The sequence below is a fragment of the Haliotis asinina genome, chromosome 11 (assembly GCF_037392515.1).
Source record: "Haliotis asinina isolate JCU_RB_2024 chromosome 11, JCU_Hal_asi_v2, whole genome shotgun sequence".
In the NCBI taxonomy this organism is placed as follows: Eukaryota; Metazoa; Mollusca; class Gastropoda; order Lepetellida; family Haliotidae; genus Haliotis; species Haliotis asinina.
In genome coordinates this window covers 49451292-49507864 of record NC_090290.1, presented here as the reverse complement: position 1 = coordinate 49507864, position 56573 = coordinate 49451292, and the positions used below count along the sequence as shown (strand labels likewise).

The following is a 56573-nucleotide window of genomic DNA, read 5'->3' as shown; positions in this document are numbered from 1 at the left end:
CCTGCCTGATTCGGATTCAGATTCTATATTCAGTCCACATAGCTGGTTTCTTCCAGAAGTTTAATAAGCTGCTTTCGATGTACAGTATGTTTTGGGAAAATCTTCAATTACATTTACATTATTTTCTTTGGAGTAGATACAGTATCTTTTCTCCATATTAATATTTTCATAACGCCCTGTTTCAATTTTAGATTATAGCATTAAATTCTTAAGTTAAATACATAACTGTGTTCCCATTTAAAGGTTCTAAGTGGAATTCACATCCAAATTCACATACAGGCACAATTTACTACTAGAAGTAATGTCGTGATACCCTTTCTGAATGAACCAATCAATTGAATGTTGCTTAAAAAGACAACAAGACGTAGCATCGTCTACGCATTCTTGGGTGCACGATACATATCTAAAACTATCATAAACAAATATTTTTTTTACAATATACATCCAGCTTTTGACGCCATTATTACACTGAGACAACAACATTTAATAGTTAAATTTAAGCATACAATTTGATGTACTTTGCAGTTTGAACCAGTATTTTAAAATCCTTAAATATCTTCTAATATACAAAGGAAAACGACCTAATTCAGCACATAAAGCCATATTAGTAACATCGTGATTATTCTAAGGATATCTTTACAAATTTGTAAATATAAAAAGAAATAATAATTCAATTTTAGCTGCGTTTTGCAAACCCCCAAACCTCACAACAACAGACGACAACATGTTTTAGCAGAAAAGTGACCGTTTCTAATGTTATGAGTGAGCTTATTTTACGTCGCTTTTAGCAATATTGTAACAATATCATGGAACACCAGAAATGGGCTTCATACACTGTACCCATGATGGGAATCGAACCCGGGTCTTCGGCGCGACGAGCGAACGCTTTAACCACTTGGCTATCCCACCGCCCTTCTATTGTTATGAAGCAAAACACTGTCTGTATCTCTGATCCAGCTGTTGCGCCTGCATGGTCTGTCCGGAGAGTTGGGGTTTTGTGATTCGAACCCAGGTCGCAGCATACACTAATACTTGAAAGATGGTACTTGCTTTTGCCCTGCCTGGCACTCACCGTTATGGGAATAAAACCAGAAATGGTTGGCTATGAGTCGTTACAACACACACCATTTACCCATGTTCCACTACGGGCTGTTATCTCACAGGGCCATATAACTATAAAAATTGCATTTGTTCAACAGACATTTGTATAACAGAGCACGCACACACGTGCATGCACGTCTCTAAGCAAGTGCATTGTCCATAAACCATATTCAGCGCACCTGTCATCCTGGTGGTTAACTATCTCCCCATAAATTCTTTGGATACAGAGGGTATGGTGTTTGTGGTGTGTTTCATTACCATGTCAATGCAAAGAGGTGAGGTGAGGTGAGGTGAGGTGAGGTGGGGTGTGGTGTGGTGTGGTGTGGTGTGGTGTGGTGTGGTGTGGTGTGGTGTGGTGTGGTGTGGTGTGGTGTGGTGTGGTGTGGTGTGGTGTGGTGTGGTGTGGTGTGGTGGGGTGGGGTGGGTGGGGTGGGGTGGGGTGGGGTGGGGTGAGGTGAGGTGAGGTGAGGTGAGGTGAGGTGAGGTGAGGTGAGGTGAGGTGAGGTGAGGTGAGGTGAGGTTTACGCCGCAATCAGCAAGCTATATGGCGGCGGTCAATAAAAAAATCAAATCTAGTGATGAACACCATGAGCATCGATCTGCCCAAATGGGAACCGATGACATGTGTCAACAACGTCAGCGAGCCTGACCATCCGATCCCATTAGTCACCTCTTACGCCAAGCATAGTCGCCATTTGTGGTTAGCATGGACTGCTGAAGACCTATTCTACCCCGAATCTTCGCGGGCATAGGAGAGGTGAGGTTTGACGTTGCACTTAGAATATTTCGCTCATATGAGGACGTGCATATGTGTGTATATGTGGCAGCCTGTACTAGCCCAGACTTGAGCTTTATAATGCTAGCCCACTGGAATAATATATCGCAGTTAAGCACGAATACCCTTCTCTGACACATTATACTGACTCAGAGTCCTTGGTTTACCCATTAACGCTAGGCGTCAGGCACGGACCAACAAGTACGATATTTAAATACATTATTTTAATGTCTCTTGGTATGACGTGAGGCGATTGGCAGTGGGAGTGAGTGAGTTTTGTTTTACGCCTCTTTGCTACCGGCAATATCACGGTGGGTGACAACAGAAAATGGGCTTCACACATTGTACCCATGTGGGGAATCGAACCCGGGTCTTCGGCGTGTCGAGCGAACGCTTTAACCCCGAGGCTACCCCAACACCGGGCAAAGGGAACGACTAGAATGTCTGTGTACGCCCAAGTAGTTCAATGGTTTCAGGTATCTCGTTTTAAAGTTTCGGTTATGAATACAAATCAAATTGATTCATATGCATCATGTCAGTGTCACAGTCATGAGATTCTCAAATATCGTAATGTATTTGTTTGTCATATTTTCTGCAACCATGTTTACTTCCCACTGCAGTTATAGATATTTCTTTAATTTCGAAACATCAACGCGAAGATAACAATCAGGAACGTGGTTGCCATTATCAAAAAATGGTATACACATGATTGCTGCTAAAAGTCAAGGCATCATACTAACTAAACATATAGCTTTGCAACCTACTGGACTTTTACGAAACAAAATTTGATGGTTGGTTTAGCGCCTGACAAATTTGTGATATTACATGAAATAAGAGTCTGACATACATCGAGGCAAAGCGGTGTGTGTTCGATACTCTGTCATTCCCGTCGGTCAAAGTGGCTGTATTCACCGCGGCTTCACAATCTCTCTATAGGTGTGGTTTCGAATCCCTGATAGGACTAAATCTCCTCCTCCCATCACCCATGAAAAAAGTATTAGAATCTGTACTTTACAACTTAAGTGTAATCCAAAATGCAGTATGTGTTAGATTTGACCTCTTTCTAAAGGGCACTATTTCATTCCAGTTTCGTATACATTATGTTGGTGTATCATTCACCCTATTTGTTTCCATCAACACATGGTTCCCATAATAATAAATTACTAAGTTTAATATTTCAAAGAATGAATCCTTTTTTGGAGGCTGTAAGCCTCTTGAATTGATTTTCAAGAGTCTGTGCCTGACGTGAGAGGCGACTAATGGGATCGGACGGTCAGGCTCGCCGATTGATTGACACGTGTCATTGTATCCCATTTGAGTAGAACGATCCTCATGCTGTTGATCACCGAACTGTCTGGTCGATTATTTACAGAATGCCGCCATATAGCTGAATTATTGCCAAGTCCGGAATCAACCAACAATCAATCAGTCTTAAAGCGGATTACAAATTTTACGTGCGCTTCAAATATTTGTCCCGTGCGGTGACCGTGGTCTCTATGTTGCCATTCAACTGAGTACAGATGCATCGCAGAAACCTGTAGCAATACAGCTTTGTAGTAGACGCCTGCAGTCAGACATGTCACACCTGCATCAATACACTTATAGGCAGCAGTACTACAGCTGCATCAGGGCAACCTCTTGCAGTGATGCTCAATGACATGAGGATTTGTTGGTTGTTTAACACCCCACTCTGCAATATTCCAGCTACATGGCAGCAGTGGAGTCTGGACCAGACAATCGGGTGATCTACATCATGAACATCCATAGACAGAATTAGAATATGATGACCTGTGTCCACCAATGTTTGCAACCTAATGCGTTCATAATTTGAAAAGAGACATTATTTGAAAAATGTTTCTGTGACAATTTCATTTATGTTAAGACATGACAGACAAGTGACATCACATCCAACATTATGATGCTCATCTAGGACATCTTGGCAACTTCTTCTGTTTTTTGGAAAGAGTGTTTTGGGACATGCATGGACAAATCAATTCGACAATGAGTGAGCTTATGCGGCCAGAAATGGGCTTCACACACTGTACCGAGTTTGGGAATCAAACTCAGGTCTTCTGCATAATAGACGAACCTCAACCACTAGGCTACCGTGCAATCTGACAATGAATATTCCAACAAGGTGGTCATTTTGTTATTTCTTTATTTCTCCATTACAATACTGGCAGTGTTGTAAACAAGATCATGATGACGAACAACATACAAAAATATTTTGATCTTGACACAAATGAACAGGTGGGGCGGTCAAGCTAGCCACATGACTGGACGTTCAAATTCACACTTACTCAAGTTAATATTCTTAATCATGGACTGACAAACACAAATACTCAAGAAAATACAGTATTGTAGTTCTCAGTTAGTCATATAGTGTCTGCCTTTAAGGACCATTCATAAATTATAATGGTTCGGGGGTGATGATGAGTTTAAGTGGGGTCACCCATTTGTTCTGAGGAGAAAGGTAGGGTGGGTGGGTGTCAACAGTTTAGTACAAATGAACAAGGGGTGTGGTGGGAGGTGTGTGAGTATGTTTCAGCATTTTTTAGAACTGATGACTAAAAACATTTGGAAATTGTGTATATGCAGGTGTGGGGATGGGCTAGTCATTTACTGTGTACATGCTTCATCATAAAATTCATCATCATCCCCTGTAGCCACAAACTATGAACAGTCCCTTAGCTGACTTAAAGTCACCCTGTTTGTTTTTGTAGTAAGGAATCACCAACACACAGGGCTGCAGGTAACCAGAAATGGAATGACCTTACTCAGTATACACCCCATAAAGACCTGAGTCATCCTGAAACACTATTACAAAGAATAAAGTAGAGCCTACCAAAGATTTTACACTACACTGTTGCCTTGACCTGAAGGCATAGACTCCCTATATTCTCAGGGCTTAATTATCATGTCACTGTTTGTTTTCCTCAGCATGGAAAACAGACCAATCTTATAAATTAAAAAGATGGTAAAAAACTGTCAGAGGACTTTTCTGGAAATAGAATGTTGTGCCGTGTTGTGGTACAATGAGTGAATGAGTTTGGTTTGATAAGTGAAATATATCATGTCATGTCCAGCTGATGTCAGGTAAAGGCTGAAGTTATGCAGGTCTCTAACTTATGACTATGATGGTCAGAATCTAGGGATGTCACGATATATTATTTTCAAGAATTGACACATATCCATGTCATGATACAATACTGATCACAATACCTTTTTTCACGCCATTATTCTTTGTATTTAGTTACATTTTGATTATAAATATTTCATGCTTTAATATTGTCCATGAAAAGATCAACATTTTTTTAGTCTCAATGATCAAAACGTTCTGATTTCCCATCTATGTGCATGAAATACATTGATTTAATACTCTCATAACATTTAAAAAACATGACACATTTGCAAGATTTAAATACATAAACATATATAAATGTATCAATACTTACAAAACTAAATATCAATATGGTTTTCAATGTATCAATATTTGTATCATCTTCGAAAGAGCACTGATGTATCAATGTATTGATGTATCATGGCATCCCTATCAGAAACCAGAAACATTCAGGGCCAACTGGAACTCAATGTCGCTCTTCTAGGGTTCTGACCCTCCAAAGCGACACAACTCTTGCTTCCCTGGGAAAACCACAATCCGTTCCCCAGGGACCAAGCTCCAGAAATAAACCTGCATTCTGATATTCCACTCTGACAATATTGACAATGCTGATATGTGAACAAGAGACCCTTGTTTAACAAGTAACCACAATGATAACGACAGGATTCATGGCAGAATCAACAACTGATCAATGAACAAGTGACTGCTGTTTTATGGCACTGATATGGCAATGTAATGGCAGGTGAACTGGTTTCACACAACGTAGTGGGACATGAAGCTTAGTTATCTCATAAAGCTGAATACCTAACCACCAGTCTACATTAAAGCCCCTCAATGGATTATGAAATTAAAATTGATGCAGTTTCAAAGATGTAGAAGAAATTCACTGCTATATTCTCAATATATCATTCATAGTCACATGTTTGGTTAGTACTCCATTCTATCATTCCTGATGATAACATTGAAAATATCCTTGCAGTCTAACTGTCTCCTGATCTGATGGAACACAAACAATGCTCAGAATAACAATAAGGTCATGATTCACAGTTGCCTGTGTGATACTCAACAAAGTATAGATGAGAATATTGATGGCCACACTTCTCCATCCTATTAGGTTGTGCGTGGATGGGTGGGTGGATAGGTGGTGTGTGTATGGGGGTAGGGTTGGGGATAGATAGGTAGTTAGTGTGTATGGATGGGTGGATGGGTGATAAGTGGATGGGTGATAAGTGTATTGATGAGCATATGATTGGATGGGTAGGTAGATGGGTTGATGATTGTACAGATGGGTATCAGAGTGATAGAGAGAAAACAGAGTTTAACCCTGTTTACGACAAACCAGTTGGTGACATCAAGAACTGGCTACATCCTTTCACCATTTTAAATGCTGGGAAATGAACACATGACACACTTAAAAATTAACAACTGTATTGGCCCCTCCCCCATGATGGACAGTGATTGTATGAATAGAATTTCAACATTGTGTTACTTGTCAGAGGTATGGTAGGACTAGGTCCCTTCAAACATTGACCTATGTTCTTGCCACACATCAGTGATGCCTAATGTGTTTCACTACATGCATGTGATGACCATCCATTGACAATGTACCCTTATCCTTCGGTCACATCTAACCTTATACAATCCTCAAACTGTACACACCACCTATCCATCTGTTAACAACATACCCTTATCACTCAGCCAGATGTTTTCTCATACAGTCCTGTGATGACCACTGGTTAAAAACATACCCTTATCACTCAGCAAGATGTTTTCTCATACAGTCCTGTGATGACCACTGGTTAAAAACATACCCTCATCTCTGCAACATGCAACACAAGCATTCACCCATCATAACTTCCCCTAGTTCACCAATGGAAAATCCTTATTTCTGTACATCACCTGCCAGACACCTTGGCTCAGATGCCTCAAACTAGAGACGCACTCAGTGGGATGCAACCAACTCTAGGAGTCTCCTTTAAAACTTGACCTCCACCTATTCAATAAACTGTTCATCATATCTCTCAACATCAGTATGTTCAACAAGTAAGGCAAAAGCTGTGAGCTGACTGTTCCAACCCAAACCTGCCTGACCAATATGTACAGCAAATATGTTCTACCAACGAACTTGTGGGAAGTCATCCAGCTGATTGGTCACAAATTAGAGGACTTCTAATTGTTCTTGGAAAGGCCAAATAATCACAGGAAGCAGACCAGGCGACAAGATGATCACTTCCGCGTAACTACATCCTGACAACAGGAAGTCAACAAGGCAACAAGATGCTCACTTAAACATAACTGACCATCTCATCACTGACCAGAGGAAAGTTTGAGCTTTACAGGAAAGCCACCTGTTCATCATAGTTTTCATCGACATCTGGTATTTTCCACTGACACTTGCGTCCGAACTCGTACATCTCCTTGATGGTGGCCTGTACCTTCTCATCCCCCTCTTCCTGCAGCTCCTTGTACTTCTGATACAGCTTCAGGGCGGTGATGGCGTCCTCCACAGAGTCGTGAGTGAACGACTGGATGTTAATCTCTGGCAATCACACAGGAACAAACATAATCAATCAAGTCTCCATTTCAACATCAGAGTTGGTTCATGAGTTGGGTTTATGTCACTTTCAGCAATATTCTAGCAATGTCATGGAGGAGGACACCAGAAATGGGCCTCACACAATGAACCCATGTAGGTAATCAAACCCAAGACAAGTGAACACTTCAATCAATAGGCTTCCCCACTGCCCCTTAACATCAGCTATATATAGCAAACCAAACAAAATGCACAAATTGACACTGTCAAATATTCTGGTAGGATCTTGATGCAATGGGAACACACCAGAAGAAAGAGGTAAAAATAGATCCACAACTCTTAATGTTTTACAACAGGGCTACTTCCAGTCTCTTCACAGACGTACATCTGCATCCACATACACAAAGTGTCAAAACCTGCTTTAAGTCTATGTTATTTATGGGATGTATGATCATCATAGAAGACAAGCACTTCTTATAAAGAAAATGACGCAATACCTTACTGTCTCGGAATAGGCCCAGAAATTAGGTTGCTAACACATTACAAACCCTTCAAATGTTTGTATGTCTACTACCAAACTACCAAAGGGACATATTGTGAGATGTTACTTACTGAGGTAGTACCAGGCTAGGAACTTAAGTGAGATCATCCTTTGTCTTGGGAGGTGAAATAGCTCCACTGTATCGATCACCTGGTCCTTCCGAACCTGTAACATCAAAGGTACAGAGTCAGTGATGTCATCCTGAGTCAGTTACAGTATCAAGCAAGGGCACTGTTTGTAACTACTACCTAAAACACACAAAGACTTTTCAGAGTGAGCTACATAATTCTTCCTCAATGACATAAAAGAAAGTCAATTTTTGTTACATCACATAACAAAAAACATCCTCATCCTCTACCATTTTATATGGAAATAATCAAGTCTGGACTAGACAATCCATTGATCAACAGTATGAGCAACAATCTATGCAAACCACTGCATGCCAATATTACCATTTGTAAACTAAAGGGCGGATACAGTTTTTTGAGAAAGGGATGCACAGTTATTTTGACCTTTTTTCATGATATGTTCATTGGTCAAATAATAAATGTTCAGAACAACAGAGGTCTGTGCGTGCATGTGTGCATGGAACTGACCAGTATATTGATGACCCTGAAGTCCTTCTTGAGCCCGTGTCCCACAAACACAACACCAGCATCAATGAGATAGCGGAGCTTCTGGTAGGTGGACTTGAGGGTAGTGAGATGCTTGGTGGAGACAGCAGCGTCCAGGTCTCCAGGCTTGATACCAGAATATTGGGTCAGGTAGTCCACCACCTGAAAAAGGAGACCAGCTCATGATCATTGTGTGGAAAACAGTAGATACAATTCAGACAGGGATAGATGCAGTGATTCACAAATGGTTGAATAAACTTGGTCCATGTACAGAAGAAGAACGAGAAGAAGGGGAGGAGGAGAAGAAGAAAAAAGAAAAAGGACAGGGAGGAAGAAGAGGCAGTAAAGAAGAAAACGAAAAAGGAGAAGAAGAAGAAGAAGTAAAAGAAGGAGGAGGAGAAGAAGAAGAAAACAAAGAAGAAGAGGCAGATAACACTATTGCGCCACATGCTCATAAGCAGTACATGATGACAACATTAAAACGTTTACCTACCATCTGGTCATTTAGCCATAGAGACACATACCACAGGAAAAGATTATGATAGATAATAATGTATATTGCACTTACATCACACATCCACACATACATACATACAGTCATGCATGCCTAAAACTCACCCACTTACTCACCCATCTATCTTCAGACCCACCCTACACAGACAACCACCCACCGAAACCTACATCTACCCACACCCAACACACCCCTGTACTAAGAGATATATAGTTGTGCATGCGTTTGACAAGAGCAACAAGAGGGTTAACCATTGCTGTGAGTTGCAGCATACACATAGCTAGGTAATAGCTAGAGATTGAGTCTAAAAATCTTTAGATGACATGATACACAATACTGGAGACAGACAGAACCATTTGTCCCAGTACTACATTCCCAGTAGAGCTGGCTATCAGTTTAGATCAGAAGGAACAATATTTATTAATTAAGTACCTCTCATTTATCAAATAAACTGAAATGCTTTGAGCAATAGTGCAAATAAAAGCATAACTTACATCACTGCTGAGTGGTGATATATACTAAACAGCAAAAGAAACACTACTCTGGCTTTTTGTCAAGTTTTTAAATAGAAGACATAAACATGAACGATTACTTTTATGAGATTTCATTTTTTACGAAACTTGAGTTTCTTTGTTGTTCAGTATATTTACCCACAGATTACTTCATGGACTTTTTTTACGTAACAAAGGCAGTTACATTCTGACTTTGACAACTGACAATAGCAAATCTGTTAGGTATAATAAAGCTTTACTGCCTCACAATAGTTTAAAGTATGACATTATTGATGGCACAACTACATATCAACAATTGCTAACAAATCTTTCACCAGCCCCATTTGGTGTGGACAGTTTAATGTCTCTATAGCTCACATGCATCTCACCTGCTCTGGGTTGGCGATGTAGTCATCGATGAATGGCTCCCCAAATTGTGGTCCTTGTCTGTGAAACAGGAGCATTGGGAACCAGATAACAATACTATGACAACAGTGATTACACTCTCCAGTCCACACAATTACAGTCTCTGACAGAACTGTGCAAATAATGACAAATGTTGAGAAGCTGCACTGGTCAGCCTAAATCAGTCTTAATTCAAGGCATTTGGGTTCACTTGTCATACTGAAGACCTGTGCCCAATTCCCCACGTCGGCACAACCTGTGAAGCCCAATTCTGGTATCTGAGCATTGATAATGATGGAATATTGCTAAAAGTGGCCTAAAACCATGCTTTCTCACGCGACCAATCCAATTCAATAACTAGTGAGTATGTAAGTATGGCTTCCACCACTTACCAGCGGCTCCTTTCACGAAGTATCCTTGACTAAGGTTAACCTTAACCCATATTCTTTAACACTACACTAAAGTTACATTAATGACATACAATCATCTTAGTGCTTCGTGAAAGGCGGCCCAGGGCCCTTATTCTCGAAACATCCCTAAACCCTAAGAATTCTTAACTTGATCGTAGCCAGTGTGTTAAGAATGGGCCTAAGAAGTTAGCTGAACTATGAACGTTTCGAGAATAGCTAGCCAGATCTCCAGCAGAATCAAAGGACATGATATTGATGAGGAAATTCCACTCTGGCATTTAGTAGGACAAGCCAATACTTCAAGTCGGCAAACACTTTGAGAAAAGTGTGACACCTACCCCCTTATACATGTGATCCTGGCCACAGCCATGTGGGACGGTTTGATGGTGGAGCGGGTGCCGTCACTCCGCAGCTCAGATTCTTCCTACGGAACAAACAATTATCTGACTATACTCATCAATGTGAACAAATGAATGTTGTTTCATGTCACAGGCAATATTTTTCCGGCTATGTAAACTTAAAGTTTGAAACCTTAACCACTAGTCCTGAAAACTTAGGACATTCAGCATAGCTTATAATAGTCCATAACACCACAAAATAACAGAACAGAATATGACACCAAGGGCCATTTTTGTCTAGTAGACAACATGTTTTGGAGCACAGACTGCAGATGTGAGTAACTACTTGGGTCAACAGGGCAAGCCAGAATCAGTTAATAACAACTGCAATCAGCAATATTCCAATTATACCGGTTTATAAATAATTGGATGTTGATCAGTGAGTGAGTGAGTGAGTGAGTGAGTGAGTTTAGTTTTACGTCGCACTTAGCAATATTCCAGCTATATGGCGACGGTCTGTAAATAATCAAGTCTGGACCAGACAATCCAGTGGTCAACAACATGAGCATCGATCTGCGCAATTGGGAACCGATGACATGTGTCAACCAAGTCAGCTAGTCTGACCACCCGATCCCGTTAGTCGCCTCTTACGACAAGCATAGTCACCTTTTATGGCAAGCATGGGTTGCTGAAGGCCTATTCTACCCCGGGACCTTCACGGGTCGGATGTTGATCAGAGAATCCAGTGATAGACATTTTGTGCATTAATCTGAGCAATCAACACGAGTCTAACACGAGCCACAAAATCTATTCAGAAGTCTCTTACAACAAGAATTGGCTGCTGGTATATGTATATTCTATTCCAGCTTACCTACAGGTTCAAAATCAATGATAGAGGGTCTGGCATTGTAATAATATATAATTATCTCACCTCCTTGAGTGAAACAAACTCAGCATCAAGACCAACAATATCCTTGGCCTTTGGCAGATCTTCTGTCAGCAGAGGTGTGAATGTCATCTTCCGCCTCTTTGGATTCATCAATGACAGGTCGTTGAAGATACAATCTGATCCAACCTGACTTGTTACTGAAATATCAGCACAACAGATATGACTGAAGTGATTTCGGTAGGTCCACGACATATATTTTCTTGTGCACATTTGCACAACAAATCAAAAATACTGGTTCAGGATAAAAGGCAGTTGAGAAGAAATATGAGTCAGTGAACATGTCTCAATGAGTTGCATTTTGACAAGTTTTGTGTGTAAATATGACAGTGATGTGCAAAATTCAGCAATACTATGGCCATGTCTTTGCCCTGTAAGGAAATCACACACAAATATGCATGCAGGTACAGAAAGCTGTGGGGCAGCCTAGTGGTTAAAGCGTTCGCTCGTCACGTTGAAGACCTAGGTTCGATTCCCCACATGGGCACAATGTGTGAGGCCCATTTTGTGGTGTCCCCCGCCATGATATTGCTGGAATATTGCTAAAAAGCGGCATAAAACTAAACTCTCTCTCTCTCTCTCTCTCTCACACACACACACACACACACACACACACACACACACACACACACACACACACACACACACACACACACACACACACACACACACACACACACACACACACACACACACACACACACACACACACACACACACACACAGACACACACACACAGACACACACACACACAGACACACACACACACACACACACACACACACACACACACAGACACACACACAGACACACACACACAAAGCTGTGCCTAAGATACCAAATGATACACTAACAAAGTACATCATGACAAATGGCAAAACTTTACAGATGATCAAAAAATACTCATCTGGTAATGCTGTACATAAAGTGTGACTGTCCTTTAGAAAGAAATCAATCTATAAGCATCATTAAGTCTTAAATTGCCCACTGAATCTTCCTCATAACACCAACAGATAAGGCCTCTTAATCGTGGTCAGTACTTGTGTACAGAATGTGTGAATGCAACTTGCAAGCATTTAAGAATTTAATTTAAGCATTTTTTAATATTACTGAAATGTTTGAGAGTGAAGTTGGTATAAACAATGGGTTCCTCACCTGTGAGATCATGGTACCTCGTGAGATTTCTCTTGACAAAGTAGATAGCACAAGGAACCTTCCAGTCAAGGTTGAAATGAATCGCCTCATACTGACAATATCAATATTGTGAACATAAGCATCAAGTACATGTAATTGTTCAATCGATCGATGTCCTTTGAGCCTGTCAATTATCACACACAGCAGAATAATCGATATCCAAGAAAAATGAAACATCAAATTAATGTTTGGAAAGAATGTCTCTTACGGGTATATGTATTAAATCAAGACATGTACAACTGATTCATAAAACTGCAGTGTAAACAACAAATGTACGTATGTGAACAGGAAGTATTCTTGATTGTGGTCTTAATCGCTGCCTGTTTTATTTGCACAGTGTAACAGTTGTGTGCCATATTTGCTCACATGAGTCATAGGTGGGCACAATGTAACAGTTGTGTCCCGTTTTTGCCTGCATGAGTCATAGGTGGGCACAATGTAACAGTTGTGTTCCATTATTGCTCACATGAGTCATAGGTGGGCACAATGTAACAGTTGTGTCCCGTTATTGCTCCAATGAGTCTTGTGGTGGGCACAATGTAACAGTTGTGTCCAATTATTGCTCACGAGTCATAGGTGGGCACAATGTAACAGTTGCGTTCCGTTATTGCTCACATGAGTCATAGGTGGGCACAATGTAACAGTTGTGTCCCGTTATTGCTCCTATGAGTCTTGTGGTGTGAGTTTATCATTCCATCAATTATTCATCAATCACTCAATTCGGACTATTGATCTGTAGGTTGTGAGTGATAAACTGCACTTGTCAGACACATGGGGCAGTGGAATAGCCTGGTGACTTAAGCATTCAATTGGTTTCGATTCCCAACATGGTTACAATGTGTGAAGCCAATTTCTGGTGTCACAAACAGTGATATTGCTGGAAAGCGGTGTAAAACTAAAGTCAGTCACTCACATGCAAATCATACTTGTTACAGCTTCAGTAACTGATGCTGTGAGCAATACACAGCTGGTGCTATCTGCCATGCAGATTACACCATGATTTGCCTTCAATATCATTTACCATTTTTATTAAAATATTAACATAATCTTTCAACTAATGACATGCTTTCATAAATAGGGTCGATGGAGTGGCCAAGTGGTTAAAGCGTTTGTTCATCATGCCGAAGACCCTGATTTGATTCCCCAAAATAAGTACAATGTGAGAAGCCTATTTCTGGTGCCCTCTGCCATGATATTGCCGAAATACTGCTAAAAGCAGAGTTAAAGTAAACTCACTCACTTTTAAGAACACGAAGGCAAGACGGCTGCGGAACTTTTCCAAACTTGCATTCCCACACCTCAACTCAACACTTACCTTCTCAATAGGTGTGATGGAGAAGTCATTGAAGAGATACCACTGTGTGCAGGTGACCTTCTCCTTTCGCTGGTGAAACTCCTCGCCCACCAGGATGTGGCTGACCAGGTTGCCGCCAGTCTTGTCGTGGACATGTGTCACAGTGGCGTAGAGCTCGTAATGCTTCACCTTTTCATCCTCGATCTTTGGCAGTGGTTCCTGCAAAAATAAAACACATGGCTAAAAATATGCCTCTATTCTGTGACTGTGAGTATGGATTCATGCTGCTTTTAGCAATATTCCAGCAATAGCATGGTGGGGGATGGGGACACCTGAATTAGGCTTCGCACATTGTACGCATGTGGGGAACTGAACCCGGGTTTTCGGCGTGATGAGTCCCTGCTTAACCACTGTGCTACCCACTGTTCCCTGTCTCCATTCACCAAGTTGTGACTGTGTACCCAGTACAAAGAGGTGTGAATGCTTACTTTTTAATGTTTCACAGGCAGGATGGGTTGAATACACCACAGGGAGTTGTGATAGCCATTATCTTGACTATTATTCACATCCCGATTTCTCTAACCTCTTCTAACACCTCTGTGTGTAATTGCTCTGTCACCACTAGGTCCCATACTGAGCTGCAGTGAGCAGAGACAGTGATTATGTTGCTATTACAGTGGACATATTCAAAACCAACAGCCCTCTAATCCCGCATACACTCAATATCGGCGCTTGAATTTGGTCTCAGTAGAAGCTATTTATCACAGTGGATTCAGACGTATTTTACAGCACACGGAAGATCATGAAGGGAAAAGTTCTCTAAACCCATATTTTGTGATGGTCCTAAAAGACATAGGTTTTGAGGGCTTCCAATTGACACCCTGCATACACTAACCTCATCTGAAACCTCTGTGATCCTGACCGTTCCATCATCATTCAGGCCCATCCTGAGCCCCAGGGGGAGCCACTTGGGGGACGTCTCCTCGTCCTCCACTTGCTCCAGTAACTCATCTAGGATGCTACTGCAAAGGGAGGCGGGGAAGATGAGACACTGTTACTCACAGCGATGTGGTTTTAAATACAGAACCACATTGTAACCTTTCAGCCAATTTAGATATTAACTAAAATATAATCACAAATATGGTTTTCCCAAAATTTTAAAATTGGCCTCAAGACGTGAAAAGACAAAGCACTTAATACCTCCTATTCTGCTGTGCATTGACGCTACAACTAGGTTCGATTCATCTAAAATTTGACAGAGTAGTTACAATTTTTTACAACCATTATCACTATTTCAATTAGATAATTGAAGATCCATTTTATTTCAGTTCCACATTGCCGCTATAAGTAGGGATGCGTTGATTTGGTTTCGAAAAATCAAATCGGCCACCTTAATTTTAATTTTCGATGCCCATTACAACTATATTGATTTGATATTTAAAAATCTATATTAATTATTTCCACACAGCAAGAACATCATTTTGACTCCAACTAAAGCAGTTTTGAACACTAAAATTTGGGGAAACGTAACGGGTTGATACTGGGATAATTATCCATGGAGAATAAATGTTAGTAAGCATTACCAAGATGACGATGGATTTCACACTACATCATTTACATTCCTGATTTCCTAATTAAAGCTTGGAAAAAGGTTTTGAGTGTGATATGTTTTGTCTATTAACTCTTAGAGTGAAAGGAAATCTATGTTTTAATTGTGCATAGAATCAAATCGAAAATGAGTCCAATATCAATCAATCTTCAAAAGGAATTGAGGTCTGGATGAAACAAAACTCTGCACATGTTTTGTATCAATCAATCTCTAAGTATGTTAAACCATAGCCTGGAAACATAATGATTCTCTTACTCATGCTCTGGGTCATGCTTGAACTTGCAGTCCTTGCGTTTACAGGCACTGCCATAGCGACAGTTCTTGGCCATTCGTCGAGACGACGTGGCGGGATGAACCTGGTTTTCTTCATCTTCTGCTCGCACAATCTGGAAAGAATGAATGAGTCAACAAAAATTGGTGAAAATGCCTTTATGAAATTGGTTTGTAAAGCATTACTGATATGACATCAGTAGCAATTCTTCCACTGAAGCACAGCTGAATGTTTAACATGTAAGACACTGCTCATTACACTATGCAAAACCGGGCAGAGGTGGAAATAACCTATTGCACGACATCCCAGTTCAGTGTTGCTGTTTCTTTGTCATCCAAGCAAATTTGTACTACAGTCAACTTGACATTCAAAAGTTAATTATGTTGCTTACTTTAAAAATCAACAAGAAACTCGTGGAAAATTTATCAGGACAAGTGATTTTACACATGCCACTGAAACAGAGTACACTAGCCATTTTCCACCTCTGAAGGGTGACTTGTGATAAAGAAAAGAAAAGAATAGAATAGAATAGCATGGCATGGCATGGCATGGCATGGCATGGCATGGCATGGCATGGAAACAACAGAAATAGAGCTCCATTTCTATGATGAAACTGAAGACTGAAGTGCCACAAGGCTGGACTGGCTTTAAGTCTTGGACAAGCACAAGAATGGGGGTCAGTTTGCAGGTAACATCTCACCTCATGCTGGATCCTCCAAAAGTTGAGGTCCCTCTCATTCTCTAGCTGGCAGTTGAGGGCCAAGACATCAGGTAGGTTCTTGAGTGCTCGACGCTGGGTCTGGGGTAAGATAGCTAACATTAACATGACTGACTGATATGCCCAGTACGAGCGAGTGAGTGAGTGAGTGAGTTACTTTTAGCAATATTCCAGCTACAAAATAACAGAGGACACCAGAAATAGGCTTCACATGAGGTACCCATGTGGGGAATAGAACCTGGGTATTTGGTAAGACAAGCCAATGGTCTAACCATTAGGCTACCCTTTTCTGCCCCATGCATCTAGACATAGTGAAAGGTGGTGTGGCAGCCTAGTGGTTAAAGCATGCACTTTTCATGCTGAAGACCAAGTTCGATTTCCCACATGGGTACAATGTGTAAAGAGCATTTCTGGCATCCATACCATAATACTGTGTCAAAAAACTACACTCAATCACTAGTCACTATGACTTAGACTTGCATGACACTGTGATGTGTTGTATCCAATTGTTGTACGTACATGTTGCTGGTAACGCCCACATTCATTACACCAGGCCTGCATTGTGCCTTCTCCCATCAGGCTGTGCTGTATTACTTCGGAAAACTTGTACTTCCTGGGACCTTGACCTAGGGTATAACATTATTGCAACTTGTAACATATTGCCTTCTTTGGTTTCTATTTAAGAGGGGTGACACTCTGGATGTGAAAGGTTTACATGATACCAAAATATGTACCTAGTTCACACAAGCACAGAATTAAACAAGAGTCATCAGAAGATGACATATCCCCCCCACATGTTTGAGAGGACAGATAATCTGAGAGTTACTCATTGTTTTTTCACACTAAGTTTGAATTGTTTCCATGGAATTCATGAAAATTATAAATGCCATATATCTGTAACCAGCAAAGTCACAATTTCAAGATCTGTTTCATATATCTGTCAAGATCTGTTGAAAGATATAAAATGGTTTCCGAGTTGTGCTCTGGAAACAAAGCCCACCCCTCCATTTTGAGACTAAGTCTGAAACGTTTCCATGGAAACCAAGAAAATAATAAATCACAAAAAACTTTAAAAACCAAAAGGCACCACTTTGGGGTCTGCAACACATATCTAGAAGGTTTAAGAAGTTTTTGAGTTCTGCTCTGGAAATGAAACATACCTCTCACTTTTCAGACTAGGTCCAAAATGTTTCCATGTAAACTGAGAAAATAATAAATCACAAGATCCTGTACATAGCAAAAGGTTCTGATTGATATATCTACCAAGTTTTGCAGAAAAACATTAGATGGGTTTTGAGTTCTGCTCTGGAAATGAAGCCCATCCCTCCATTTTGAGACTATGTCCGAAACGTTTCCATGGAAACTGAGAAAATAATAAATCACAAAAACCTGTAAATAGCAAAAGGCACCACTTTAGGGTCTGCAACACACATCTGCCAAGTTTTACGGACAGATATTAAGAAGATTTTGAGTTCTGCTCTGGAAACGAAACACACCTCTCACTTTTCAGACTAGGTCCAAAATGTTTCCATGTAAACCGAGAAAATAATAAATCACAAAAACCTGTTAATAGCGAAAGGCACCACTATAGGTTCTGATTGATATATCTACCAAGTTTCGCAGAAAAATATTGATCGGTTTTTGAGTTCTGCTCCGGAAGCGAAGCCCATCCCTCCATTTTGAGACTATGTCCGAAACGTTTCCATGGAAACCGAGAAAATAATAAATCACAAAAACCTGTACATAGCAAAAGGCACCACTTCAGCTTCTGATTGATATATCTACCAAGTTTTGTTATTTTCGTGTGGCCTGATGGCCCATGGCTAGCAAGAATCCTATCAGGTCAGTAACACTCAGTCACTGGCCCATCTGGCTAGTGAATTTTCATGGTGTTATTTTGTTAATATATCCCGTCTAACCTAAGTTACAAAAAACATTTAACTCATACAAGATTATGGCTTGATAAAAATGCTTATCATACCAGCAGCTTAATGATGAGACCTGTGTCATGCCAACAGTATATTATTCTGATCTATTTTTGTGATCTTTTGATTAGGTTCTACATTTAAATCTTTGGCTGGTGAATTTTTTTGTGGGCTTATAACATTCAGGCATAGCTGGACCAATTGGCTAGCATTTGGAAACTATTTCGCACAATGAGAGGAAAGTTCAAAGTAATGAGCCTTAAGCAGCCTTCACACAGCAAGGCAAACTGAAGTTTGACAACAAATGTTGGAATTTCAAATGTTGTCAAAGACACAGTTTCATATGTCTATCACACAGTGTCACCATAACCATATCCTACACAATAACAAAAGACTTCAAATTTACTTCTCCAGATGTTGGTATGATGAAGAGGAGCGTGAGTCCATATTTTCTACCCGGGTACCCCACCCCTATTACCTTACCCTACCCAGATACCCGTTATGTTAATTCCTGACATCTAATCTGTAAGAAACGGCAATATGCCCTTCAACATCTTAACCATGTATTATATTAAAAAAAAAAGACACTGCGCATTATGTCTACATATCCCAAGACAATACCTTTTAACCATGAAAGAATAACATATTAAGATGATCAAATTGCTAAATCTATTAGCCACTTGATCATACCGTGTCCATTTTGAGACTATGTCCGAAACGTTTCCATGGAAACTGAGAAAATAATAAATCACAAAAACCTGTAAATAGCAAAAGGCACCACTTTAGGGTCTGCAACACACATCTGCCAAGTTTTACGGACAGATATTAAGAAGATTTTGAGTTCTGCTCTGGAAGCGAAACACACCTCTCACTTTTCAGACTATGTCCAAAATGTTTCCATGTAAACCGAGAAAATAATAAATCACAAAAACCTGTTAATAGCAAAAGGCACCACTATAGGTTCTGATTGATATATCTACCAAGTTTCGCAGAAAAATATTGATCGGTTTTTGAGTTCTGCTCCGGAAGCGAAGCCCATCCCTCCATTTTGAGACTATGTCCGAAACGTTTCCATGGAAACCGAGAAAATAATAAATCACAAAAACCTGTAAATAGCAAAAGGCACCACTTCAGCTTCTGATTGATATATCTACCAAGTTTTGCAGAAAAATATTGAACGGCTTTTGAGTTCTGCTCCGGAAACGAAACACACCTCTCACTTTTCAGACTAGGTCTGAAACGTTTCCATGGAAACCGAGAAAATAATAAATCACAAAAACCTGTTAATAGCAAAAGGCACCACTTTAGGTTCTGATCACTATATCTACCAAGTTTTGCAGAAAAATATTGATCGGTTTGTGAGTTCTGCTCCAGAAATGAAGCCCACCCAACCAGAGGACTAACACCCAAATGTTCCATGGAAAAACAAAAAAAATATAAATGCCAAAAATCTGTAAATAGCAAAAGGCACAACCATAGGTTGAGATTTCTATATCTATCAAATTTGGTCTAAAAATATTGAATGGTTTCTCCGTAACAAAATGATTACAGACGGACTGATGGGGGACGAATGGACGGACGGACAGACAAGGCGTTGACTATATCCCCTCGAATTACATGCCGGGAGGATAACAATATACAGTGGAATCCCTCTAAACTGGCAATCGATGGCACTGTCAAAAATCTTGTAGTCTTTTTGCCCGGACAGGATGTTATCTGAATTTATCAGTGTGGAATCCGGTTTCAAAACTGTGTATTCCTGCCAGTTTCGATCACTATTCTGGATTCCACAGTGTGTGCTCTCACTTCTTTTTACCCACAGTAATCCCTTTTTATACTTAAAACTGACACATATTACATACCTGGTATATTACAGTCTGGATAGGAGAGGTTGATAAGGGTCAGATCATTGTCGCGGTTTGTCTCCTGACTACATCGACACTTCAAGGACAAGTTGGTCTTAATTCCAAATAGCTCTGTCACCTTGGATACTTCCTCTTTCCTGCCAACAGATAGAAGCGAGTGAGTGAAATGAGTTTAATGCGCCCTTAAACAGTATTCCAGTGATGTTACATGGTATGTTATTTTCGTGTGGCCTGATGGCCCATGGCTAGCAAGAATCCTATCAGGTCAGTAACACTCAGTCACTGGCCCATCTGGCTAGTGAATTTTCATGGAGTTATTTTGTTAATATATCCCGTCTAACCTAAGTTACAAAAAACATTTAACTCATACAAGATTATGGCTTGATAAAAATGCTTATCATACCAGCAGCTTAATGATGAGACCTGTGTCATGCCAACAGTATATTATTCTGATCTATTTTTGTGATCTTTTGATTAGGTTCTACATTTAAATCTTTGGCTGGTGAATTTTTTTGTGGGCTTGTAACATTCAGGCATAGCTGGACCAATTGGCTAGCATTTGGAAACTATTTCGCACAATGAGAGGAAAGTTCAAAGTAATGAGCCTTAAGCAGCCTTCACACAGCAAGGCAAACTGAAGTTTGACAACAAATGTTGGAATTTCAAATGTTGTCAAAGACACAGTTTCATATGTCTATCACACAGTGTCACCATAACCATATCCTACACAATAACAAAAGACTTCAAATTTACTTCTCCAGATGTTGGTATGATGAAGAGGAGCGTGAGTCCATATTTTCTACCCAGGTACCCCACCCCTATTACCTTACCCTACCCAGATACCCGTTATGTTAATTCCTGACATCTAATCTGTAAGAAACGGCAATATGCTCTTCAACATCTTAACCATGTATTATATTAAAAAAAAAGAGACTGCGCATTATGTCTAAATATCCCAAGACAATACCTTTTAACCATGAAAGAATAACATATTAAGATGATCAAATTGCTAAATCTATTAGCCACTTGATCATACTGTGTCCTGGTAGTGAGATAGGTTATTGGGTCCAACTCATTACCCACCCATCCCAGCCCTAGTGAAGAGGAACAAGTTATATGTATTGAAAAAGTCTTTACTGCACTGGATATGATGTTTCACTGATGATGCTAACACCGTTATCAAGCAAATGATTCAGACAGTGTTCGCATCTCCACTGAAACATCACATCTACTGCAATAAAGAAGTTGTTAATCCCAATAACTTGTCCCTTGACTTCAAAGTTGTCACAAATGTGCTGGACAAGTTAGATACATGGACTAAAAATAAGGAAAAATAACCAGAAAATCACAACAGATAAAAGAATACATGCAATTGATTGTGGTACGCGTCTGTTTTTAAAATCGTTACTGGAATAAAGTGCTATTATTGAAGTCAATACCGATCACCACAAAGGCGAATACGTATCCCTACAAATGAAATACAGAAGTGAATTTGACACAAAAATGATCATCATGTACTAGAAGGTGAAAACCGATGGAACATACTGAAACATAAGGAAAGAATACAAACATTCTGTATGTATGCTACAAGGAAAATACTGACTTTACTAAATAATACAAATGTTAGGCTGCATAAAAAACAATAAATGTTTCTCGGGCACATTTTTTCACAAGGGTAAAGGGTGGAAGGACTTTTATTCTAATTTTTCATCGAAAAAAAGATGACAAGGAAGGAACACGTTTATTTTTTTCTCTTAAAAAATAAAGCTTGGAAATGTTTGCATGTGTTCATGAGTTGTGGATTCAGTCACTTGTTTTTACAGACACTCATTCTTATAGTGGATAAATGGCTGATTGGGACACGGAAAAGTCAAATGTTTGTTTTTTAAAATGGCAATAAAAAATTGTAATAGTGACGCACTGATGCCCGAGAAACATTTCACTTTTTATCTAGGCTTAACTTTACCAATCGTGAAAGTGACTGAAAGATTCGTAACAATGGGTGGAAGAGACAGGCAGGAAGAATATACATGTATATTGGCAGATATTAGTACATCCTGATTTTTAATTTATGCAAACACACCAAATACAGCAATGATAGCATCAGTTTTCTCACAGTAAAATGAGAGTTCATTAAGATGACTTTATGCTTGGGACTTTACAAGTGTATGGCTGGAGGGGGATGATGATTTTGAAGGGGGAATCACTCATTTTGTTCTAAAGTAAGTGAGTGAGTTTAGTTTTACGTGGCACTCAGAAATATTCCAGTTACATGGCGGCGGTCGGTAAATAATGAGTCTGGACCAGACAATCTAGTGACTAACAACATGAGCATCGATCTGCGCAATTGGGAACCAATGACATGTGTCAACCAAGTCAGTGAGCCTGACCACCCGATCCCGTTAGTCGCCTCTTACGACAAGCATAGTCGCTTTTATGGCAAGCATGAGTTGCTGAAGGCCTATTCAATCCTGGGATCTTCATGGGTCTTGTTATAAAGGTAGGAAAGGTCTCATTGTTAGCAGTGTCCTTATTCATAATTCATTCCTTTAATTCATTCCTCAAGCATATGTTGATGGAATGTTAGAAGTGGTCCTCAGTAACCCATGCTTGTACTGTCAAACAAGGATACGTTTGACCAGTGAAGACAACACATTTATGAGAAGAAGGATCACTGAATTATCTGGTCGAAACTCGATTATTTACAGAGCACCACCATATGGAATTGCTGATAGCCCTATCAATCAATCAATAAATCATGGGGTCCAGTTCTAACCAATAATCCCCATGCAAGTAATGTGATTCTAGAAACATACAGACAAAGAACAAGTGATGCAGAATGAGACAGGTGCACATCCTAGATATGACAGTGTTAGTGAAGAATGACAATGCTAATGGCAGGATAGTAAGGAGTTGTGAAAGCATGCCAAGGGAGGCAACTCTGCAACAGCAAGCTGCTGAATCATTGACTGACACTGTTCCCATGTATCAAAGGCAGAAAAGATGAAAACAATGAGGATGTAGATGACAGCAACAACATCAGCAATGACTGACCACGCCAGACAGCAACAACATGGACGCTAAAGGTGTAAGCATTTGTGAATTACTACCCCTTTACTTGTTGGCTATGATACATCAATACTTACATCTTGTCATGTTACATTGACACCCTGAACTACTAGCAATGACACTGATATCCTGACCAATGTTACACTGACACCCTGACCAATGTTACCTATGTTACACTGACATCCTGACCAATGTTACACTGACATACTGACCCATGTTACACTGACAGCCTGACCAATGTTACCAATGCTACACTGACACACTGTTCAATATTACACTGACATGCTACCAATGTTACACTGACACTCTGACAAATGTTACACTGACATCCTGACCAATGTTACATTGACACCTGGGCCAATGTTACACTGACAAAATGACATCTTGAAGAATATTATACTGACACTTTGACCAATGTTTCACTGACAAAATAAAAGTGACACACTGCCTTGCTAATGACTGATGTTACACCAATGGGCTAGTTATGTATGTAGCCCTCACACCAAGTAAATGATGTTGCACAAACACCCTGAAATGCTAGAAATGTTACTTTGCCACCCTGACCATCTTATCTCATGATGCTATGCTTTCACCTTGACTCGCGACAGTTGTATACCTTCAGATGCTAGCTAGATATGTTAGACTAACATGCTGACCTGCTACAGTTGCTACATTAACTTGATGTCCTGCTACAGACATTACACCTTCACCTGCTACAGATGTTACAATTTCACCTGCTACAGATGTTACACCTTCACCTGCAATATATGTTACACTTTCACCCACTACTGACTTTACACTTTCCCTGCTACAGACTTTACACCTTCACCCTCTACAGACATTACACCTTCACCTGCTACAGACATTACACCTTCACCTGCTACAGATTTTACACTTTCACCTACCACAGATGTTACACCTTCATCCGCTACAGCCGCTACACCTTCACCCGCTACAAACATTACACCTTCAACTTCTACAGACATTACACCTTCAACTCCTACAGACATCACACCTTCACCTGCAAGAGAGGTTACACTCTCACCTGCTACAGACGTTAGTGAGCACATGACAGAACTAGTTACCTGGCTGGCTCTTCTGAGACGTCCTCAGAAGCCTTCACGCTGAGCAACACAAGATAATGGGAAACAAGGATGAATAAAAAGCAAATGGTTTGTGATTGATAGAAACAAGTCATCAATGAGTCTATTTTTTTCATTACACTACTACAGTAAAGAGAAGCCTGGCTCAATTTTGCTGGGTTCCCATTGGGACACTCCTTGTGTAGCCAATCAAGCCATAACAAACTTGATCAACCATACATATATCCAAGATTTTGAATTTTTTCAAACCACTTAGTACTACATATCATCCTACTATTTCAGTTACGGAAGGGTCAAAATGGTAAAACATGATGTGCTCTAGGCAGGTCTTGAAGACAATTTTGCAGGTGACTTGTCACTATCGTTACAATTTGTTCTTGTTCAAAATGAAGTGAAAACATTCATTAATACTTCTAGGGCAAACATGGCAAGCTCTGGCTTGGCTGAAACGAGCAAGTGTATTAATAAAACACATCAAATGCTGCTCATGTATTGTTAAACTCAACTCTAATAATGCACGAAACATCCACAGCATGACAGTGACATGAGCAATGAACAAGCTACTGCAAGATGAGGACAACATGGTGGGTGAACGCCTTATGCCCTATTTCCATGGTTACTGTACATACTGAAGGAAACAAAAAAGGGAAAACCACTTTGCAGTGTCACTTACTGACTTAGATTTTTACCAACAGTGCAATACTTGCAATTAAATGAGGAAAAATATGAAAGAACTTTGCACTTTCATGCTCCCTTATTATTTTCATTCAGCATATTATGAGCTGATTTTAACACATTCTATGTAAAATGAAAGGATGTGAAAGAAATGGTGCTTATTTTTACCTTGCCTGATGTTTGGCTTTTGAGGAAAAACCAAGGACTGGTATAATCAGTATAAATTAAGTGAGTAGGTTGTCCATGTTAATCTGTGGCTTTGTATGCATGGCTAACAATGTAAAACAGCCTCTGTCTCGAATAGTACAAGCAGTCCGACACATCCATGCACATGGCTATAAGTGCAGTAATCACGTACATGACATTCATGTCACCTCACGGCACCATGTCTATGATTTAAGTTGGACAACTGAGAGGTTCTGATAGTCTACACAGACTGCAGTTTCTGACTCTTGCTATTATTAGTAGTACTGCATAACCAGTTCCGATTGCTGTAGGTGGGGTCGGGCAGGCTAGCACTTCAAGTATTTGTTCGTCATGTTGAACAAACAGGTTTGATGACTGATCCCACACATGGATGCAAGGTGTGAAATCCATTTCTGGTGTCCTATGCCTAAATATTGCTGTCATATTGCTAAAACTGGCATAAAAATTAGTTCATACACTCCAATTGTTGTTAGAAGTCATGCACATTTTGTCAAACACAAAATGGTACCAGGCCAAATCTTTGCAATATAGGTGGGCAATAACATATTTATCACCTAGTGAGAAATAACCTACTTGTCTTCCCCGTTACTATCTCCCGCCTCTGCCTCATCCTTCGATTCCTCCTTCTTCTTCCCTTTCTTTTTCTTCTTCTTGGACTTGCTGGGAGTCTGCTCCTTCTTTTCCGTGGCAGCTGACTCTGTGGAGGTATCAGCAGTGGCAGCTGTGACTGACTTGGAGTCTGACTCCAGCTTGATGGCAGTCTCCTGTGTACATAGGGAGACTGTGAGTGGGGATGAACTCCTCAACCAGTCAGTTAGATACATCAGGCTTGTCTACAGCTTGACAAGTATTAGATGAGCCACAACCTCACAAATGACCCCAATTTGCCCTCCAGAACATTCCATTTGAAACAAGGGGGAAACAGGTTGTTTTTTAAATATTCAAAAGTTCAGTTTCCTCGCTTGAGAGGCATATTTTAGAAGTTGGAAGTAAATAGGATAACTGTATATGGATGACAACTTCTTTAATACTGGAACACGACGTTTCGATACAGGTTCATGGGCCGCTATGTGATCCCATCCTGATCACCAAATCAACTGGACTGACTACACCATCCTCTCAAAGAACCAATCAGACTTTACCAAAAGGAAAATAACTGAAGCAATCAACATCAAAAGATACCGACCCCTGATTAACAGAGACCAAGGTTACCCCATCCCCACAGCTTACGATGAGCTCATCAAACCACTCTAGCCTACTGTACAAACAACCCACTCTGTGTACCTCACTGGCTTCCATGTTATCCTTTTACCCGTTGTCTTTATAATATCACTTGTTAATTAGTTTATGTATATATATCGCCTGTTCTCTCCCTGTATCATTTACACTTTGAAAACGATACAAGAACCTGTATCGAAAAGTTGTGTTCCAGTATTAAAGAAGTTGTCATCCATATACAGTTATCCTATTAATCAATTTCCTCGTGCCAATCGTGTTTTGATTGTTATATCATACTAGTAGACACATGCTAAATAGAAATGGCACAGAGTTCACGCGACGGTCAGCTTGTATTGCACGTGCTTGATCCCCGATCTACCTCATGTACCTAAAGCAACCAAGTGTATTCATCTACATTCCCTGCCCCGTCTACTTGTCACAAACCTGTCAACAGCGCAGGCTCATCTAACACGTTTCAAGCAGTAGGATTCATATTAGGTAGGCCAGATGTAACATAACAATACACATGGCCTCACCTTAAGCAAGTGAGTTTGTCCAAAATTGCCATTATTCCAGTGGGATAAGTCATATAACAATAACCTTCTAGCACCTAACAGGCAGCTTGGGTTATTCAGGGTAGTCTAGTGATGCTGGTTGTGTGCTCTTTGAGTAGACTATTGTGTGGTATAAGAACCCTTATTACTATCATTATTATGACTAGGACCTCATAATTTGCCATTGATGAGTATCCATATAATATCATCACAATATTTTAACTATGTAAATATACAGTTAATGGTCTTTCATGAACGGAAAGCACAATCTTGCCACTGACCATGTAGACATTTAAAAAGCCTGCTCAGCCACATTATCAATGAAAATATTGACATTTTAAAATCTACATTTGAAAAAAACAGATTTGGGACTGATAGTGTGGGGTTTAAAAAACCTAGCCATCCATCACCCCTGAAAAAAAGACTTGTTTCTGCCCAAGTGGACATTTAAAAAAAACTGACCATCCATTACCCCTGAAAATATAGAATTGGTACTGACCGAGTGGACTTGTTGCAGCACAAATCTCTGCCAACTTTGGATTAGTCTTGGAAGATTCACCTTCCCAACAGCCTCCTCTGCCTCGCTCAGACAGAGACCAAGAGCTGAAGCTTCTGGTATGGTTCGAAATGCTCGCAGGAAGTTACTTGCCTGTAACAGAAGCAATAGCAAACATAGAGTAAATATTCACTTGACTGCATCCTTCACTGACAGTTCATGAACATATAACCTGAGGACATAGAGAGGGTTCTAACCTGAGGGCATGGAGATGGTTTAACCTGAAGACATGGAGATTGTCTTTACCTGAGGACAAGGAGATGGTCCTCACCTAGGAACATGGAGAGGGTTCTAACCTGAGGACATGGAGATGTTCTAACCTGAGAACAAGGAGATGGCCCAATCTGAGGACAACAAGATGGTCCTAACCCAAAGACAAGGAGATGGTCTAACCTGAGGACAAGGAAATGGTTCTCACCTGGGGACAAGGAGAACATGGAGGACAAGGAGATGGTTCTAACCTGAGGACAAGGAGATGTTCTAACCTGAGGACAAGGAGATGGTCCTAACATGATAAAAAGTAAGAGTTTTTTACCTGACAAGTCTGGCCTTTCTGGGTATCCAGCATGTGGAAGAGGAAGCCAAGCTCACAGGACAGACAGAACTCTCTGTGGCAGAGATGACTGAGAAGGTGGCATCGCAATGGCTCAAGGAAGTAAAGCACCTGCAGGTGAAATGAATGACAATAAGCTGGGCTAAAGCAGAACTATTAGCAAAAGTTACATTTTTAATTTGTTTCATCAATATTCTAGCTCCATGACATCTGTCTGTAAATGATTACAGTCTACGTCCAGACACCATGAAATATAACATCAACCAAGTCAGCAAGCCTGATCATCTTATCCCAATAGTCACCTCTTACCACAAGCATGGGTTCTGAAAACCATTTCGACAACTGATCTTTACACGGGACCTACACATGTGTAGGCATCTTCATTATGATTTCAAAAGTAAGTGAGTTCAGTTTTACACCACACTCAGCAATATTCCAGCTTTATGGCATCAGTCTGAAAATAATCGCGTCTGTACTAGACAATCAAGTGAACAACATTATCAGCATCAATCTGCCCAACTGGGAACCGATGACATGTGTCAACCAAGTCCACAAGCCTTGTCCCATTAGTTGCCTCTTATGACAAGCATGGGTTACTGACGATCAATATTCTCACACAAAACTTCCCAGGTGATTTCAAAGGTAAAAAGCTTTCATGTGAGAAATTTGCACAGCTGCTTTGCCTGACATCAGTATTCCAGCCCAAACATCAAGAAGTACTGTGAGGTTTGTCAGCGATGACAGTAAACTGACACTGTCTGTTTACAAGCAATAGAATGAAGAGCAGACTGCCCTCACCTGTAACATGGCATTGCAGTAGGCATTGGGAATATGTGTTTCCAGACCAGCAAAGTGAGTTTTGTTATAATGTCGGAAGTCAAAATCTTCCAAACCAAGTTTTGAGTACTTCATCTCAACACGTCTGTATTTCTTTGGTACAGCAACAAATGGATCTTCACCTGAAAAGGAAGGTTGCCTTGATTGTAACCATAGTAACAGAAACGGCAACTAGGAAAATTCAAATTAATTCAAAGTTTTTTTCTCGGTTCCATCCAGTGTGTCAAGAGGTTGATACTACATACAAAAACATCTTTGCTGAGTACAATGACACATAGTATGACTAGAAATTATTGAGAATTTAAAGATTGCAATTGTTTTATATTTTTACTCATTACTCACTCATGAAAAGAGAATATTAGCAGAACATGACTCCAAGATTCAAAGACAGGTGAACAGTTAGTATTTTGTCAAGTCACCATGGGTGGCAATGCAGGATTCCAATAAAGAACATATAAAGTCATGGTCCATGCTGTCCGAGTATCAGACCACTTCTTCTGTCATTGCAGCAATATTTGTCAGAATTTTTCCAGCATAAGTTCCCAAACATTTTCTGTTGGATTTAGGTCAGGGATATAGATTGGCAAATGTAATAATGTCATATTTTAGGTCCAAAACCAGGCTTGTGAATGCTTTGAATGATGTTTTGGGATGTTGTTCTGTTGGAAAATCCCAAAATGTCCATAGAATATTAGAGCAGGTGGAAGTAAATGTCCCTCTGTGTACCGCTCATTGTTCATATTCCCTTCAAACAGACAGAGGGGCACTGCCCGTAATAGAGAAAAGCCACACCACACATTAAATTTCAGACTGTACTTCATGTGTTGTTACAAAGGTTTAGAGTTTGTTTGGTCAAGAATTTCAGTGTATTAGGAAACTGCCACACAGAACTTTCATCTGAGAAAATCACATAGTACCAGTTAAAATTTCTATGCTGAAAGCACCAGTTCAACCCTCACTCCTTTTGTTCAGGCTTCAACTTTAATGATTGGTGATGGAATTCCTCAACTTTTCTGAATGCAGCTCTGTCCTAAATGTGTCCTTACAGACAGCCACAGTCCCTGTATCAATCATATCCAGCCTTAAGTTTTCAGAACACCTTCGTTTGTTTTTGGAAATATGAATACCAAGCTGCCTCCTGTCACCAACAGCCGATCTTCTGGGCCTACCTGCGACTCCCTGGTGATCAAAGCCACATCTATTTGCAATATTTTTCAAAACAGAATAAACAGTGGAGAAAGGGAAGCCTGTTCTACTTGAAATCAGTTCAGCTGATCTGATGTCCTTGTTAGAATACTCTTAAATCAACTTCCTCTTCTCTAAATCTGAGGATCACTGAAAATGTCTTCTGCTCGCAAGTAAATAAAGGGGGATTACTCTTCACAAACTAATGAAAAAGGATTAACAGACTTCTCTCTTGAATGAAACCAACCACTTGGTAGCTGGTTATGGTTGTCTATGCTAGAAATCCAATTAAACATATTACTATTATTCTCAATAATTTCTGGTCATAGTGACAGCAAATCACTGAACATGACCACATTGACCATATGTAGCCATGCTGTGTGTGTAAAGGTATGAACACTGGCAGAGTGTGTGAGTGATAAATAATTAAGGATCCGGACATAGCTGTGGCTCACAAACCTCTCCCAAGAGGGGACTCAGGAACACTTGACTTGCGACTGTGTGTTGTTCCCCCTGTTGTTTGCATGTGTACTTCCTTTGGCAGCTTGTATGGTATCTGGTTCCTGCGCTCCTTCCCCGAATTGGGAGCATAGCCAACATTGTGATAGACTTTCATTGTACGAAGGATCTCTGGGTCTATAGGCTTAGGCTTTCTGAAAGTTGATTTCAAATTCTTTACACACACTGCCATTGTATGCACTGAGAAAGAATGTTACAACTTGATTCTGAGGAGAATTATTTTGATTGTTTGAATGTTGCTTAAAGACAAACCCAGGATCATTTCAGCTGTATGCAAGTCTTTTAGAAAAACTGAGTCTCGACAAGAAAATGAAGTCATTCGCATCACAAGCATCAATCTATAAAACTCAAAGACGATGACATGCATCAACCAAGTCTGTGAGTATGACTACTCAATCAAGAACATTTGCAAACATTGACTTCAACTAGTTCAAGGGTCAATCATTTAAGGACACTGAAAATGTGTTAAGAACATAGCATTCTGAACTCAAAAACTGTACATGTTAAGGGTGTACAACTGATCAGACTGTAGACCAATTCATTTTGTTTACCTGTTGGAACAGTCTAAGTAAACTTATCCTCAGTACTTTTCGTTTCACCCCACTACTGAGTCTAACAAAACCTTATGGGAGGTCGCATCAGATAACCTTTGAGACTGACCAATCAGAACACAGCTTACCAAATCGTGAAAGTGCACATTCGCACATACCTTTTGAACTTTCTATTTCGAAAAGGTTAGTACCCGAACGATTCTGAATGCTATTTAGCGTACGATCGCGTCCGGGTGATGCACACGTCGTACGTGACAACGGTGAGTAAACAGTCACTGAAAATAGTGTTTGGGGCAATATTCAAGGATGTTAACTTGCGGAAATAATAGCTAATGGTAACAATGTCAATAGAAACCCCAACACGTATACAATGCAGGTGAAATAACTGTGTTATGTGTGTATTTTTGTTTGTGGAGAGATCTGTGTCGGTGACTTGAATATTTTGAAAGTCCCCCCGAATAGTTGCCGTTGTCTGATTGGGTAAATCTATTTAACCATCTTGCGTTTGACTGGATGGCCATTTGTTGCTCAAGGGTTACCTGGCGCGACCTTCTACAAGGTTTTGTTAGACTCAGTGGTGGAGTGTAATGAAATACACTGAGACTAAGTTTACTTAAACTGCCTGTTGGAATCATCTTCATAGTTTTCATATGAGTCTACTGTAGATTTTGTGGAAAATAGAAAATCTATTCAGAATATGTCCTGAGAGAGGCGAGAGTGTGAGTTTGGTGTTACGCCACTTTTAGCAATATTCCACCAATATCAGGGCTAGGAAACACCAGAAATAGGCTTCACACATTGTACCCATGTGACGAATTGAACCCAGGTCTTCAGTGTGACAGGTAAACACTTTCACCATGAGGCCATGTTGCTTGAGGGTGTCCCTGTAATACCCTTCTCCCTATGCAATTTGTCTTTCCACTCTTGTTCCGGGGATGATGTTGCCAAAATACATACTCAAAGGTAAGTCCTGTATGGTGTTCAAGTCCTCTTTTATTACCATATCTCCCAGACTATTATAGTACCATCAAATTCTTCCAGTATAAATCAACTTAAATTAAGGAACTTTAAGCCATCCAACAATCAAATATTAACATATGTCACAATTATCTAACTAGTATTTGAGACTAGTAGACAGCAGAAGACACTTAACTGAATAATCTCAGATCCTTTGCGTTTCTTTCTATTGACAAACTGACCATCTATATTCCAAACTTGATCCACAGACTGGGCAGAGTCACAAGAACTGATCAAGCATGACAATTCTCAGAAATTGTTATTCCCCAAGTGAAGTGAATCAACAGGAAATAAGTTACTCTAGTCACTGCACTTTCTAAGTACAATGACACGCGCCAACTTGACTTCATACTTTCCTTAAATGTTTAACAAATGTATAAAGATTTCAGTTGAAAACATCCTGGTTATAGCTAACTCACTGCACCCTGAGGAAGGATATACTGAGGTCTAAATGAAAATGTTGGTGGTGTGAGACGTACCGATACTTCCTAGCTGACAGGTTTGTCTGCCAGTCAGACAGTAGCTGACCAGATGGGGGATACACCATGGGTACCATAGATATGGGAGCCAGCTCATCATTGATGTGGATGCTCTGGACAGGCTCAACCTGTATGATAAAGAGAATATTTATATAACTTGCCTTTTCCAAGCTAGATATCCTGCTCCCAGCACACAATCAGATCATCATTATCCGGGATAACCCAAGCTGACTGTTTGACATTAGAAGGTTAATAGTCTCACGACTTATTCCATTGGGTACCCATTTTCTGCTGGGTGAACAGAGGCAATTTTGAACAAACTCATTTCCCTAAGGTGAGACCACATGTATCACATGTGCTTCATTGTGGGACAGGGCTAACGCCCTAGAAACTCTGACGTCCTAGTTATGCTGCCAACACTGTCACCCATCAAAGGACTGTCTGAGGTCAACATTGCTTAACTTCAACTGAATTGTGACCTGAGCGCTATGAACAAGACCACCACATGTATACATGGATTTGCTGTTTAACACTGCACTCAGCAAAATACAGCTATTAGGAAGAAACCTGTGAAAACCTGAGCAAGAGAGCCCCAGTGTTTGACTTCATGAGCACAGACCTTCCGAGTATGATAACAATGAGCGATATACCTTTAAATCCTTACACAGTATTCAATGCAACATTGCTGAACATATCCCTTCACTTGGGTGAATTACAAGTCACCTCTACAAAAGCCATCATGATATGTAACACATGTTATACGACACTTTCTTTGTAAAGTACATCTCTGATAAGTGAAAATTGGAGCGGCTCCTACGGCCAAAAGCTATGATTGCCCAATTCCATTTATAGACTGGTGAAATGTAACATATTGTTAAACTTGGGATTACACCTTCATAGACTACATGTTGTCCGACATCCTTTTTGTGGAAATTACAGTTGTTGAGCAAGTTAGATGGCTGACAATGCTCACCGATGTCACAAGGAGTCTTTATCACAATGCTTCAATCAGACTAATGCCCCCTCACAAAACATGTCATTCAATCTTGCAGTTTGTACTGATATTTAATGGGAATCTGTGATCATATTTGTTTGTCTCTGAGCAGGTATATGAAAATCCACATCACATCACAAATAGACATTTAACTGAAACCGATCCCAGACAAGGGAGAGAATCAAGTACTTACAGGATCAGGAAATTCTGTTGGTTGTGAGTAGGCGTTGAAAGTGGGATGGTCCCTGTTCGTATACAAATGAATGTACCCTGAAACAGTGGTATTCATGAATATTTCCAGTATAGCAACCACTTACAAGTAATACAACTATCTCCTGATGCAGATCCAAATTGGAACAAGGCAAGTCTTCATGTTTCAGCTATCAAAACACAAGCAAAGGATTTTCAACATTCACAATCATTGTAATGCTGGCATTTGAAAAAAGACTGAGAGCCAAATAAACATGATATAATAAGACACAGAGCTACTTACCAGATGAGTCTCCAAATGAAAGGACGTTACATGTGGAGGAGATATCAAAGCTGGTGAGTACAGCGCCACCTGTGTTGACCTGGTAAAACATGCTTGAGTTGGACATGGTGTTGTTTGGATCAACAAGCTGGAAATGACCGACTTGTGACACCACTGCCAACTTGTTTGAATAGTTGGGGATGAAACGAAGAAATGTGGGGTCGAATGACACTTGTATAGGGGCAACTGCCCGCATCACTCTCATGTCATACACCTTCAGAAATCGATCAGCCTGGAGGTTACCCATCCTGAAATAATCATGACACAGGTTAGGAGTATTTAAGGAAACGTTGGGTTGAACAACATCTGAATGGGAGCCACTGCATTTTCGCATGCATATACTGCAAGGGACCAATGAGTCTGGAGATTACCATCCAGAAAATTACAGATGGCACAGGAGAGGGCTATTTATAGAAACGTGGCGTCATATGACACACCTAAATGGAAGTGATGAAAGAGAGAGTGACAAGCATGGCAATTCATGTGACCGATATTGGCAGGAAAGAGGGAGGTCTCCTGTGGGTGACTGTGATTGTATGTCCGTTTCAAAGAAGGGAACTTCAAAGAGAGGAGATAAGCATAATAAGTGCACCTGTTTGAGAAGCCACAGGTGACGAGGAGGTGATCATGGAGATCAAAGTCTGACAGCGTTCCAGAGTGAGCTTCCAAAACATGCTCAGCCTTCATTGACTGGGGGTCATACAAAGTTACCTGCAATGAAACAGTCAACAGTGAAAGGTGTATAGTATAATTCATATCTGTATGTCTGCTGTATTGTATGACAAGCATTGCGTTGCCTTCTTCCAATATGTATACACTGCCTCTTCTTTCTACCTGTGCTCACCATGCCGACACATAATGATGTCAAATCTACTTGACGACATTTACTTATCTCAGTTATGAGATACTGTATGTAAATATACTGAACACAATAAGAAACTCCTCTCATATCATCGCCTATGTCTCATCGATAAACTACCCCCCACATCATCCCTTTGTTCAATGATTGTGACTGTGCCCCCAACCCCTAATCCCCATACTCACTCGTCCGCTTGTGTCACCAGCACATATGTATTTGTTGGAGTGACGGAAAATGGCACACCCAGGCTCCTTCACTTCAAACTGAAAAAGGACACATCGGTGTATAAAGTTTATGCTGGTCCTGTAGTCCCTGGCTAGTAAAAATTCATCAGTACAACTGAATGTTTGCAGTGCTGCGGTTATCGTCAGTATTACAGTATAAGAGGTAGGAAAGCTATTAGGAAAGTCACAGGCTTACAAGAGCTTTGGGTAACAGGCCCTGCTGGTCAGTGAATTTTTTAAGTAAATCTACAAAAGTTATTTCGGACCAGTGAAGTACAGACAGGGCTGCAGCGAAAACCATTTACTCAACCACATGATACTATGGGCAAAGTGTCACATTTTCATTATGAATTAAAAAGGATGCAAACATAGCTTCACAATGTACAGAAAATTATTAAAGGACGTTTATGAAACTGAGAAATATACAGATGAGAAAAAGGACAATATGGGACATTTTTACAAAAAATGGAATGGCCTAGATACAGTCCTGTAACTAGAAATTAGTATTTCACATTATCTGTTTTACCTATGTAGCATTTCAGTTGTCTAATCTAGATATTCTCAAAATGAAATACATTGTACTGTCTGTCTTTTTAATGCAATTTTTAACATACTATTCTACTCATATATCCTGCTGAACTGTAACCAATTGCAGTGACTTAAAAATATTTTTGAAAAAACAGTACCGACAGGGGCACTAATTATTGTCCACTTCTTGGTTTTGTGGTCAAGTGGGAAACTTTGAAACATTTCTTTCTTTTCACATTCTCCACATTACTTTTATTCTTAATAACACTGTATCCCTTATGAACCCAATTTTAAATTTTAAATACTTCTGTTCCTTAACATTACCTGGTTTACTTCTATGCCCTTGTTGAGGTCAACCTCAATGACCTTGGTCTGGTGTCCCCCCATGAGCACAGAATGAGGGCCGGTGGCCATCATACACTGCATGTCCTGAAGATTCCCATCACCTCTGTCAAACACAAGTCACACATGACAAGTTGCCAGTGGCCAGTTAACATAAAACATATACACTGCATGTCCTGAAGATTGCCATCACCTCTGTCAAACACAAGTCACACATGACAAGTTGCCAGTGGCCAGTTAACACAAAACATATACACTGCATGTCCTGAAGATTGCCATCACCTCTGTCAAACACAAGTCACACATGACAAGTTGCCAGTGGCCATTAAACACAAAACACATTAACTGGGTTTACAGCATAAAGATATAATATGCTCAGAGAAAAAATAAGGGCTCACATGAAAGCAGAAGTGTTCCTATAAAATTGTCCTGGTTTCTTCACAAGCTTTGTATCACACAGCTTGTGAAGAAACATGGAAGAAAATAAGGGAACACTTGTGCCTTCATGTGATCCCTATTTTTTCCTCAGTATGTGTGTGTCTAACACCTAACATCCACATCACGACATTATTCTGGGTCTGAAAAGGTCATTTGATCTTTCCTCATAAAATTCCTTGCAAGAACTGCAACAGTCATTCAATCACAGTAGTCATCTGCTCATCATCCTGTTTTCCACCTGAAATCTGTGTTCTTTCAATACCAAAATATACTGAACTGCAAAAGAAATGCAATTTTCGAAAAAAAAAAGAAATCTGATACTTATTATCTCATGGACTTATTCAGATTTATGGATCATGTTGTCTAAACTTTTCACCAGAACAATGAACTGGCTAACTGTATATTCAGTCCATCCAACAAAAATCTAGCCCCCCTTGGGCAGTCAGACTGTCTTATTTGACACATTGATAAATACCTAACTCAAGATGTGTCTGCTAATCTGGACTTACATGTAATTCATGATGGAGAAGCCGCGACGCACTGAGAGCCGCATGCTGTTCTTAGTGAGAGACAGGATGCCATTCTCCATGGTCAGTATCTGGCGTATGTCATTGGCTGCATGGACGTGGAATGAGGTGTATTTCTGCATGTCTGATCCGTAGTACGAGGTCACATGGCCCTGTAAACAGCAACAGAAACAAATAAGCACGGGAAAGTAAGTATTCTGATGTACTGGGTTTTCGATCAGACAATGGTAAAATATTTCGTGAAGAAAAAGTAAGTACAATCTTTTAATATCATTCAGCCTACCTTTAGACAAGACCATTTATTCCATAAACTGATAGATTCCCATGCATGTCATGCATTTTCTACCACTAACCCATCAATGCAATCGAAGTAATCTCAAAGTCTCGCCAGACGTGACATCATGTGTTTTTGATCCTTTTGTTGGCTGTATATAATTAGCAATGTTGCTATAATAGAATAGGTCTAGTTGTATCAAAACACTTGCATTATATAGTCAAGCATTTCAAATTGCAGAGATAAAAAACAATTTCCATGTCAAATATGCTCCAAACAATTTTGTGATGAACCTTATTTCCAGGAACTGAAGATCTCGTTTTGGTTCCCACTCTGACTTCATCAAGTTTACCAGCCATCCCAGTTGTGTGAGGAGTTTGATGGTGAAATGAATACTCGGCATCATTATTGAATGGTCAAGCCAATATAAATACTGTTTGATGAAAGCGATAACTCACTTATAATAATGCTTCAAGTGTAATATCCAATGTTTCATAACTTTTTTTCACAGCTTGGACAAAGACACCAGGTCATAATAATGAGGTTTTTGTCATGTTTAATGCCAATAAGTTCATATCACAATTGTGCCTTCTTGGTTAATTTCATTAACATGGAAAGCAACCTGCAATGCAACGTGCATGGGTTGAATGTGCTTTTCAAGACATGTGTGAAATGTGTAAATGATTACATGTCGGTACGCATTGTTTTGTTGCTGTTATCTGGTCAGTTGATGGTTGAATTTGGCCCTCATTATGAGATTTTTTTTAAACCTGTTGAAAGAGGTCAAGCTGTAGCGTTCTTGGAAACTGGTCAAACACAGCGAGAGATGGCTTATAGATTCAATGCGAGTCAGAGTGTAATTGGTAGACTTTGGCAACGATTTAGAGCTAATGGGACTGTGGAATATGCACGACGTCCAGGTCGTCCCAGAGTCACCACAGCTCGTCAGGACAGACACTTGGTTAATACTGTGTTATGTAACAGGTTCCTCAACTCTGCTGATCTCCAGACAGAACATTTCAATGTTAACAATGTAAGGATACACGGGAGCACAGTTCATCGAAGACTAAGGGCGTCAGGACTTCAGTGTAGGCAGCCTACAGTTCGCCCACCAGTGACACCACGCTATAGGCAGGTGCGTTTGAGATGGGGTAGACGTCATGGTGGAATCAACGTCAGTTGTCTTCAGTTTTATTCACTGATGAAAGTCGGTTCAACTTGAGCTTCCATGATGGTAGGTAGAGGATTTACCTTCGTAATGGAGAAAGAATTACAGATGCAACTGTAGTCACACACAACCGATTTGGCAGGGGGTCAGTCATGGTCTGGGCAGGGATTACGTCCACTGGTTGAACAGCACTACACGTCATTGAAGGTAATCTGACAGGACAGCACTATCGGGATGAGATTTTGGCTCCTCTTGCAGTACCTTTCTTACAGGCAATGCATGGTTTCTATGGTTGACCCTCCACATGGCAAGATGATAATGCTAGGCCACACAGGGCAAGACTGGTGACGGAATTCCTTCAGGAACAGCATGTAGAGCGTCTGGAATGGCCAGCGTGTTCACCAGACCTCAACCCTATTGAGCATGCGTGGGATGAACCAGGCTGTCATGTTTACAGATGCCATCCAGCACCAGTGGATCTTGCAGGACTCAGGAGGGCTCTTTTGGGATGCAATTCCACAAACCTACTTCATGAACTTGATTAGGATCACTTACTTTCATGTGTCCCACTTGCTAACACAATAAACACAATGTGCTGAATTATTTCAATATTTGTAAGTGCATCATCTTTCAATGAACTATGTACCATTTGACCCTTCAATAATGACGCCGAGAATAGTTGCCATCTGAGTTGACTGGCTTCTTGACGAACTTGTATCCCATCGTCCAGGTAGATGACAGTGGGTAGACCCTAATGATGATGCAGATAGGTGACAATGGGCTTGGTCATTCACGTAAATAACCATGGGCGTCGTGGGTCTTGGTTAACTGTCCCCCGGACAACTGCCCCCTATCCATGGTTGAATCTCGTCATGTTGTATATCACCCAGAACTTCTCTTTGGAGTTCTTCATCAGTAGCAGGAAAATTTGGGGGCAGAAACCGAGCGTCAGATGGTGTTATGTTGATCGCCTCCTCTTCTGTGTATTTGACAACTAACTGGACAAGGGTCAACAGTGGCATGGTCTTCAGCTGCACTCTGTAGCCTTCTTGCAGTAGGACGTGGGACACAATCGTCCTCAAATAATCCCCATTATTCCCAGTACCTTTGAAGACATTAACCCACTGTTGACGGTTGTACAGAAATGGCTGGGGATGGAACAGTCCAGTCGTTAGAAACCCCATCGTCAACATCTTGATCCTCTGGAACTTCTGGGAGTATGACCTCTCAAAGACTTGCTCCTGCTGTTTCTGAGTGAGCAACAAAAGGTACCCTTCCTGCCTCTGGAGAACTTGGATTTGTTGCTGTACCTCTGTGATGTTGGCCAATGTCATAACACTCACTTTACCGTGTACCCCATGGAGATGTATTACTAGGCACTGGCGTACTGAGATAGTTTGTTATATATTATTTTAAAAGTTATTTTACACAAAAACGTTTGATAAGTTGGAGAAACCACTCCTACTCAGGTTTACATATGATTTTGCACCCTGTGAGTCTGGACATACCCTTCTCACAGGGTTCAAAATCTCTTGCAAATCATTGTAGTTGTGGTTTCTCCTACATATCTTATCTTATCTTCTCATCTTATAGGATATGAATATTGCACACATATCACTGCAACTATTGTTGCAACTTGTTCAAGGCACTGGTATGCTCTGGAGATATCGAGGATGCTTCAGTACTGGGGTTCTGGAACCTGGATGTCAAGGCCTTGTTAATTACTCGAGATCTCTCCAGGTTGAAGAATATTCTTCTAGTCCTGGTATCGAGCTGAACAATCCTCTTGTCTTCAACCTTAAAAGACTTGTTACAGGAGCTGTTGATCAACTTCAAGTTTTCCTCCAGGTCTGGCACTCTCCTAAAGAGGTTAATGTGATGCAGAAGGAATTTCATAGCATTAAAGGTCACATGCAAGGAAAAATACCACTTTGCAGATTCTGATACGTATGCACATACCGAAACAAATAAAAAAAATGCCAATTCAACCTATAAAGTTGAAAAAAAATACGCGATGAAGGAAACGGCCGCGAAATCAGAGTTCAAAAGATTCACCAAATTTCCCCCAGCGCTGAGGGAAAAGTGGTTTCAACAGCTGTGCTGAACCCATAATGCATGCACGGTGTATAGGTTCGCAGAGCTTGAAACAGAATGCATGCACCGAGTATGAGGCCGTGAGCAGTAGTCTATTCTTGGTTGTGCACACAAACAAGTAAATAATCTACTCGTTACACAAAAAAAAAACGCTTGTTGATTGTGGTAAGCAGCCTCTGTCGCAGAGAAATCTCAGTGTCTGGTTTATTCACACCTGTATGTCTGCCTGCCTGTCTGCTATAGACAATATGCAATACACAGCTTCAATCATTGACCACATGCAATTTGAACTTAACACCTATCAGGCTATATGCCATAAACAAAATAAATTGATTTATGACTCATGCACCCTAGTCCTGTCTCTGCCGCACGATGTAATTAGGCAGGTGTGATACTTGTACACATGACATGTTTTTATGTCTGTGGGTTGCAAACAAACTACATCCATTCTGCTCAAATGACTGGATCTTACGGAAATTGGTGCAAACTCTTGTCAGTTTCTTCAAGTCCTGCTTTGTACTTGGACGAATGACAGTTTCCAGCCACGTTGTAGTTCAACATCTTTACCGAGATGATTTTTTATTGGATCGAACGCAAATTCGGTGAATATGTATTTACACAACCCAACATCTCTATATACATTCTTTAGGGATAACAACTTCTTCTATTTTATATAATTTTGTTTGACAACAGTATATGAATCCATACTGAAATGATGCATATCAAGTACAATAAAAGAAGTTTTACCCATAAAGAATCTTACTTTCTTGTGACTCACCATACTTCTAAAATGCCCATCCAATAGATCATTCTTTACACCAATGAGCCTTCAGTGTATCAGCAAATGAACCAGCCAATCGGAAACCGTTACACTCGAGTGCACAAACACCCGCTGTGACTGGGTTCTGTCTCCTGAGGGCTGCGTTTCAAGGAAAGTAAGCCCAAGTACAAAATATTGCACTTTTGAATCACAATTGTATGCTTACAATTTTGTTTGTTTGTTTTTGTAACCAGCAGCAATGTATATTATATGTTAAGAATAAGTGATAATTGTGTTTTAATTATGTTTGATTTTTGGGTTGCATGTGTTAGTACAAACGTAAGTACAAAGTCATGTTGATTCTGGTACCCACTTCCTTTCTCCAACACTGTATGAAGGTTTGCTGACACCTTAAAGATAGATTCAATGAGTGGAATTGTTCCTTTCTCGAACACTGTACAGAGGTTTGCTGACACCTTAGAGATCAGTTCAATGATTGGAATTGTGAGGGTGCTGAAGTCATCCTCCAGCACCTTGTATGTGAACACTGCATTCAATTCCTTGGAGGGGGAAGCCAAGTGCAAGCCATTTGCGATCCCAGACTCAGAACTCAGGAGACATAGTCACCCTCTTTCTCTGTATAAATTCTCTTAGTTAGTTCCAGGTCCACTGAGCTGACCCTTCATGAACTTTCCTTCCATAAACCTTCCCTTCACGAGCATTCCTGCTGGTCCCAACGTCTGTCATTTCCATCTCATGACAATGCTGAGCTACAGGATTCTGATGTGAAGTGACTGGATCTCGAAGAAGATTTCCTTCTTCTTTCTATACCTGATGTCCCCGGACATTAAGGGTTCACTGACGTGACTTCACAGTCTCTTGTAGCCCAAGCGATGTTTGTGGAACCTTCTTCCCCTTCCCCAATGATGGCTGAGTCTTGCAAACGTGAAGATCTTCGCATGCGTGAGTGTTCACTTATGTCTTCTTCGGTCTTGGACATCAGGGACGAGGATGGAGATAGCTCAGGAACAAGTTCTCAAAGGCCCATGCTTCGCCCAACGCCTTTTTTTATCATAGGGTTTTGACATGCAGCTCCCTCTTTGGAGAAAAGACACTTCTTCATAGGCTGGTCTTCAAACAGCTAACAGCTGTCGTGGTTGCAGGGGACGATTGTCTCATTGTGGAGGTAGACTGTGTCAATGTTCTTACTAGTACTTCAGGCATCTGTATCAGAAAGTCAGTATATACATCTGCTTCATCAGGAGGCACAATGCCTTTGTTCAACCTCTGATGCAATGTTTTACGGGAACGAGTTGACCTCAACAAGGTTCTAGGAGAAGACTTCTCCTGCAACAGAGATGACAAGGACTTCTTCCTTTAACTCTACAATGGCGCTGACCCAGTAGGAGCAGACCTCTTCCTAGATATGGCTAAGTCCTGAATCACCTGAGTTCTAAATCACCTGAGTTTTGAATTTCAGCAGTTAACAACATATGGTTACTAGTATTATCAGCAAGTTTATCACCAGTGACTTCAGATGACTTCCTCACCCAGTCCAATGCACGACAAAAGATGTAACACAAATAACCATTAAATTACAAATCTGATAAATTAATAAATTAATATGCAAGCTGGAAGAACATGGATTAATGTATGATGAATAATATGGAAGAGGATCAGGGACTTATAGCCAGTACCTGCAGTCACTGTAAGTTTTTATCAAAAGTAAACAAATTACACTAAGGTCACAAAACATGGATAATTTTTTACAATTTTGACATATGATTAAAGATAACCATAGACTATTTGAAGGCTTAATTTGGATGTAAAGAGAACATGGCACCATACATGAGACTCCAGAGCTTGCCCGAGCAGATGGAAGAGAGAGTGACAAGTATGGCAAGTCACATGATAACTGTTTTGGCAGTAAACGTTCAAGGAGGCAGCCCCTGGTAGAGTGAACTTTTACATCCTCTTCACCTTCAAGAGAATGAGGGAGTGAGAGACAGAAAGACAGATAGAGAGTGAAAGCATGTGATTCTAAACTCTTTCATTTGGTATCTTACAGTTTTGATTTTTGTTCATGATCGTGAATAATCTTGTCTCAGAAAAAATTATGAGCTTATAAAACAGCTCATTAAGATACAATTACCTAAATACCTTTAGTTGAAAACTCCAAACACCCAAATCTGAATATGGACTCCTAAAATAAGTCTTGTAGGGCACTGGGACCCTCTTATCAACATGATCAAGCACTGAGGCCCACTAAAATTGAACCAGGTTGGGCAATGATCCACCAAAAAATATTCCTAGATTTATCCCTGTGGATCAGATTGTGACACATTATTCTTCATCAAAACCAAAAGACCAAAATCATACTTACACTCTGTGTCCCTGCCCAAAGTAGTTCCTGTGTGTCAAAGGTCATGCATGAGACCCCATACGGACTGCCCCCATCCATGAATACACTGTGATGGTGAGTGTACTCTGACCTCTCTCCACCAGGGTGGGGGTACATATGCTCCATGTTGTCCTGGTAACCTTCACCTCCCATCATGTTGGGGTTCATGGGAGGGGGAGGGATTATCTCCCCTTGTATTCCATCTGGCCGAGGGAATGAAGGGGGCATGCCAGGAAACTCCATTATTGATGCTGTCCACCTCCTTCAAATATATGTCTGAATGATCCTAATGTATCTGAAACAGTTAATGAGATGTAACATTAGGGCAGAGAAAATATACTAGACAAAATAAGTTAGGGATATTGGCATATTTATGATTGATATTTCATCAGTTTGTTAATGAATAAATAGATTATTATTCATAATTTCAACATATACATATATCTCTGACTACACATGTCCAGTATATATAGACACTCAGCAGCAACCATTATTAAATGAGGTGCAAACTGGTTGGGGACAAAAAAATCATATTGAGAAAAATTATTTTGTCCATTAGAAGAATAAAGAATGAATCTGAAAACTGTATCATCTATTTATTCACTGTGCCTGAATCCTGGTGCGGTTCAAATACTGGATGGAACTAAACCAAACAAGTACTAGAATTTGTACTTTACTAACAAAGTGTAATCCCAAATATGACATGTTAAATTTGACCACTTTCTAAATGGCACTATGTATAGGGCTGTCTCCTATTCTCGCAGGTTTCCTGTTCTCGTGGTAAACACATTTTCTGCTGAGATCGCCGATGCATGATACTTAACAGTTGTTTACATCACTAACTGGTAACTAGTAAGTGGTCCAATTCTGTGAATGATCAAAATTTTGCAATGTAACCAAGATTCATGAGTTTTAACCAACTTGGAAAAATCGTAACTTTTCCCCACCCTTTCCGATAAGATTCCCCTTCCTTACACCTTATAACATTACTTTCTTGTTGTGCCGCGAGAATGGGAATACACCTCGAAAAGTCAGCGGCGGACAACCACGTTTTTCATCGAGCTCAAGTGCGATAATACACCTGATGGATCAAGCCGTTGATAGATGCAGATGTTAGAGTGGGAATCCCTTCATTTAAAAACAACAAGCATACATAAGAAAAGAACTGATTGTATTATTTTTTCAGCTGATATCAGTAAGTACCGCGAGAATAGGAGACGCCAGTATAATGGTAACACAATACTATATCTACAACGTAAACCTCAACCCCTGACCCCTTGAAATAATCATAACAAACAGAATATATTTCACGCGTAGGTTATGGGCGGGCAACCATAACAAACATGTGTTTGTTACGACTTGGGTGACGCTAAGATCGCACTGTACAGCATTCAACAGGACCCTGTCATCTTTGCTGCATGAAGATCTACTGCATGACATCGTAATCATTGCAAAGGGGTCAAATGAATAAGGAATGTTGGAAATACAAAGGAATCGATAGAAAGAATCGTTGAGCAAACTGAGTGATGATGAATTATGAAACGACGGCTTAAGCGAAGGCACGTGTGAGACCTCTTTTCAGCATCTTTGTTCAACTCTCGCCAGTGTTTTAAGAACTTCGGACGATTTCACTGCCGAATGCCTAAAGCATTCGTGCAGGCGTCGAGAAAAACGATCAAGAGCAAAACAAGAACGTGAAAACGTAACCATCACCACCACCACCATTTGCAATACATTAAAGCGCCCGTAACAGTCCAATAGCGCGATTCTTACCAATATTTGCATTTTGAGCATACAAACACAAACACGATTCTGGATTGCGTCCCTTTACATCGGGTTGATCAAAAAGTACTAGTGGGGTATAATATTGTTGAAAGGGACATTCTTTTATTGTGTAGTCATCCCCACCATGTTCATAAACACTTTTGCTTTATTACAACAACCTAAGGCGATATAATGCCTCGTACTGTGATCAATATTGAAAACTAATTAACATTCTTGAATCCTTCATTTCGCTTACATACATTTTCGTATTACCCTATATTGTGCGATCGGATACATCGAATCCGCTCACAGGAAGACTATACGTGACTGTCTGGACGAGAACACTACGGTAGAAAATATGGGCCGAAAATATATGTTAATAAAGCACAATGTTAAATTGTTTGTTCCTATCAAGTTGAGAATCTCATTCGTTGTGTTATTATCACGCAAGTGGATAGGCTAAGGGGGACAACTCTGTCTAACCCAATAGAAGCTCATCCACCTGTCATCAAGCGCTTTCCCTCAAGCAAGTCACTATCTACCGTATCTACCGAGTGCCTCTGTCTGAGTGATCCTATGGTTAGAGGTTTAATCTTCAGTAGTTTCTTCGTATTATCAGTAATTTTTATAAATGTTTTGCTTGCCATGTTTCGGTGTGAAAACCCGTGAAGGTACATGTTTATAAACGACAACAGAGAATGTTCTTTCGAAACAAGAACTCAGCTGACCTGCAGATCAAAAATCAATAATGAAATTTCATGTGACAATGGTCCGACATTTGTTGCTTACAAAACGTGAAAATACTCAGTTTCACTGATGGACAATTATGCCAATATAACTAAGTGGGAAAGACTAAATCCGCCCCTAAATTTTATTGTAGAGCGTGTCCAGATGAAATGCGGTGTAATATTCCAGTACTGAAATAAGTTCACTGATTTTTTTTACGTATGTTCTAGTTTATTGAATGTATATTTAGGGTGAGGTATGCATGCCAGTTTGTAATTGTGGCCAGACCACTGGGCTGCCCAGCTGTAAATTTTGACCGTCCATCACAAATCTAGCATCTTTTGAGTTGGTCGGACGGGCCTTAAGTTATTGCATACACTGTCAACAGTTTTTTCAGAGGTGGTTGGTACAAACAGTTAATATTATGACATGTAGTCATGACCTATGCAGAAATATGCTGAATATATTTATCCCTGATCAGGTGATGGTGGGGTTGCCTAGTGGTTAAAGGGGCACTAATGCGGAGCAATTTCCGTGGACTGGTGTAAACTTTTGTTATTGTTTTTCTCCCGCGAGTACCCGGATGATATCCCAGAATTCGTGACTGGTTCGTGACCTCTGCTGCGCAGTCCGTAGGCGCAACTGATAGTTTAATTATAGACAGATCAACTGAGGTGAAGTCATTTTTTACTTCATTACAAATGTATTATGAAAACAAATGAAACACTTTGAAGGTTAATCATCTGCCAGTGGTAGAAATGGTAAAAAACTATTAGGACGGAAAAATAACGAAGCCAATGTACGTCTCTATATTTTGTCTCATAACCCTAATTAGTTTATTGTCATATTTGTATGATTCTGAAAATTAACAAAAGAACACACGATCTGCTTATACTCATAGTAAATATCTAACATAACAGCAACATTTATACATTGTATAGATTGCCAATGTGGATCCTATTTCACACACATACGCGATCTAGTGTGTGTTTTCTGTCATACATTTTCTGCTGAATGCTACAATAAATAAATTAAAACAAAATGCAAATAATGAATGTAAAAAAGACTAATTTTATAGCAACAATGTCAGGCTACTACCTTATTCAGGGGTGTATCCATCAATATTCACGTAAAAGAAATCGTATTCCATTCATCTGCAGCTGGTAAATCATCCTGCTCTGTGTCGCGTGTCTTACAACTGTCTCATTTGCGAAAAAGTAACACATCGTATCACGTCTTTCGATGGTGAAAACAAGATAAACCTCTCATTGGTCTCCCAAGATAGCACACCTGGCAACTAATTGTATGATGTCCACTATTCTAAGTAATTTAGTTAACCAATAATGAGCAATCAATCAATCAACGCAAGGGTGGTTAATTCTTTGAAGGGAGGATGTTGTTTTTGCACTCACACTTTACGACAGGGTGTAGTCATCTACACACTCTGCCTTTTGACAAATCCGCTAGAAGATAAAAGTAATTAATCAATCAGTGTGTTATCGGTTAATCCTTTGATCGATGTTTGCTTTTGTAACTCAGCTGATAAAACCTCTTGCATCACTTACATGCCCACATTACATAACATACAATACATTTGCCATTACAGACCTTAATTTATAATGTTGAGTATTTACTCCAGACAGGAGAAATGCCAAATGGGAATCTTTGTTGAGTAAAAGTGGTGTTACTACTAATTATACCTGATAAAAAATCATTAATTGACCATCCGGGGAATGATGACAAATAACACGTGTATTTACACCATCAAGCGCGGGTTACAGCAAGGAAGGTGTAATCTCTGTGTCGCATGCAGCCTGAAAACACTTATGTCCGAAACTGTTTTGAGGATACCAACGGAATTTCGTTACATAAGGAATACACACTGGCATTTGCTGTGTACTTTGATAAATAGGTGAAATAAGGGTTTTTTTACGTAAGAAAATTTTCAGATTTCTCTACCAAAGGCAAAGCCATCGTTTTTTGTTTACGAATTCAAATAAATCAACTGTGTGTTTTTATTATCATAAATAAGAAACCATTGTAGCTACCATAGCTACCAAAATTTACGTATGATATTTGCTATCACAGCTCAACCAACACTCAAAACTACCGAAATATAAAGCTTTGCAATCTTCCGTACTGAAACAAAAGGCTTGCTACGTGCCCGTAGACATCATATTTTGATGTAACATGATTAAATATCGAGGTTAAAAACGCAGAAATAGGATAAAATTGGATCAGTAACTATACCATCCAAGCATCCTAAAAGTACTACACTGCTGGGATATTTGGTTACGATCGGACAAGGAATACCATGGATATTTTTAAACAAATGGCATATAATGGGCATCCGGCCTCCTGACTGTTTAGGTGAAAAAAATCTGCTAATATGGACAGGAGCCCAGTTCCTTTGTCCGTCACGGTCGAAGGAGCGGGCGCTGACCAAATTGCGGTTTGGTTTCGTAATTAGACCGTTGGCGAGAAACATTTTTCGCTCCGCATCAGTGCCCCTTTAAAGTGCTTGCTCGACACACTGAAGACCCAAATTATATTCCCCACATGGGTACCATGTGTGAAGCCCATTTCTGGGGTCCCCAGCCATGATATTGCTGGAATAGGATAGATTTTCTTATACCATGAAATGTGTTTTCTCAAAGCTCCAGATGAATAATGTATTTACTCCCATGTCTGTTTACATATGTGTAATTGCATTTTTTTAGGAGTAACTAGCATTTTGTACACGCCCACTATTTAAAAGAATTCAGTACATTCACACCGAGTTTCTTATCCATACTGGGTACTTAACTCTTCTATATATAACAATATAAATGCATCTCAACAGACTAGAAGTTTTTAGTAATTGTCATATTGCCAAACATTTGGCAGCCATTTCTAAATAATCAACATGTGACTATTAGAGTAACCCTGGACAGCGACTTCAAATATAATCGTATCGGTATATGTTTGTAGAAGCATCGCTTACCATTAGCTAATGCTGTTTTAGAGTTTGGGCACCACGACGAATCATATGCAAGCCAGGTTAGTTAATTGAGTAATGTACAGTCATTAATGTTATGGTCATATTGGGATCTAGATGATTCTTTTGCATTTTTTGGTCTCCCAGATTTATAATTAAATGAGGATATGTGATTTTTATGGTTTAAAATACTCAAGTATCTGCCATGTCAGGAGCTCTGTTTTCTGCACAGGATTGGAGAGAAGGTTAGGGTTAGCAGGGTTAATTAGATTCCAATATACAACAACCAGCAGTAGGTATGACAATAGTACCTACCAATATAAGTAAAGTGCTCCCAGGAATATTACTAAAAGCAATACCATTCTCAATCACACTAGAAGCAGAACATCCTATTCAATAGGTGAATACATTTTAAAGGGCCTGTCATCAGTTGTTAGGGACTGCCAGAAGTACCTATACAGTCGCTAATTGTCTGATTTACTCTGTGTGATTCACGTCAGTTTACACGTTGATTTCATCTATTTTCCAGCACCAGCTATCATGATGGAACCTGTAGAATGCATCTCCATGGAAATGATCTCCGAGGCCATCGTCAGTGGTGTGAGTGATGTTGATGTCATGGCAACCTTCCACAGCAGCGGCATGTCACTGGAAGATCTGACAAAATGGCGGCATCCACGTCTGGCCGTCAACTTATTCCAAATTGCCATCTTGTATAAACGAGCTGATCTTGTCCAGTCTCTTGGAACAATTTGCCCCTTCTTCCTGTCTGACAGATCTTTGTATAAGAAACAGATTGTTCATGACACTATTGAAACCTTGTGTGTCTGCAGCAGACACCAAATATCTGAGGATTTACAGGATTCTGGAGATGCAGCCAGGCAGGTACCCAATACAGTTGCAGAAGCGTGCAAAGATGAGGCTTCAAGCTCGAGTCAAGAACAGATACCAAACACATCCTCATTAGTTGCAGATGCCTCTAATCAATTGGTTTTGGTTTCAACAGATGACCAGAGACCAAACACCTCACCAGGAGCTGGAAGTACCAGTCCTCCTGATAAACCAGATAATACCAAAGAAGATCAATCCTCTGATCAAGATGATGACAATGCTGTGATCTTCAACCCACCCCTACATCTTGCTTGCATGGTGGGATGTATTGGTAGTATGAAGTATCTGTTGGAAAAACCCAGCTCCTTTGCACTGAATGAAGTTGCCTATGTGTCTATAACTGTGAGGGCTGGGGAATCCGAGCCTGCCAACAAGTACTATACCTTGCCTATGACTGAGAGCAGGCGAGGGAAGCCATTCGAGTTCTGTGTTTCAGGTGGACATGTTGATTTTGCCTTTTATTTTTTGAATAACATCATCATTCAGTGCCTAGCTCTGAGGTTTCTGTATGCTGGTGTACGAGAACCATCCTCCATGCTTCACAAGGCATGTTCTATAGGATGTGGACCTTTGGTTGCCTTGCTTCTGAAGAATTCTTTCCGTGACGTCATCAGCATTAGTGACAAGAACGGTAAGACACCGCTTCATGTGGCTGTATGGAATGGAGATACTGACACAATCCACCACCTTCTAGAATGTGGAGCATCAGTCAATGCTCTAACAGAATCTAAAGGCTGTCTCCACATCCTATACAGATCCAAACTCCACCCATACAACTACATTGCAAACACAAAGCTGTTGATACAGTTCGGCATCAATGTACACATCACTGACAAAAATGGTAAGTCGGCGCTTCATATTTTGGCTGAGGAAATTGGCATCAGTCGAACTGATGTGATGCGGTACTGGAAGAAAGCATCAAATGCAATCAGAGAAATGACTTCCTCAAAGCCCAACTCCGTGGGGGATAATTACTCTATGAGCACCTATCAGAGTGATCTTATCACTTGTCTAGAACTGCTTCTGGAAAAGGGCACAAACCCAAACAAAGTGACGACCAAAGCAGCATTCAATGAATCAGTCATGGAAGTCCTACTGCAGTACAGCTCTCTTCCATACACCCAAACCACCCTCTGGAATAGTCCACAGCTTGTATACAAGGCAGTGGAGCTATTGCTGTCCCACGGAACCAACCCCAATTTTCCCAGTCGATGTTCAGACCTTACGATCTTCACCTACTTCATCCTGAACCATCTCAATGATATAGAAGATAAGAAAATGAAACACAAATTTATTCACCTCTTTAGTTTGTATGGCGCCAACTTTGACCATCCAGGTATGAATGGGTGCTACCCACTGGTGGCAGCTGTAGAGAAACAGACATCTTTGAATGTGGTGGAGCTGATCGGTTGCCTAATGGACATGGAGCATCTTCATCGTGCCATGATGACAGTCCAGCAGCGGTTCCTGCCTCTTCTCATGTACTCCAACAAGCCTAAGGAAGTAGACTTTGCATTCGGAATTGTGCAACTGTTCGAAAAGCTAAGGATAAGATCTCTAAGACACTTTTGCAAAGTTACTATCTTGAATCAACTTGCATGTGCAGCTAGAAATGTTCAATATCTTCCTCTGCCCAATTACCTCAAAAGTTATATCACAACTGCCTCATTCTAAACCTGTAAAAGGTAGGGTGCTGTTCTACATAGCAGACTTTGTGCTTCAAAGGTTGTGAGTCTATGTTGAGTTATGCTCAGTTCACCTTAGTGCTCAGATCACTTTATCCAACAGCACCTGTATAATAATTACTAATTGTTTGATTGTTTAAAGGCAGCCACAGGACTGAAGGAAGCAGAAATACGGGTGCCGGCAACATATACATGGCTTTTTTTATTTTCTTTAGATAATAATGTAAGATACTTTAGAGATTTATTACAACAGAGAGTAGTACAGTACAATTTCTAAAAGGAACTGTTGTTTTTTGAGGCAGTTTTCTATACTTTTGTAATAACTGCCCTCATATTGATTCACGAAAGAATCCGTATGTTTGAGGGTGCCGCAGTTTGCTGTGTGGATTTGAATTTTTTATTATGTCAGAAACCTTTGGTGGTAGGTGCAAATTTTTGTCTTCCCCTGATATCAGTTGATTAATCCAGACAGTGCTAATCTTGTCTCACTACTTGGTTATTTTAACACTTTTGTGAATATGCATAAGGGAACTTTTCAGGTGTAGCCTCATGAATGTGCTGTCAGTGTTGGTGGTGTGTTTTTATAATTTTTTCAGTGTGACATAAAATACTTGTGTATGGTTATATTTTTGTTGGAAATATCAGTGTTCACATTAACGCAGAAACCTGCATTTTTTATGCAAAAAACATGCAAACAATATTTTGTGTGCATGTTTTGGATGTATAGATTCTGATCAACTGTATTTTTAAAAGTACTTTAAAACAGGAACTGAAAAAACCAATAAATCCTGAAATGGTTCAGGTTTGTAATGGAAATTTCACATGCAAGAGATTACATAGTTGTCATTGTATTTCTGTACGCGCTCGTACAAAACCTACCACGAACACTGAAGTATGCATCTGGTTTTGCGGAATACTTTGATATTATGCTGATATTATTATATTATATTATAATATTTATGCTGCTGGTTGTATGGTATTGTGTTTGATCTGACATGACCACTTCACATCTGCTGGCAAACAAGGATAAGTTGGACCAGTGCAGAGAAAATGTTTACGAGAAGTTGGCAGTGCAAGGCAATGAGCAAACCCATTTGGTTTGTGAAAGAGAGAGCAGATGTAGGCTAGTGCACGTGCAGTGCATGATGGTGAACTTGATGCAGTGCGTAGTTGGACACGCCTTGCCCTTAAAACTCTCACGTGGTCGGTGTAGCAAGTCAGTAATATTTATATATGCAGATATATATTTTGAGAGAAATTAGCGTATCAATGTTAGGTAAGCATGTTCAGATAATACGTGGAGTGGTCAATTATACTCAAAGGTAGATCCAACCTTTTGTGTGCTTAATGGGCTTTTTAAACAACATGTTGGAACATGCAGTGAAGCAATTAGTTCAGTGCTTGTTGAGTTTGAGTGAAATGAAACATTGTCAAAAACAGTGAAAAAACAAGGGTGCAGAAACACACCAGCACTGTGTTTGATTCAAAAACCAAGACAACACAGACTAGTGCATGTTGAAGACAGTCTTCCCAAGCAGCATGTGTCAATGTTTCCTTTAAAAGAAGCTGCATGCAGTGTTGAAGCCTCGCAACTTCTTTGGAATGTCACAGTGCAGGCCGTTAAGTGCCCAAGACAGTAGGGCCAATGCATGGTTACAGGTTGGTGAATCCGTAAGAAGTGTTCGACATCTTCAAGTATCTCCCTCTGTCACTCACAAACTGAGAAACTGGTTCCAGGCCATTGGTGGAGTACAGGACAGACCAGCTCTGTAACTCTGGTCATCAATGGCAGATGACCAATATGTTGTGCTCTATGATCTTCAGAACCGATTCACAACTGCTAGTGTCCAGTAACTACAAGCTGCATAGGATGTCTGTGTTCCACATTCACTAGTGTGTTGTGTTTGGGCATGTGAATCAAACAAGGTGTTGTTATGTGTTCAGTACCGTTGTTTTTTGCTGTATCTGACCATGTTTCATTTCACTCAAACTCAACAAGTATTGAATCAGTTGCTTAACTGCAAGTTCTAACATGTTGTTTAAGGAGCACTTTAAAAACCTTAAAAAAATGTATTAACCTTAGAATATAAACGACCACTTCACATTTAAGTTTATATATGACTATCAAATTTTAGGGTGTTCCCATACTTTTTGTTTGTAGTATGTTTTTGCTTCTATAGTCATAGTACAATGTTTATATTGTGATTTGCTTGTTCTGCCACATGTAATAGATTTAGGTTGAAGTGTGTGTGGTTATAATGAATTGAAAATAGAGGTGCTATTTCAGTTAAAGGTCCAGTTGCTGAAGGTTCTTTGTGCCTTCACTGCTGAAGGCCCTTGGTGCTTTTCACTACTGAAGATTCTTGGTGCTTTTCACTGATGAAGGTTTTGTGTACTTTTCACTACTGCGGGCTCTGGATGCTTTACACTGCTGAAGGTTCTGTACACACCTGGAAATATGTATGGCCCAGTCCTGGGTCATGAGGTCAGCATTGATGTTAATCCACAGACCTGCCCTTTGATTTCAGTGTCTGTTTGGGGATGTGGGAAGGGGTGCAGTGACTGTTTGTTACCCTCAACTCAGCTCGGAGGGGAATTCATGATTGATATACATCCCCAGGATGCTTGTGTCTGAAGGGATGAAGGATGTTAGTAGCTCCTCAGTTCTAGAACTTTGAGGGCTTTCAAGGTTTGATGTACTTTCCAAGTGCCCATTGCTAGTCTCTGAGGAAGTTCAAGTTCCCTTTACCAAAGGCTTGTCTGTTTGTTAATTCAGGGTTGATATAGATCTCCAGTGCTAATCTCCAAGTGGATTCATGATTGATATAGTTGCCAAATTCCTAATGTTTGTCTTGGAGGGGATTCAGGTTTGACATAGTACCCTATCTCTAACTGCACAGTGATTATCGGTCTGTGGATTCTTGAATGACGTAGGTTCACAGTACCCAATGCATGTCTATAAGGGGATTCAGGATTTATGTAAATCCCCAGTGCCTAATACTTTTATTTGAAGGGTTTCAGGAATGATGTAACCACCGACTGCCTAATGCTTGTCTTTGAAGGGTTTCAGGAATTATGTAACCACCGACTGCCTAATGCTTGTCTTTGAAGGGTTTCAGGAATTATGTAACCACCGACTGTCTAATGCTTGTCTTTGAAGGGTTTCAGGAATTATGTAACCACCGACTGCCTAATGCTTGTCTTTGAAGGGTTTCAGGAATTATGTAACCACCGACTGTCTAATGCTTGTCTTTGAAGGGTTTCAGGAATTATGTAACCACCGACTGCCTAATGCTTGTCTTTGAAGGGTTTCAGGAATTATGTAACCACCGACTGCCTAATGCTTGTCTTTGAAGGGTTTCAGGAATTATGTAACCACCGACTGCCTAATGCTTGTCTTTGAAGGGTTTCAGGAATTATGTAACCACCGACTGCCTAATGCTTGTCTTTGAAGGGTTTCAGGAATGATGTAACCACCGACTGCCTAATGCTTGTCTTTGAAGGGTTTCAGGAATTATGTAACCACCGACTGCCTAATGCTTGTCTTTGAAGGGTTTCAGGAATTATGTAACCACCGACTGCCTAATGCTTGTCTTTGAAGGGTTTCAGGAATTATGTAACCACCGACTGCGTAATGCTTGTCTTTGAAGGGTTTCAGGAATTATGTAACCACCGACTGCCTAATGCTTGTCTTTGAAGGGTTTCAGGAATTATGTAACCACCGACTGCCTAATGCTTGTCTTTGAAGGGTTTCAGGAATGATGTAACCACCGACTGCCTAATGCTTGTCTTTGAAGGGTTTCAGGAATTATGTAACCACCGACTGCCTAATGCTTGTCTTTGAAGGGTTTCAGGAATTATGTAACCACCGACTGCCTAATGCTTGTCTTTGAAGGGTTTCAGGAATTATGTAACCACCGACTGCCTAATGCTTGTCTTTGAAGGGTTTCAGGAATTATGTAACCACCGACTGCCTAATGCTTGTCTTTGAAGGGTTTCAGGAATGATGTAACCACCGACTGCCTAATGCTTGTCTTTGAAGGGTTTCAGGAATGATGTAACCACCGACTGCCTAATGCTTGTCTTTGAAGGGTTTCAGGAATGATGTAACCACCGACTGCCTAATGCTTGTCTTTGAAGGGTTTCAGGAATGATGTAACCACCAACTGCCTAATGCTTGTCTTTGAAGGGTTTCAGGAATTA

The 56573-nt window shown here is 40.2% G+C and overlaps 2 protein-coding genes across 3 annotated transcripts; one reads left to right on the top strand and one right to left on the bottom strand.

The window, feature by feature from the left end:
• Nucleotides 1-4017: 4017 nt before the first annotated feature.
• LOC137256565 (PAN2-PAN3 deadenylation complex catalytic subunit PAN2-like) lies at nt 4018-46180 on the bottom strand. Its single transcript, XM_067794427.1, has 28 exons — nt 46101-46180; nt 44310-44622; nt 37613-37782; nt 36648-36771; nt 35757-35834; nt 35305-35423; nt 34674-34960; nt 34374-34450; nt 33187-33314; nt 31080-31273; nt 29397-29557; nt 28581-28709; nt 27989-28138; nt 26291-26481; nt 24818-24856; nt 20661-20800; nt 17393-17499; nt 16856-16954; nt 16140-16270; nt 15171-15297; nt 14297-14494; nt 12943-13033; nt 11772-11926; nt 10841-10926; nt 10077-10134; nt 8668-8847; nt 8143-8236; nt 4018-7536 (listed from the first exon to the last, which is right to left on the bottom strand). The coding sequence occupies exons 2-28, from the start codon at nt 44568-44570 to the stop codon at nt 7331-7333; spliced, it is 3780 nt and encodes a 1259-aa protein (XP_067650528.1). The 5' UTR covers nt 44571-44622; nt 46101-46180; the 3' UTR covers nt 4018-7330.
• Nucleotides 46181-46329: 149 nt separating this feature from the next.
• Nucleotides 46330-55447, top strand: LOC137255817 (uncharacterized). Of its 2 annotated transcripts, none has more exons than XM_067793372.1 (2): nt 46330-46440; nt 50324-55447. In XM_067793372.1, exon 2 carries the CDS (start codon nt 50335-50337, stop codon nt 52357-52359), a length of 2025 nt encoding a protein of 674 aa, XP_067649473.1. In that variant the 5' UTR covers nt 46330-46440; nt 50324-50334; the 3' UTR covers nt 52360-55447. The 2 variants fall into 2 exon arrangements, with proteins under 2 accessions (XP_067649473.1, XP_067649472.1); XM_067793371.1 differs by lacking the exon at nt 46330-46440 and adding an exon at nt 46613-46670 and having other exon boundaries at nt 50324-52359.
• Nucleotides 55448-56573: the final 1126 nt, after the last annotated feature.

Coding starts and splice junctions, on each gene's coding strand:
- LOC137256565 (XM_067794427.1), bottom strand. CDS start 44,570: ATGGAGTTTCCTGGCATGCCCCCTTCATTCCCTCGGCCAGATGGAATA. Junction 35,835..36,647: donor AGGGCATAGAAGTAAACCAG/GTAATGTTAAGG, acceptor GTCCTTTTTCAG/TTTGAAGTGAAGGAGCCTGG. Junction 15,298..16,139: donor AAGCATGACCCAGAGCATGA/GTAAGAGAATCA, acceptor CTCCCTTTGCAG/TAGCATCCTAGATGAGTTAC.
- LOC137255817 (XM_067793372.1), top strand. CDS start 50,335: ATGATGGAACCTGTAGAATGCATCTCCATGGAAATGATCTCCGAGGCC.